Below are 72,089 nucleotides of genomic sequence, written 5' to 3'. Positions count from 1 at the left end.
TTATTATTTTTTATCTAGCCCTGTATCAGTACCTTTTTTCCAGGTATATATTTTCACTGACTTAAGCATGTGATAAAGGAGGGCCAAATATGTTGGTCTCCATGTATATAGATCAAAATGAGTATGATGTAGATATTTCTCCCTGTCTTATCTGTTTAGTTGTTGACTGTTTGTAGACCCCCTCAGTATAGATTTTTTTTGCTTTATAGATATATTTTTTATGCTGCCTAGTTCAGTAGGAGCATGCTATCACTTAGGACCTCTAGCAACTGCTGTAATATAAATATCAGTAAACAGAAATGTGGAAAAAGAAGAAAACTGACTTACAAAGGGGCCCAGGCTTGTGTGGTTTGCTGTCATCTAGGGAAGTGACTATGATGTTCTGTTGCCCCAGCTCCTGAGTCAGATCTGCTTTAGACTTTTGCATGTGATGGATATGATGTTTTCTTTTTTAAAAATACTTTTCTAGTGCTCTAGGAAGAATTTGCACAGTGACACCAACTAAAGCACTCTCACTAGCAGAGTTATTTTGCAGGGGGAACTGCTATGTTATTTTACTGGTTAAACTTGTTCCTTCTCTGGGAGGATTTACTTCTGTTGTGTTCTTAGCACAGCTTTTGATTACTGACTTCTTGTAGATGTAGATAGTGTTGCCTAACTTCATGTTAAAGAAAACAGACCCCGGCTGATTCCAGGTAGCAGACAGTCAACAGATTATGTTTGTAATTAATGAACATATCAGTTCACACTAACTGATGGTCTGGTCTCAGCCAGGTTTAAATACTTTGTTCTAAATGGCTTATCAAAGATTAAATAACTAGGTAGTAACAGGCTAAGAAGTGAAGTCTGTGTATCCCTGATCTTTAGTCCTCTGTTTTTGTCACTCAGCAAGATAGTTTGTCTTAAAAGGAGGATAGCATTCCTATGTCTACAGAGCAAACTGCTGGAGGTGGGTTTTCAGACAATGTTTTCGAATGTATCTGTGTATGGAAAAGTGTCAGGAGAAACTCTGTCCGCATTTACACATATGCAACCCAAGTTTGCAGTTAACATTTTGCGCAAAATGCTGTCCTGCATACACAAATATATTAGAAAACATGTGTGTTTTATAAGGATCGTACTACTGGTTTTCAGCATGGTTTTATTTAATGAAAGTTAACATGAAATATGGTAATTGTTTGTGCAGTTATGAGTCTTTGTTGACGAAAGCATGCAGTCATGAACCCACTTCTAGCACATGGTTCTAATTTTTTCTTTGTCACTTTCACAATTTGACACTCTTAGCCAAATAAAATATTTTTTGAGAATTGATAAATGAACATTCCCTGCGTTATAAAAAGACTGATTTATAGAGCATTAATAAAGAATAACAAAGTTTAAGATGACTTAGTCTTTCATTTCTGGTAGCTTACTAATGTGGCAGGTGGTAGAAGATAGCGAAAACTTTGTAATGAAAAAGGCATGGCAAAGTTGCAGATTTGTTCCACAGGAATCCAGGAATGGGAAAACTCTTACTATATATGCTAATATTTGTGCAGCCCTGACTCTCAGATGACTGCAGCAGGTCTGAGTAATCTGCTATGGAAATAGTAGTTCTCGTTCTTTTAATACTGTTTTTTAGTGGTGCCTAATAATGTAGGTGACTTGCATTTTGCTGGTGGTGGAAGTGAACTAAACTTGGTGATCTTATGAACTGAGACATTTGTAAACTGTCTGTATTGAAGTCTACTCGTGTGCCTTCACTGAGACGAGAAGAACTGGGCAAAATGAGACACCTCATGATCTTCAGAAAATCAGTGCATACTGCACCTGGCACCGCAGCAAGACAAGTACTAGTCTAATAGCTTTCTGGCATGCTCCCTCTGTAGACATGACGTTTGTGGAAAGGTAATTACATTTCATAAAAGAAAAAAGAATTACAACAGAATGGAAAAGAAATGCCAACCCAGCTGACACAAATAAAGAAAATGTCCCATAAGACTGAGTAGTAATAACCATGTTAGTATCAAATATATGATAATTCTTGCTGCGGTTCTGCTATTTGAGTGTCTCATCAATTTAAATATGTAAAAATCCATGATTTTGATCCTTTTCTTCCTGCAGTGATCAAAGTTTTTCTTAATTTTTGTATGTGGATCCACCACATGGAGCCTGTGCCAGATGAGCAGCTTCGTTTGTTTGTGTTGCAAGTTTAGCAGACTGTAATGGTGTAAGCTTCTTCCATGTGCCTCTTGCTCAGTGCACCTTCATCCTGACTTGGTAAAAGCATCCCAGTCTCAGTCCAGCACTATGCCCAGCAAAAATGAAATTACTGTAGGTGGCTGAGATTTTGGAAATGTTTCTACCTGTCTGCTATGCTCTGGGCTGTCAATGATAGCTGGAGTCACAGGAGCCACTCAACATGTGCCAGATGGCAATGGGTCTGTCCCTGCCACTTGGGTTGGGTTCAAGCCAGTGACCTACAGCTGAAAAGCAATGCAGGCTGCAGCTAGCTCCTTAGTTATGCCGACTGTCTGTACTGTGGGGAGTGAGTTTACAGACTCTTGTCTAAACTTTCTCACTTTTGCAGTCTCACTTTCCTTCTCTATGCTTTGGATCAAAATTCTCAAGCAGTTTGTGCTCTCATATCACCAGACTGAAAATATCATCAGAGATTTCTGCTAGGGTAGCAGTTCCCTATCTTGCTGTTTTGCTGCTTCTCCCATTTCAAACCATACAGAGGCAAGTCATGCTTTCATTTATTTGTTTATTGTAAAAAAATCAGGGTTTTGACCCTCAGCAAATGCTCTGGACAAGTTTAAGACCAACAGTTACTTTCAGCTGCAAATCAGTCCTGTATGTTGGCTCAGTTATGGACAGAGGGGAAGGTATTGGAGTGTAGTATATAAACATCATCTTACACTGGGGTGAGTTACAGAGCCATGCTACCAACTGGCTTCAGATATCTGCTGAGGTTGTGATGCCCAAGACAACCATTTCCCCCAGCTCAGGCTCTCCTCCAGTTTCCTCATAGCCACAGTGAAGATTTAGCTGTGAGCTGCCTCTTCAGGCCGCAGACCATTTCTCCAGGCAAATCTTGGACCTTGCACAGCCCATCTGTGTGATCAGGGATTCATTCTACTGCTCAGCACTCGGGTGCCAGCAGAGTATCCAGTCCCAGACTGAAGTGTATTCCTTGACGCTGGTTTCCAAGCTTCCCTCTATTCCTAAGGAAAGATTATTCTGCTAAGGCTGCTGGTGTGGTCTGGTCTCTCTGTAGGGCATAACTTTCAGGTGTTAGCCTGCTTCTGTGCCATTGGAAATAGGTTTTCATCTTGGGTTGCTGTAACTTCTAGCCTTTCAAGGCGAAAAATCAAGTGTCAGGGAGAAATGGAGAGGTAAAAGAGGATGCATGCTTGAGTCTTTGCTGGAGGGCTTATATCTTAATGCAGGTGCAAACCAAATCCACAAAGCCCCTATGTAGGTTCTGAATGCTGAACAGGGTTAATAATAATGTGTGGGAGGGCTGTCTTCAGGGCTTGGACCCTGAAATGCCTTTGTGTTAGTATTCATTAGAAAGCAGCTATGCCTTCCTAGAGCCCTGATACCTCAGGGAAGCAACTTAGGTCAGCTGTTGACAGAAGAGCCACAGTAGATTCAGCTGAGAGATGCAGCTCTGCCAAAGCATGTGCCCAAAACCAAAATTACCAAATGGAAAGATCAATGTTTCCTTACATAAGGCAGCCTAAGCAAAGCAGTAATGCTTTAAAAAAAGGTAATAAAAAGTATAGACCACTAAACTCATGTTGTACCACAGGCAGCGTGTATTTATTCACTCAAAAGTCCATGTATTTACTTACTGTGTGCCTCACTTTCTCATCTGTGAAGTTGTTAGAGTAAGACTTCTGTTTCCTTGTCTGTTTAGGCCTTCAGTGCTTCTGAGTGAGCTGTGCCTTGTATGAGACCATGCAGAAGCTGGAAGAGAAGGACAAGGCTCTTTTTCAGGTGCATGATGCTGCAGCTGGCTGTACTTTTAAAACAAATGAAGCTGAGGCCCAGGGTTGTGTCATCTAGCTTGCTGGCTATGGGCAAGCTGAACTCAGATGCTGAATCACGTAGCAGTGTATTTAGGCGTAGCTCTGGTGCTGGTGTTGAGAAGGGATTTGTAGCTCTGCTTGTTGTAGCAAGGATTACAATTGTCACCATAACAGAACACCTACTTTTCATCTTAAACTGCAAAACCTTGCTATAGGGGGCTATTGTCCCTTTACGCATGTTGCATTGCTGTCTCTGGCATTAAATTCTCTGAGCAACAGTGGAATAATAAACTTCTGTGTATGTATTCTGCATTAGTTAGTCCCTATTCAATGCATAAGACATAGCCTGGAAATAAGCCAAAAAGAAATGTGAATTCGTGGATCTGGGTGATGGTTTCTTGTTTTTTCTTTCTTTCTTTTTTTTAAATAACTTCCCCAGACAGCTACTTGCCCAAATTTGGGATTCGTCTCTCATATCTGAGTTGTTCTATTTGGCACAATTGGCATGTGAATGCATGCTCAGAGAGGCTGTAAACACTGCAGTGCTAAGAGAAGAACAGAGATACAAGGTGCTAACAGATTTCAAGAATAATGCTTGGGAAAACAGGGTTCAGCTTGACCTACTTTTCATTAGCTTTATTCTTTAAAAGCAAAGCAAAACAAAAGACTCAACTATTATTTAATTTTCTGGACCACTTAAAAAAAGCACCTGAAACATTGCATCTGAAGTGGAGACCAGGAGAAAATGCCTGGAAGCCTGACAGATTGATACAGAAAGCAAGCATAATCATTAGATGATCATTAGTCAGAACATGTGAAATAATTAAAGAAAACACCCAGAAAATAAAATTAGTAAAATTGGTGATACAGTATCTCTTAATAACAGTTGCAGTTCATGTTAAGGAGTAGCACACCAAAGTTACTTTCACTTGCTGTTTGATAGCAGTGTAGCAATAAATAATCATAGAATTACAGAATAGTAGGGGTTGGAAGGGACCTCCGTGGGCCATCTAATCCAACCCTCCTGCCAAAGCAGGGTCACCTACAGCAGGCTGCAGAGGACCTTGTCCAGGCGGGTCTTGAATATCTCCAGAGAAGGAGACTCCACAACCTCCCTGGGCAGCCTGTTCCAGTGCTCTGTCACCCTCAGAGTGAAGAAGTTCTTCCTCATGTTCAGCTAGAACTTCCTCTGCTTCAGTTTTTTCCCATTGCCCCTTCTCCTGTCGCTGGGCACCACTGAAGAGTCTGGCCCCATCCTCCTGACACCCACCCTTGAGATATTTATAAGCATTTATAAGGTCCCCTCTCAGCCTGCTCTTCTTCAGGCTGAACAAGCCCAGCTCCCTCAGCCTTTCCTCGTAGAAGAGATGCTCCAGTCCCCTCATCATCCTCCTAGCCCTCTGCTGGACTCTCCCCAGTAGCTCCTCATGTTTCTTGAACTGGGGAGCCCAGAACTGGACACAGTACTCCAGATGGGGCCTCACTAGGGCAGTGTAGAGAGGAAGGAGAACCTCGCTCGACCTGCTGGCCACACTCCTCCTAATGCATCCCAGGATCCCATTAGCTTTCTTGGCAGCCAGGGCGCACAGTTGGCTCATGGCCAACCTGTCGTCCACCAGGACACCCAGGTCCCTCTCCGCAGAGCTGCTCTCCAGCAGGTCCGTCCCAAGCCTGTACTGATGCATGAGGTTGTTCCTCCCCCGGTGCAGGACCCTGCACTTGCCCTTGTTGAACCTCATCAGGTTCCTCTCTGCCCAGCTTTCCAGCCTATCCAGGTCACGCTGAATGGTAGCACAGCCTTCCGGTGTGTCTACCACACCTCCCAGTTTGGTGTCATCAGCAAACTTGCTGAGGGTACATTCTAACTCTTCATCCAGGTCGTTGATGAAGAAGTTAAACAAGACTGGGCCCAGTACTGACCCTTGGGGGACACCACTAGTTACCGGCCTCCAACTAGACTCAGCGCCGCTGATGACAACCCTCTGAGTTCTGCCATTCAGCCAGTTCTCAATCCACCTCACTGACCACTCATCCAGCCCACACTTTCTGAGCTTCCCTAGGAGGATGTTATGGGAGACTGTGTCGAAAGCCTTGCTGAAGTCTAGCTAGACAACATCCACGGCTCTCCCTTTGTCTACCCAGCCAGTCATGCCATCGTAGAAAGCTATCAGATATTAAATAATAAGATTTTGTACTTAACAAATATGATTACAGACTTGAAATACAATGTGGCTGGCTTCTCAAGTGATTACCACAGGGCAGTCACTGGAAATACCAGACTTTTCTTACATTTTGGATGAGAAAGTTTTTCAGGGTGCTTAGTGTTCCTGCCAGAAGACATTGCCCCAAGCACTGTGTCTGCTTCCTCCAGGACCTCAGCTACTTTAGAAATGAAAATAGTGCATCTGGTAGCCAGTGACAGGCTTACCACCGCACTAAAAGTGCAAAAACTTATTAGACGTCTCGCTGTAGAAAAGTGTCAAAGTTACTCAACTAATTTGTTGCACCAAGAAAGCAATCCTGGAAACTTACATACAATGGTGTGGGAAAGATTAGAAATATAATGGGGACTTTGCTGTTGTTATCATTTCTGAGTGAATGGAATTGAGATACCAAGGGAGTCAATAACAGCAGAAGACCTCAAGTAGGTTGTTTTTAATGCAGTAGGAGTTTACATCTCCCCCAAAGGCAGACATGATCCAAGGGATAGTGGAATTGACAAGAAAGTTCTGAGTCAGGAGGGCTTTGGATGGCTGCTATATCAGACATAGACCCAACCATGTGAAAGCACTTAAACAAGTATGCAGTTGTTAGCATGTAAATAGTTTTGATAAGAAAGATAAATTTCTTTATAATGCTATGCTAAGGCCTCGTAAGACATCACAAATAGTTTTACTGAAATTGTGTGTTACTTTAGTTTTAGTATTTTGGCTACATGTCTTGAGCCTTTCCTACCTGAGCATGTCCCTAGCGAACCTGACTAGTACAGGACTGAAAAGGGCATTTGCAGGTCTCTCTCAGCCAAGTGCTGGCAGCATGTGTCCTGGGAATGAAGAAGGGAGCAGCATCTCCAGCCCAGCCCTGGTAATAATGACTGGAATTGTAAGCTGTCATGGAGGTGGGCATTGATAAGAATGAGCAGCCTGCTGAGAGAAAATTTCCTGTTTCACATAGAGGTCTGGATGCATGGCAGAATTTTTAGGGGCTCTGTGCCCAGCACTACGCCTGGGAAACAGTGACAATATGAGGAGTGTGATCTGGAATTACAAACACTAGTAAAAAAGAGGAGGAGCCAGAAAGAGGATTGACAAGCAAAAACATGAAATCAGGGATTACTAGGAGAGAGGAAAAAAAAAAAAGAATGTTGGGGTCGATGTAGCTTGAGAGTTAGCATGACTAGGCCGCTTAAGCAAAACAGTTAGCATAACTGAACAGGCCGCTGGAAAGGACAGCTAAGAATAACAATTGAGAAAGTTCTGATAGTGCACATGATGTGGGTTAGCAAAAACAAGATGTGTTCAAGGACGTGCAGGCAGTCTGTTGCTATTGGCATTAGTGCATAGTTACCAATCATAAGGGAATGTGGGGTGCGTGAACAGCACGTGATTTATGTCTGTAGCCTATCCGAATAAGCGTGATCGCGTGTGCAGATATGAAAAATGTATATAACCACGCAAGCAGAGCAATAAAGTGAACCGACTGTGCGTTGTATCAATGTGTGAGAGTCGTTCCTGTCCCTGCATGGATGCTGAAACTCGGCAGAAGAAGAAATCAAAATAAACTGATCAACTGACAATCACACTTCAGGGGCCTGAAGGCAGTAGGTGCTGTCTTTCTGCTCTGCATGTTCACAGTGCTGCTGCCCAGCTCAGTGCTGGCCTCTGCCTACCACCATCTTACAAATATTTCTTATAGCGGCTGTCTCTCTTTATGTATATGTGTATATAAGTGAAATTGACTTCACTTTGCTTCCTTTTCTTTTTTCTTCTGAAGTTGGATGTAATGTGCAGAGCTGGGTGAGAACCAGCTCTCAAGGGTGGGCAGTGCTGTTCCTTGATGGTGGATGTGGTGCTGCGTACTCAACTAACATGAGGTGGGGAGGCACGGACAAGGCAAGTGCTTGATAGTGGTTACTGTAGTTACAGAGTAAGGACCTCACCATTACAAAATGCTCTCTGGACATTGTGTCGTTCTCTTGACACTTGCATGAGTGGGGGATACCCAATGTTCCAGTTTGCTGATGGAGAAATTCAGACAACCTGTCTCATAAGTGAAGGTGCCAGGGACAGTCAGCGCCGTGTTGAACAAAAAGCTGTTCCTCAAGCTAATGTCCTAACCACTGTGCATTGCTTCCCATTAAAGCACAGCTGTGATGCTCGAGTGAGCTGAGCTGTTATCTTTTAGGTGTCATTTTGTGCGTTGTCACCCTTAAGAGACGTAGTTTTCTACTCATGGGGAAATGCTTTTCCATGGGTATCGGCATGGAGTAATGAAGACATCCGGTGGCTGGTTGTGTTAATGGCAGGTGAGTGCGTGTTCCTTGCAGAGGTTTTATATAGCCAAAGGTGCTGCATCAGCTCTAGTTAAAGTTTTGTGTTTCAGCCACCCACCAAGGCTGGAAGCACACACCTCCCACGTACAATGTGGCATCCTACACCATGAGGACTGACTTACCAAGCTGCCTCTCTCTCCCTCATTCCTGTATTCCTGAATCTACTCATATACAAAGGGGGCTGGGGAAAAAGTTTCAAGGTTGTTATATTTTTAATCCCCACCCCACTTACCCCCATGGCTCTTAGCAACAGCTTGTGAGGATTTCTTCTTGAAAGCTGGTAACCAGTAGACCAGATGCTCTGGTCTTTTCCTCTGGGACGCGCAGCTACAAGTGCTACCAGTGACCTTTGAGGACTCCAGAAAAAAACCCAAGCAGTATACTGTTTTCCCATAGACTGTCACTGTGGAAACTACAGTCTTTCTTTGTGCTTCATTCATTTTCAATTTGGCCAGCCCTGCCACTGATACATGGACAAATGAGGAAGCGGCAGTAGAGAAAAGAATACTTGACAGAGGAGACCGGCAAATAAAAACTGCTATGTTATGCTGTCAAGCTCAAGTGTGAATAGTGCTGCACCTGGAGAGCCCTGACAAAAAGGCTGCATTCATGCCCAGTCCCTCGTGTGTGGGAAGCCAGCAGACGTAAAGGAGCTGCCGTGTCAAGACCATAATTCAGGAGACCTTCCTTGTTTGGGATTAATCATATAAAAGGGAGGCGTGAGTAAAAATATCCTGCTCACATGAATATCCTGTCGGCTGGATGTACGTATTGATATTAGCTGCAGAGAGGTCCGAGACATCTGGGAGATGAATCATCCCCATGCAGAACTCGAGCAATTAGCTACATTTAGACCAGCAAAAGGCCTTGAAAGGTGTCTAATTGAGTGGCTTGCAACTGCGCCAGGAAACAATGTGGATTTGACAAGAATCCCACAATTAATTTCTGTATTGACCTAGTGCGACACCATTTGCTGATGTGAACAGATTATCCTAGATAACTAATTCAATTTTTACAGCATCCACTGAAGACCTAAGTGTTTTGTTAACCAGGAGGAAAGTAAAGGAGGTAGTCAATGGCAAGTCTTTCTTGCAGCCCATTATTAAATCTGTGACCATTTTTTTTGGCAAGGTCAAGGCCACACATTTCTTGGGAGCATAAGGTTCAAAATTCTGGCAGCCCAAATAGTTTTGGACCACTGTGTTAAACTATTTTAAACAAGCACACATTTACTTGAGGAAAAATTTAGAAGCTTAATAAAGGAAGACATGTCAAATATAATTTCCTTCTATTTTTTTAATTGTGTTCTAGGTAGGTATGCAAACTTAATTTCCCAAGAAAAACAGCAATCATTTCCTTTATAAATACTAAAAGTAAAAGCTTTTGTGCTTACTTTAAATATTTTTTTAACAATGACAGTATTTTTTAAACATCAGTCTTTATTATATGGAATTGCAATATAAGTATTAAAATTCCTGCTTTTAGCTGGACCAAAAATGTGATGGCTAGACCTGAGAACTTATTGGCAGATTATAATTGGCAAGATTAAGCCAGAATTAATTTGTGAAATCCAGAGCTTCGCAATTTATTAGTAATTATCTCTGTGTGTGTATGTATGGTGCTCCCCAAGAGGAAACGTTTTTATATAACTAGTTAAGAAGATAAATAATAGTGTTCTATGGAGAAAGCCTTAACTCAATAAGCAGGGAGGCAGAAATAGGTTCCTTTTAATGATGGTGACTTTTGCTTTTTTCGTGGTGGTCCTGTTAGAGGAGCTCTGTAGCTTAACTAATCACGTTGGACCTGTGCTTTCTTATCAAAACCCTTTCCTGAACAGAAGTGGTTTGTATAAAATTGGCCATTATGAAGCAAAGAGGCTTATAGCTGCTCCTTCATAGTGGACAGATGCAGAGCTGGGCTGCAAAGCAGTGCCTTTGGGTAAGTAGATGCAGACAGGCCAAAACTCATTGTCTGAGCCAAGTTGTGAGTAGATAAGCTGGAGAGGACTACCCTTATGATAACTTCCAAGGGAGGTGCCTGTTAATACAAGAGATGGCTTGTTTTATTATTTTAGTAAATGCCAAGAAGCCCTAAGGGATATCTTCCCTCCCACCCCCCTCAGCATGAATTATAAACTCTCCGGAACCCCATCAGACTCAGCCCTTGGTCTGGCTGCACTTCTGCCAGCTCAGTAAACTCTGTCTCTTGCTCAAGTTCGGTGGCAGTAGTAATGATTCAAAATAACTCCATGTTTTACTTCGCAGAGTAGGATTAGGGAGGAAGGTTAGCCTGATGACAGAAGAAGGATTAACAGAATTATTAATCTATGGATTATTCCTGAAGCAATTGTAGATGAATATGTGGCAGATGCTTCAAGATTTGAAATCAAGCCTGCTTCACACCTTGCAAACAGTTCAGAGTCGGTCTCGCCGAGTGCCCGAGCAGCCTTTTGCACTGCAGTGCTTGGAGGGTGATGAGGGCCACTGCACCCTTTGGTGCAGCCACGTACAAATGCAGCTGCTGCGGGGCAGTTTCAGCCCTGAAGAACTTGAAAGTTCGGTATACAGCACAGAGAACTGAGAGGGAGGAAAAGGGACAAGGAGGAAATCAGACCCCTGCTCGGGGCACAGCTCATCCCTGCTCACCCCTGGGTCTGTTCGCTGAATGGTTTTTCAGTTAGGTCTGAATCTTCATCTGCTTGGCTGCAGGAGGTAATAAGGAAGGAAACATGAACTCCAGAAACAATTACTTTTTTTTTAAAGAGAAAGAAAACCCATATTTGATCTAGACAGAAGTCAAAATCTTCAAGGAAGAAATCAAATTTTGGAGCAGCTTGTATGCAGTAGGTCACTAAGAACAGCAATTTGGTGTGTTTTGAAGAAATTTCAGTATGAAGTGGCAAGGCTAATAGAGACAGCAAGAACAGCCGGAACACTGCTGCACTAGATCGCAATTGCCAAGGACTCCTGACTCTAGATAAAATGTATTCTGTGCTGAACAAATGCTGAATTTTGGTGACAAGAGCTGCATAAATGGATAGTCTATAATTTTTTCCTCAAGAAGTTCTTCTAAGGTGATACAAGTTGCTGACAAATGAGATGTTTCCGTAGATGTTCAAACCCCCTTTTCCTTCCCCCACCCACCCAAAAATGAAAGCCTTCAACACTTGAGAACAATCAAACAGGAGCACGTTCTTGGGTCTTACATTGCCTTTCATTTATTTGTTTAGTTTTAATTTCAAAATAAATGATTTTATCTACTAAGATCAAAACAATAGAGCTGCACTAGAGGGGAATAATCCCTTTTCCTGACCTAAGTGACTCCATTATAAGGTTATGCAGTGGACCAGAACGCAACTCATTTAAGTGACCAAATTGCTTATATGATATCCCTAATACATAAGCTTAGAAAAAGAAATCAGGCTGATTCCTGTGACTATTGGTTGAGCCCTAGAGAAGGGGGACAGCAGCTCATTCCTGCTGCGGAGAGACTGACAGCAAGAGTGTTTGGGGGCCAGCAGCAGTGGTGGTATTTAGATATAATTGATGTGTTGGAGGATTATGTATACAACACAATGGTGAAGTTGCTGTTGACTCTTAAGTAGTTTCTGTTAGCAGCAACAAGAGAAGAAATTAAGAATGAAGTAGCCTTGACTGGTTTGAGTCCACTGAGGAGCTGAGACATTTGGCCCCAAAGCCAAGTTTCAACCTTAGCGTAAGTGCCCTCCTGTAATGAACAACACTAATGTGATGTCAGAAAAGTGTTTACAATTTACTTCCAGTTATTTATTTTAATTATTAAAGTGGGAGTTTGGAGGTTTCGCTTGCCTGTTTTCTAAGCAGGCAGTTGTAAGCTAAAGGTTAGTGGAGCTAAGTGAGGGCAGCCAGTAGAGCAGATGTTATTGCCATACACAGCAGGAAAGTTTCATTTTGTCAGGCTCTGTTAATGAAGTAGAAGAGTGTCAGCAGAAATAGGCAGGATTGCTCTTGCACCCAAGCAGGTTCTGAATTTTGTGGACACTTTGAGGGGAAAAAAAAAGATCTAGGATCTCATGCATACAGTTGGTGAGTTTCTACTTAATACAGTGACAGATATAAACGGTCTGGCAGGTTTTACTCTATTAGATTTGAGAAGGATCTTCCCCATGACTGCTGTGGTATCTGGCTGTGATCCCCTGCTCTGTGGTTAGCTGTGCTGAGGACACAAAATGAGTAAGAGGAAGGGATTGTGCAGGATCTTCATGCTTCTCCCCATGAGGAGAGAAGGGATGTGAGCTTGTTTGACTTGGGTAAATGAGCAACCCACTTATTTTGCCATGAGGACAAAGGCTAAACTTCTGTTGGGCCCAGAAATGACACAACAGTTCTCCTGGAAATCCTGATGAAAGAATTAATTCACAGGCTCCCAGTTCTTAAAGACAGCTATGCTGGGCTGAGCTGGGCTGCTCTACAAGCTGTATTTTAATGGATCCAGGAAAACTTTGTTGTCCTTCCAGCTTCCCAGCAGGAGTTATGGGAAAACACTGGAGAATTAGCGGTACTCATCTAGTCACTACTCAAATGTCTTGTCTGTGGGCCAGGCAAGGCAAGCTAACAAGCCCACCCATTTAAGTTAAGAATTCCTCTTCTGTGTGAGGTGGTAACTCAAGTTACAGTATGAGCTAAATTTGCAGTGAAAAAGTCTTTAGAAGGAATTTTCCTAAGGCCTTTCAAATTTTGGAGGAAACAGTAGAAATAAGTCACTTCTTCCTTTCACGATGAGATGATGTCTTTCAATAACATTACTAACCGAGCTTGTTTAGATGAAATAGGAAATACAAAATAGAACAATCACATTTTGACCATTCATACTAACAGCTGTGGAAATTATTATAAAGCTGTGTGCTTGGTCCATTGTTGTGTGAATAGACTTTGTGATGATTGCTGTTCATCCTTCATGTACAGGAAGAAATGTCCAGGAGGGTGTCTGGTAATATTCCTGAACTCTTGGTAATGTGAGACCTCCTTAAAGCAGTCTATTAAATCTTAGCAGAGAAGGGGGAAGAGACCACTGCTTTCTGTGTGTGAATTACGAGGTGTGCGGATTAGCAGTGGGAATATTAACGAGGCTTTACTGTACTACACACAGTGTATTAGTTACTCTGTCAATCTTCTTGCTGTGGGAGGTCACCAAGTCAAATGTGCAAACAGACTGGGAAATGGGATGGGTGACTCTTCTGCTGCAAGAGTTGAAATTCCCTTAAATTTTGCTTCTGAATTGCTTAATCCAGGGCTTCAATTAATAGCTTTGATTTAAAAAAAAAACCAAAAAAAAACCCAAACAACTTTTACTCACCCACTTTCCCCCTCCGTCAAGCAACTGAGTCAAGGTGCTTCAGCGGAACTGTCACTTTGTCTGACAGTTATTGCAAACTTGACAAACAGCTAAAAAAAAAATAGCAGTTTTGGTTTGCAGGTCCTGTGTGATGCTCTTTACTATCTTCCTAAGGGCAGAGCTCCTGAAATTTCTGACTGAGTTTAGAAGAGGTAGAGCTTAAGGCTGTAACTTTGTGGATTTAGGAGACCATTTCAAGCTGCCTGTCTCTGAAATGTCTTCCTGGATGTCATTTGGTCTGAATGTCGGAGAATACTCCCATAGCCTGAGGCAAGCTGGTGAATCCAGTGGTATCAGTGTCCTGGATCATCAGCAGATATTCCAGAGCTGTGCTCCAGAGGCTGAGCTGTTCTTTGTAAGAGCTCACATGTTATCTCTAGCAACGCAGATCTTGCTCAAGCCATAGGTACTCTTCTCTGACCTATTTTGAGCCAGCATAATGGGAATCTGTATCAAATAACTAGAAATGATGGCTGTGGGGGGAACAAAATTAGTTGCTTGACAATTGATTCATCTTTGTTCCATCTTCCCACAGCTATTAATTTGCTTAAATTCTCTGCATCCTTTGTATGACAGTTGTCCTCCCACCTCTGCTATTGATTCCCATGTGTCTTACCTCTGGACTGGAAGTCCGCTTGTATACAGTTGAATTGTTTTTCTTTTTTTCCTTGCTGCCAGGAAAATGATGTTGTTCTTGTAGTTTATTTATTATTAGTTTTCACCACATGATATCATCTACTTCTAGATGTCTTTCTGAGTAGATGTCAGTGATTCGGTCCTATCTGAAACTGGCATCTGAGTCTTCTACACATGCAAAGGAGCATGCATTGGAAGGTATTGTAATCTGTTCATAAGACTCAAGTAATCTTTCATGTGCTTGGCATTTGTCGTCCTACAATTAGACTCCTTTCTTAAAGATAATGACATAATTATAGGCTTTGGTTCAGCAGTTCAGTGGAATATGTTGGTGAATCATGGGTGAAAGGGGCAGAGGAAAATTCTGCAGCTATACTGGCAAAAGGTTGAGATGTGACAATCAAATACTGCTTTTGCCTTTTCTCCTCGGTTGTAGTGCTGTCCCTGCTCGTTGTGTCCCCGGGAAGACATTGGTGTGATCTTCCTCAAACATTAAAAATGTGATTAATGCATCATTTCCCTTCACTGTTTATATGAATTGCAGTGTCTAATCACAGAAACATCTATAACATGCATCTTATAAAAAATTATTGTGGATCTTCTGTCTCTGTGGAGAACTTTTTAACTTAAAAAGCATACACCAGTTACCAATGATTTATTTTGTGTTTGCTTTGGGGTTTTATTGCTAAATAGCTATTGTGATTTGTCACGGAGAATGCTTTAAGTTATTTCTCTAGCCTTAGTCAAAGAACAGCTGTCATAGTGGTCCTGATAGCATGCTAGATCCTATAGGCAGTTGTATTTAATGCACAACACTACAATCTTCTTGAAAAAGTGGCTCTGCTACTTCTCGTATACTTCCAGTTAGCATCAACCATCTGCATTTGGACAGATCTGTCTCACCCTAAAGACAGACAAGCATGAGAAAAGAAAGGGAGGAAAAGAAAGAAGAGGAATTTTGTCAGGGTCACCCAGCTGGGCCAGGAAGAGAACTAACCTGTCCTCTTTGCAGGGATATATTTCTCCTGGAGTTACAGTTATAAATCCTGACCTGTGGGAGGAGGAAGAATGTGGTTGTACATGTTCATCTGGCAGGCTTTAGAGCTCATAAGTGAAATACTGATGGAAAGCACCCTGTAATGACTGCAAAGTGAGATGTAGGTGGGGATGGTAGGTGTGACTTCAGTTGCTAAACTGATTCATAAAACAGACAACTCTAGGGCTGCATACCTACTGGGCACTTCAGTTCCTTTTGCGCCTGTATTTTGGATCTTACGCTTCCCTGGGTATGTAATATTGGCTTTCCTAAACAGTCACAGGAATGCTGCTTTCTGGCTTTTATACCCAGGTCTGTCTTTAGCCAGCACTAGCTTATCTTTGCTCTGGATTGCCCTGAGGTGCCCAGCTTTCACCTGTGTATGTCTTCTTTCAGGGTCTTCCTCCCCTGGCTGCAAAAGTGAGCCAGAGAGCTGGTTTTTGTCTCCTTTAATTGTCCTGATGCATCTGTGCGCTTGATACTTGGGCAATAACAAATTGCCTAAATTCACACCTCAAGAGACAGCTTTTGGCAAACTCTAACCACTCCTGCTTCAAAACATCCAAACTTCTCAAGCTGTTGTGCCCACTACATGTTACAGCCAAGATCATATTTCTGAGAGGGTATATCCTACGTGCATTGTGTAATGCAATGTTTTTCGCTGGGCTTTGTCTTCTGTTAACACTCTCAAGCAGGCTAGATCCTCCCCAGATATAAAGTAGCTCAGTGCAAATCAATAGAGAAATGCCAGTTTATACTGGTTAGGTAATATCTGTGCATTATTTATCAGGGCTTAGATAATGTTTGTAGAAACTTCGTTCCTCAGCCAGAAGACAAATAGCTAAATAAGATATAAGCCAGTAATGAGTGCAGTAGGCCAGAAATACATACTGATGTGGAAATGTCTGAGATGTAATTGTTGGCTGTGGTAGTTTCCTTTCCTGAAGGCCAGGTGGTACCTCCAGGCACAGGAGGTTAGCGCTGGGATTTGGGGTCAGCAACCCGTTGCAGGCAGCATTGGGAGGTTAAATCTTAAATCTTAAGGTTTGTCTGTCCCTGGAAATTAACCAAAACAGCTATTCTAGACTATCTGGAATAGCTATTTTGGTGTGTTTCCAAGTGCAGGCTACTTTTTGAAATGCTAATGCTTGAAGCTGTTTAGCTTTTATTTACAGTAAGAAAAAAAGATAACAGCCCACTAGAAACTTGAAGGAATAGGGTGATGTTTGGAATTAAAAAAAGATGGGGTGGCTTTTATTTTGTTACAAACAGACTGAGCATTGCTGGTTCACACAAAGTGATAAGATGAAACTGTACAGATGAGTTTTCTGGTTGTGCTCTGGAAGTTAATGACATTGTGTTATGAGGATCTTCTACCAATATATAGGCTTCTGCAGAATAAGGGGGGAAAACGCTGTTCTCATAGCAGGTAGAACAACTAGTCATGAGGTTAAATTGCATCCAAAAAGAGTCAGGCTAAGCAGCAGGACAAACTTTCTGTTGTTAAGAACATTACACTGCCGAGTTGTCTGCCAGGGAGGCTCTGTATTTAAGAACCGCACATATTTAAGAGCAAGTTGGAAAATAACTTTTTAGAACAACACAGGGAGCAATGGTTCTGCTATGGGATAGAGGATGGGTGAGGAGATGTGCTAGCGCTACTTTCTGGGATCTGTCAGGAGCATCTAGGCTATGAATTGCCCTGCAAACACAACATAGGATGTCTTGCAGTATCCTCACTATCTGATTATCTGATTACATCTGTCCTGGTCCACCTGTGCACTTACAGTAGAAGCCTGCAGAACAGGCTACACGCACCCCTGGGGGCTGTGGGGATGGGGAGAGGACTCTGCCAGCAGAAGATGCACTTTTGAGTGCAAGACAAGATGACCTGCAGAGAATTTGTGTGGTCATTTCCATGTCCCAGGAAACTGCTGTAATAAAGGCTCTAAGAATAAATGAAATATTCTGCAAAAGCCCCATGGGAAGGCAGCAGAGTCCTGAGTGTTTGTGTGCTTCTGACAAGGGGCCACAGTTGATCTGTCATCCAGCTCTGCATTAGCAACAGTCTGCACATGGGATGACCATCTGGAGCATTGTGCAGGGCAGTCCGCAGGGACTAAGGGCTGTTTGTCTTTTGGAGAACTGGAATGAACCGTTTCAAACAGGTGGATCTATTTTCTGGAGGTATTTCCTGACGCTTTCTTTGAAACTTGAATTTCCAGCAAAATCCTCACTTCAGCCTGAAGGAAGGCTCTTAAATGCTCTGGCTATGTCTTTCACTTGGCATGGGGGCTTTTGTGGTTGACAAACTGTATGTATTTACAGCTCTTTGAGTGGAACGCACATGGTAAAATGGGTACTGCCGCTCCTGCAGCTTGACTGGGGGGTGGCCTGGGCCTGAAATACCAGCTTCCCCCGGGAAACCTGTTGCAAAGTGCCTGGGGTCACGGTCGGGCTGGCCAGGGGTCGTTTCATAATGTCGGTCTGTGCAGGGTGCCCTGTGGCTCTGTCACGGCCCGCAAAGGCTTTTTCAGCACCCTGAGCAGGGCAGAAGGAGAGCTGGCAGGCGCGAACCCCCACGGCATCCTCCCACCCTCTCTGGAAACGCACACTGCGGCTTGGTCCTGCCTCGGCTGCAGATATCCAGCCTTTGGGGAGAAGGGGAGCAAGTTGTTACAAGGACTAATGGCCGAGGTAAGTGTTGACTGTAACAGGTACCCTAATGATGAATGGCATGAACGGACAATCACTCCTGCCACAGCAAATAAACCCTGTCACACGGAATCCGGCGTTTTCCAGGGAAATCCGCTTTCACTGCGGGCTGCCAGCGCCAAATGAGCTTCATAAAGCACCTGCAGATCTGAGCGTTGAGCAATTACTCCACTATCTTGCCTAAAAACAAAAAGGGCCCTGCCCTTCCGTCACCTCCGACCTTTTCCAGCTAACATAAACTAATTATATTTGCGGCAGGAGAAGGAAGGGGGGCAAAACCCACCACCCCAAACCTCTCTGCGGGCCTTGCGGGGAGCTGTCCGCGGCGCTGTCGGGTTTGCGGGGTGTCTTGCGGCTCCCGCATCAGCTCCAAGCGCCGGGGAGCTCCTGCGTCCGAGCGCTTAAAGATGTGCGGGGGGGGGGGGGCTGAACCCCGTCCGGGGAGAAGCGGGGCTGAGCCCCGGCCGCCCTGGGACAAGAGCGCCTTTGTTCGGCATCACTTAGCAGCAATTACAGCCCGTCAAAACAGTTTTTGTTTTACGACAACGTGTTAATGGGCCCACGGTTGGGTGTGAGAAGTAACCCAAGCCGCATGCACTGAAGCGAGGTTAGAGGTTAATTGAGACTTTCTAACACAGCGCATGAGATTTTTGCAACCTTTTGCAGCGAGGGAAGTGGGGAACAAAAAGGAGATAATGTGATACAATTAGTTGGAAAGCAGGAGGGTCAAAATTCCCAGATGGAGAGGAAAACTGGCCAAGTGAATCAGGCCAGATGGGCCACCTGGACCATAACGAATGCCAAAAATAGCTTCAGTCCTTCGTCTGGTGGATGAGGCAGTAGGTGGTACGTCTGTCCTTCACAGTGGATTTGAAGGAAAAAAAAAAAAAAGGAAGGTCAACATTATAAACAGCATCATTATAAACAGCAGTGGCCTGTTGCAATTTGTATTCCAGATCTATGTTCATTAGTGCAGCTCATATTTTTGTATTTATTTTTTTTATTTCAAAGTCATCTGATTTTAACTCGGCAGCCCCCTTCAAACATGCTCGTGGTGCTGGTCTGCTGATAAACTGAGCTTTCAGCCATTTGTGTTGCTTTCGCCTGTGCAAAACTCCGGAGCATTATTAAGTAAAGTGTTAGCACTTGAAGACAGGTTTGGTGGCCGGGGTTCCTCACAGTCAGCCTGAGGGTGTTTTGGTGCACCCAAGGTAAACCACACCTGCTCCTTGCTCACTGCCCTCTGCAGCCAGGGACTGCGTGGATGTTGCACCTGGAGCTGGGGATGACACTGGTTATGGTGCCCAGAGATGTGGCTTTGGGTCTGTCTTCCTTGGCAGATCGCTAGGGCTAATGCACTCGTCCCCTTACTTGGTGCTGCTTCGACTACTTCCTTCCTTCTCCGTACTTCATCATTTTCCAAGACCTGTGCAGGGTGACACATGTAAAACAGGAAAAAAATTATTGATTTTGCCTCCAGCTTGCACTGGAAATTAACTACAAGGTGACTGGAAGTGCCAAGTCATTTTTGCACCTGTTCAGCACTTATTTGTTTTCCTAGAGCCGGTGTGATTAGTTTCCTTCACTACCTTGAGACCATATACGCTTCCTCTATTGAAGCTGAATCATCTGCTGCAGGTGCCTGTAGCTCCTTTTCTGTGTCACATCCTAATGTTTGGGGAAATCATCTATAACAAGTGTGACGTGCAGGAAACGGTGCCACCCGCCTCCGTTGCATATCATAGAATCATACAGCTGCCTTTTTCTTGCTGCCTCAGCAGCTTGTACGTGCTGGACTTGACAGCCCTTGGTTGCTGCCTTCACCCTCCAGTGGGCTGAATGAGGCTGATGGCTAACGAGGAGCCACTGCCAGCCCTGGGGTACCTGGTACAAGGTCAGTGAAGCCCATCTGGGCTTCATTAATGAGGACTAGTGTGGAGGAGAAAGAGCATTGGCAGGGCGACAATGGCATTGTGAACCTTCAGAGCCCGAACCACCAGCTCGGCAGCAAGGGAGAAGCAACAAGTTAGTAGTGCAGTGGATTGGCAAGGCTAAGCCCAGCTTTACTGACCCTGTCCCTCTCTTTTTCCATCTGTCCTTCCTGCTTCATCCGCCTAAAAACAAGAGTGGGGAGGAGGAAGGGGTAGGAGGAGAAACGGGGATGTAGAAAAACTCAGGCAAAAGTAAAAGGGGGTAACAGAAGTGGGAGAAAATGGATTGCACTTCGTGTCTGTGAATTACCTAATGTGTGCTCAGTCTAATTCCCAAGGTCAAAGTGGTCTGGCAACTGCAGAGAGAGAAAGAGGAAAAATAGAGGAGGCTTAAAATAAAAGCAGAGCCTAGCCATTTGGAAGGTGTAAATGAGAGAAGTGACTGTCACTCAGACAAGCCTGGCTGTCCTCTAACAGGATCTCACTGTGTAACCAGAACATTACTAGATGTTAGATGTTATATGCAACAACCAGACAGTTCTAGGAATGGAAATCATCAACAGGAAATGCAATAAATCCCTGAGCTTTCATGCAGGACCACAAGCAGGCAAATCTTGTATCTCTGTGCTCATCCAGGATCCTTTCCTGTGCTGTAAATATGCCCAAAGTGAGTGTTCTTCAGAAGATGCTGCAATGAACACGTTGCAAGGGTATTTATGGTACATAATGTGTTAGAGGCTGTGCTCACCATAATTACTTTTCTAGCCAGGTATGTATCTCAGATGAACACTATCCTTCACTTTCCCTGGCTCTTCTGCTCCAGCCTGCTCTAGTAGCTGTTTGTGGAGCTCTACCTACCTGGTGGCTGGGGAAGCCGGAAAAGAATAGAGAGAGTGAAAAAGGACAGGTTTGAATATGATACAAGGCAAACTTGACTGCTGCTTCAGTATGGGCCTGCTTGTTATTGAGTATTTCTAAAGAGGGAGTGGGAAAAATTGGGAGACGGATGCACAAGTGAAAGAGCCAGCTGCAGCTCCTTGCACACTGCATGTGCTAAATACCATGTGCTTAGGAGCACCATATGGGGTAGTCTGCCTTCACCTGGATCACAACACAGGGCAGTGGAGGTGTACGTTTCCTCTTCAGCTCTGCTCTGCTACTAACAGGCAAGACTTTTATCCCAGGCACTGCATGAGATCTCATGACACTGCTTCAAAAGATACTCAGAGAGTGGAATTCACCTACATTATTTTTAATTCTGTTAATCTAGTCCTAAGATTTCCAATGTAGTTCACAGGAGCCAGGGAGATGTTCTTTTCCTTTCATTTGCACAACATGGCTTCTATTTGTCGTTCTTGCTATTGATGAGGATTCGTTTGTTGGTTTATTGGTGCATGCTTTTTTTTTATTTCCTTCTCCTTGAAGTGTCAGAGATTGGGTCCAGCTGAAGGTAGGATGTTGGGTGACTGACGTGATGGTGTTCTGGCTGCTCCTAAGCAAGCTTCCCAGTATCTCTCTGACATTTCTTACTCTCATTTGGCAGTACTTGGTGCTACTGTTGGTTTTGTGGTAGTTTGTACTGAAAACCTTAGATTTTTCTCCATGATTCTGGGGGGATTCTATGTCTTCTGGCATGTGGGACAAACCTTTTGGGGATTCCTCTCGACTTCAGTCCACACTCGACTGCAGTGTTGGAAATCTGTAGGAGATTGTCCTCTTTTACAAAAAAAGTCCAACCCAGAACAATTTTGAGCAGGTATTTTCTGAACTTAAATTCTTAATGATTCTGGCTATTATCACAGATCACGTCAACATTCTTTTCTCTAAATCTCTCTTTTCTAAGGTCAATTGCTTTTCCTTTGTGATTTGTCGTTCTTTAATGCATTGAAGATCTCTTCAGCGTTTCAGCTACAAGTGTAATAAAGAACCAATGCCTCATGCTCTGCCAACCTATCCAAGCAGATAAGGTCGTGTCTGTATTGAACATCAGATTGTGTCAACTTAACATTGTGAAACACAGCGGCTGTCTCTTCACCTTGTGTAACAGCTGAAAGTCTGGCTCCTAGTAAAAACATTGCTTGGTTTAAGGCGGTTCTTCCCACGATTTCTAGATGGTACAAATTGGCTAAAATATTACAATATAGAAAAAAAAGATCTATGAGACTCTTGTATTTCAAGCATAGTTTGGCACTATAAATGGCATTAGTTTAAGGTACAGCTGCTGCAAGATGTGGTATAGCTTTGACTTTGTTGGCTGGCGGTTGTAGTTGGAAGAAATTGTATTTAAACATGCTGGTGTGAATAGTTTTCAAGTGCTTTAAAAACAAGCTTGCAACAGCTTTGATGTGGACTTCTTGAGGGTCCCACCAGAAAGTATATCCATTCATCACTAAGGTGATGCCCATTCATTGCAATGGACGTGCCGCAGGAGAGGACTGTAAATGGCTGGTCTCCGTATGTGTGTGTACTCCTACTACTGATCCTCTTGGTTTTGCACCCAGGGAGGGAGCAGTCGTAACCTGGTACTGCAAACTGGTAACTCAGCTGCAGTTCCTCATCTTTTGGATACAATAATATGTATGTTGTTTTCCTTTTGAATAGCTATTTATTACAGCCATATGATTTAGTTCATTTGTTATAAGGAAAGGTTAAGGACATTGCTTGAGTGATAAATCAGCTAAGATAATTTTTGAATTTGGAACAGAGCAATGAAGTAGGATTAATGCTGAGCTTTTTTCTTTGCTGTGGGTGTTCAATAGTAGCTGAAGATTTCCAACAATAAGAATCTGGTTTTTAAAGTTTCGAAAAACACAACAGGGAATAAAAATAAGGTTACTTATCCAATGAAACACAGATTAGTCAGAATAAAATACCGCTTTTAAGTACAGGAACTACAGGAGTACTTCTGTTGTCCTTGAGTTGTCTGCTTCTGGAATGAAGGGTCAACTCAGTTTGGTAAGAATTATTGCTACCCAGTCTTTATCTGAACATCTTTTTGAACCATTACTTGATTGCTGGCATCAAAAATAAGGTGAAATTTCAAAATTTAGAAAAGTTTTAATCAGCTCTGACAGGATAAATAAAGAGAAGTAAATCTACAAACAAAAGAAGAATGCCATGGACTTTTTTTGTTAGGTGGTTGTTTGTTGGTTTTTTTTAAATAACTTTTGATGTTGTTGTTAATTGGGGAGTTTGGTGGCCTTTTTTTCCCCACAAGATGACGATCTGGCTGATTTTAACAGAGTTATTTCATGTTGATGATTGTATAAATGAGGGGAGAGGCAGGCATATTGCTGTAAACCATACACCCCACCCCCCCCGAAAACCCGCAAAGCAGTTCTGCTATCCATCACTGTAGAGTGATGCTCCTCCAAGCAGTGGGTGAGGGTGTTGCACCTACAGTGTTGCTCATGCATTCAGCATAGCATTCTGTGGAAATTCTTGCTTGAACCCCTAAAAGCTCGGTGTAGGATAAAGAGAAAAAAAAAGAACATTTTCTGAGAGGTAGAGGGTTTTAAGTTTATCATCTCAGTGAAGTCACTGACAGCTGCACTGTTAAAAAAGCAGGCAGATCTGACAGCCCCAATGTTTTAGTTTGAGGTGTTTCCAAACGCACCATTTGCTGCCTGTTGCCTCAGAGGGAACAGATGGAAAGTGTTACCAGTAAAGCGCATTTTCATAGGCTTTCTGGTTCTCTTTAGCAAAAGCCTTACAAAAGTCTTCAGACAAATTAGTGCCTGAAGGTAGAGGAAGTCTTTAGTAGCGCTGGAGAACTGCTGACTCAGCCTGTTCTCAGAGCTGTGTCCAAGGGGACCTGCTATCTGCCTTCAGCATTTCCACTGTGGATGGTGATTCCTTCAGAATCAATTACATTACTCTCAAATGTCTTCTTAAGTTTAATGAGTGCAGTTAAATCCGAAGAGTTACTCATGTGCCATGGTTCAACGAATGGCAGGCGCAGCCAATGAAAGTCAATATACGACCTGAGGAAAGATCGTGTCAGATAAGCCTGATCTCAGCTGGGATGTGCACTCTGGCATTTTTTTCCTTTTAATCTCACACCTTCCTGCCCCTCACACTGCTGAGCCAGGCCAGATGTGTGCCTATGTGGGGCACGTGGGTGTAGGGCGGGGACAGGTTTTAGCTTGTCTGTGTGTTGACCTGTTCCTGGTTCACCAGCATATGTTCCCCTGGCCACAGCTCTGCGCAGGGAACAGGAGTCCGACTGCACTGCCACAGCAGAGCAGTGGAGGGCTTAATGGGTGATTAAATGCATACACGTGTCTATATGTGTGACCATATGAACAACTGTTAGCTGTAAAAGTTCAACAAAGTAATGTACATACTTATAAAATACACAGTCATTTAAAATACAATAATTTAGCCTACTTTGTGTTGTTTGGGCTAGATACTTAATGTCCAGAGTTAGCATCAGTGTAGCTAGTCTGATGGATTTGTTCTTAGATGGTTTATTTTCACCTGTGCTATGCTGAGTATCATCTTCCCTGTCCCCTGGGAGAGCAGGCCTTCTCCTCTTAGGTTTGGTGATCCCTGTTTGGGATCACTCCACTGGTGTTCTGAGCTGTGTGTTTGTCGTAGCAAACACGAGTATGTGGATATCTAATGAGGCAGGGCTGACATCATCTCTGTCACAATCTGCTCCTTGCTTTAATTTAATCAGTAGCCCAGAGGTGCCATAAGGATGATCTCTGTGGGTTTGTTTGGGCTTTGGAACAAAACAAAGTGAAAAATTCCTGAGTCCCATGGGGCATTACTGTAACACTGATATTACTGTAACACTGATATTACTGTAAAATGAACATTGCAATGCCATACATAATATGCTGTGAAAGAAGGTGTGGTAGAGGACATGGACACCCAGAATCACGACTGTCTTGGAGAGGCTACAGAGGGACTGATTTTTCACCGTCTCAACCAGCATGATACTGCAGTGATACGGCATCTGTGGTTAGTTCGTGGAGTCCTTGCCTGGGCCATCTGGGACAGAAATATTTCACGTCGAGGCTAAAAGGATTTCATATCTCCTATTTGATTCTGCATGTAAAATCCAGCTTGCAGCTGCAATATGTGGCATCCAGAAGATTCAAACCCATGTTTTTTGTGCCCAGAACACAATTTTTAAAACCACAATAATTGTTATTTTAAAAAGGGCTCTTTTTTTTTTTTTTTTTTTTTTTAGGGCTGTATTTCTAACTGGGAGAATACTTAGTCTTCTATTAATCACTTGGCAAGTTCAGGTTTGAAGAAACAAAGCTGGTTTTAAATCACATGAGAACAAAAAGAAGAAAACGTCTGGAAACTCTTAATTGATTCTTTGTATGTTCTATAAAAGTCAAATATAGCTGAACTAAATTTTTCAAAATATGTTAAAAAATTAGTTTCCAGACTTGAATTGTGTCTGCCACATTTCATCTCAGAATGAAGTTTTATGCTGATGTTGATTTAGAAAAACATTTAAGCAGATGTACTAATTTAAGCATTTATGTCATGGGGACTATGCATATGTGAAAATCAGGCACATTTTAAAGCCTTCTGCTGTGATAAGGAAAGAAATATTTCATGCTGAAAGATGAATTTTTTTTTTATAACTAAATATCCTGAATTTCCATACTTTTATGTTGGAGGAGTCTGTTTCTGCAAGAAAACAAAATATGATGGAATTAAAGCTCTCTGCACAATGCAATACTACTAATAACAATTAGAGAAATACTGGTCAGGATCTTGCATGCTCTACTTTATAGCCAAAGGAGTACAGCTAAAGGGAACTGTGCATGGAGGTATATCTCTCAGGCTATGATTTCATGTGGTACTTAGAATGTGCTTAAATTTCTTTGGGTAAATAAGTTGATTGAATGGATGACTTCAGAAAGATTATCCTTGCCTTGAAAGTTTAGCACCTATTTGAGTACCAGACTGATTTGAAGCTATAGTCTCCGGAGACAGGAGAGAGCCCAACTTTTCACATGAACTCACTAGAGCCAAATCAGATCTGCAAAAAGGTTAGAGGTGGCCACTTTATGGACAATACAGGCACAGTGGGAACAATGAAGTCTTGGAAGAGTGTTTTCTCGGTAGTTGAGTAATCAGGGCAGATTTTAACGGTAGACATTTGAAATCAGTCTAATTCAAAGCCCACTGAAGTCTCTTCGACTTTAAAAGGCCTTTGATGGAGCCCGTAGTGAGTACACATCTGAGCTATGGAGCTTGGGTGCTCATACTGCAGAATCCTGTAGCTTCTCATCTCTCATAAAGTGGTCCCACGCTCCAGGCAAAGAGCCAGTGCTTCTGGGAATGCCTTGGGTCAACCACTGGGGTACCAGAGTTTTTTGGTATCTTGCCTAGAGCCATCACTGTAATAACTGGACCAGACTTGGTTTATTTATCCAGGTTGTTGAAATGCAGCATCTGGTAAGCAGTCTCTCTGGTTTTCTTCGTCTTCTCTGTGACTTCTGTTGAATTTTCTGAAACCATTCACAAATAAAGCATTACAATATTCTGTGGTTTGCAGTAGCTTAAGCTAAGTAGAGTGCTTACTGAAAGAAAAGGAAAGAACACATGTTTCTCCCTTGCTAATGAATTTTGCTTATGTTGAGGGAAAGAGATCTTGGTGTTGCAAATGCACTGTATCTGCTTAGGTGATTTCTGATTTTCCCATTTCCATACCATAGAATCATAGAAAGGTTTGGACTGGAAGCGACCTTAAAGATCATCTGGTTCCAACCCCCCTGCCATGGACAGGGACACCTTCCACCAGACCAGGTTGCTCAAAGCCCAATCCCACATGGCCTTGAACACTGCCAGGGAGGGGGCAGCCACAACTTCTCTGGGCAACCTGTTCCAGTGCCTCACCACCCTCATAGTAAAGAATTTGTTCCTAATATCTAATCTAAACCTACCCTCTTTCAGCTTGAAGCCATTACCCCTCGTCCTATCACTAAATGCCCTTGTCAAAAGTCCCTCCCCAGCTTTCTTGTAGGTCCCCTTCGGGTACTGGAAGGCTGCTATAAGGTCTCCCTGCAGCCTTCTCTTCTCCAGACTGAGCAGCCCCAACTCCCTCAGCCTGTCGTCATAGGAGAGGTGTTCCATCCCTGGGATCATTTTTGTGGCCCTCCTCTGGACCCTCTCCAGCATGTCCATCTCTTTCCTATGCTGAGGGCTTCAGAGCTGGATGCAGGACTCCAGCTGAGGTCTCACCAGAGCGGAGTAGAGGGGCAGAGTTACCTCTCTCAACCTGGTGGCCATGCTTCTCTTGATGCAGCCCAGGATACAGTTGGCCTTCTGGGCTACAAGTGCACATTGCTGGGTCATGTTAAGCTTCTCCTCAACCAGCACCCCCAAGTCCTTCTCCTCAGGGCTGCTCTCAATCCATTCTCCACCCAGCCTGTATTTGTGCTTGGAGGATGGTATCCCCTGACATTTTTTCTTTTTGTCATTTTGTAACTTTTGAAAATATACCAAGATTTGCAAAAGTGAAACAGGCAAGATCAAAACACCAAAGAAATTCTGTAGTTTTAAGCACTGTCAGACTTTCAAAAAACTTAGAGCTGTTTGAAATAGTTAAAGTAAAATCCCTCAAGAAGAGAAGGTGAAAAAGTGGGGAAGGACAAAACCAGTATTTGCTTTAGCTGAGAAAAGGAAAAAAAGGTATGGAAAATCAAAATGAAGCATACATAGTTTGAGAAACTGTGATTTATTTCTGGTTTCAACCTTTAAGGAATGAAAACAACTTCAAAATTTCTTCTCCCATTATTTTTTTTTTGGCCCTCTCTCATGTGCACTTGAATCTTAGGGAGGCAAGAAGACAGGGACCAACCCTGACTGGCACAACAGGGCTGGATAGGAGAGTCACTCTTGTAATATTGATACCAGACAACGCAAACTTACTTTACTGAATCTTTTACTCTGTGTCTATTCATTTCAGCTACACTGAAGGTCTTTAAAACGAGACAGGATGTGTTTTTAAAGGTCTTCTGTGGCTCAGCTATCTGGCATGGTTTTGATGCAGGAGTGGTGGGGTGAGCTGCTCTGTTTTGCAGGATATCAGATTGGGATTGACCCCTCCTAACCTCAAAACCTTTTTAGCTCTACCAGCCACTGAAAAGTCTCCAGATAATGCTAACTCCAGGTGGTACCATATGGGCTTCATCTGAGTCAAAAGTCAGGATGGAAAATCCTTGGTAACTCTCGGACACAAAGGCCGAGGCTGGAAAATCAGAACCTACCATGCTTGCAAGAGAGCAACTATTCCCTTGCCTGTGAACACCGTGATGTCTCTCCCTCGCTGGTGAGAAACCACCCACAGATTCTGAAGTGTTTTGTGTTTTTTTTTTTCCAGGGTAACCAGAAAGGCATGTGTGGATTTTCCTTATAATAGACCAGTTGGCAGAAACAGAATTGTACGTGTTTAGCAAACAATGTTTTTTGAAATTAAACATAACATATTTTGAAAACTCCCACTTGGATTTTTTGCTAAAATCAGCAGTAAGAGCACATGCTAATTTTCCTGGTCAGCAAAGAAGTTTAAACTATTAACTTTCTGTACTGCTCTATTTGCAGGTACAGGTAGCTAGTGTTTATATTTTAGCTCTGTTAGTTAAGATAAAATAAAAAGGTGTGATTGGAACCTGAGCAAAATATTGTGGAACTGCATGAATTAATTATTCCAGAGAGGAGACCTTTTCTGAATACCAGTCACTGTGGGTTTCCTCAGTGGCTAAGAAAGGAAGTGTTAACCAATATTAGCAGCAAGTTAAGTACTCTATGCTCACTGCTAATATTGGCAGGTTTCTACACACTGCTTATATATGGATATGTGTAGAGATGGGTGAACCTCAAAGGGTTTTGGAGGTTCAATACTAATTATTATAAGTACCTGAAAGGCTGAATGATTATCTGAAGCACAGCTCGTACCGATCCGCAGTGCTCTCCAGACCTCCCGGGAGCGGCAGGATGTCTTTCGGGAAGGCTCTGTGGAGCATGGCAGGAGCAGGATGTCTTTGATGTGGGTCTTCGTGGCGTGGTTTGTTGACAGAGACTGCTAAATGAGGTCTCACAGCTGTGTTGCTGAGCTAGAGCAGGTGACAGGTCCTAAGGGACAGAAATGGATCTCCTTAACTATTTGTTATAGGAAGTGTTGCAGCTAAGGGTAGTTATTAGGGAAAGGAATGGGTTTCCTGGCCCTCCCCCTTCAGCCCTAGCAACAGCCTGAATTTGGATTATACTGGGCTATGGTACCATGTTGTTATGCTGCCGTAACACCGATGGCTCATTTCAGTCTGCCTGTACCTCCAGCTTCAGCCAGGCTGAGAAACAGCACATAATGAGTTTGTAGTCAGTGTATGAAATGAAGGTGTCGAGTAAGCAAGCATGGCTGATCTTTACAAGGGTGTCTTTGCTGAATAATTGGTTATGTTTCTCTTCCTTAACATTAGCAGATAATTTTGGAAAGATACTTAATTCTCTGAGCTCTTTTTGTGATACAAACTTGACTACACCACCCTTGTTGCTGCTGTCAAAAAAAGAACACATACTGCTGTCCTGGTTTTTAGAAATGGAGCTGGACTTGTGTTGCTAAATGCTTGGGAATTTGGGATATCTCTAATGTTTTACTTTGCTTGCTGTTTCTGATCATTATGACTCATTTTCCAGCAGGAGTCAGAGGTTTTGTCTGAAAATGAGGATCCCATAGTGTAGTCTCAGTGACACTCAGACCCGCTTCACAAACATGCAGTCAAAATAGATCATATAGCAAGAACAGGGGCTTTAGTCAGAGCCTTGGGATGGGAACGGAGCTGGGAATATGGTCAATGTCTGGCACAGGGATGCTGCTGCCGAGCTGGGAAATAATGTCACATTGCACAAGATTGTCCTGCTTGTTGACATTCCAGGTATTGTAGAAAAATGTCAACCCAGTAAGTGTCAGTGCTGGCATCCATTTGTCCAGCACACAAATAATCTTGGCTAATCCCTAAAGAAAAGGCAGAAAAAGCCAGTCAAATATTTTTATCTTTGTTGCTTTTGTCTCGTAGTAGAAAAAAAATCTTCAGCATCTTTTGCCTGCATGATGTGGGTTAAAATAACACCACTATAGTCAGGAAATTTTCTGTTAATGTGTGAGAGTTATTTCAGGAGTATTATGTTATTTAAACATAACCAAAATGTGCCTGCTTATTTTTATCTGAGCTCATAGTTTCTATGCACTGCTCTGCAGAGTAAATACTGTCCAAGAATTTAAATATTAGTTCTTTTCCAAGAGAAAGAATTTAGAAAACTCTCCTGGTCATTTCATTCACTTTTTCATCTAACACTTTTCCCAACAGCCTGTTCTTAATCTGCAGTAATTTTAGCTGTATCTAACATTCTGATGTAGTTTTGTGGCCTCCAGTTAACATTTGATCTCTGGTATGGCCAAGACCATTTCTGCTTCACTTGTAGTTGAGTTAGGGAGGTCAAGTCAGAGTCTAATCCCAACCATAGCCACAAAATCTGAAGTAACCCCATAGACTCAGTGGTATTAAGACAGCTGCACATTGTTCTGAGCACAGTCTGACTGGAAGTCTCTGACTGCAGATGAATTTTGGTTGTGGAGTTCCTGGAGAGTCCTCTGTAATGTCTGTGTGTCCGTTGGAAGAATTGCATGAAATCTATCTCAAGTGATTCCCCACCCCCAACAGATGTTTGTTTCTTGCAGCAGAGTTTGTGTGCAGCATGTTTAGTACGCTGGGAAGATAAAACAACCGGGGAGTATGTTGCATGTTCTTGGTTGCTTGGTGTGTTGAGTGACATTGGTCACGCACCAGTGGAGGCTGCTCTTAAAGCAAGATGCTCTGGCATTTGCATGACCCAGTGCGATAGCATGCAGGATGACAGTGGCAGAGGAAGTGAGTCAGCATCCTGTGGAACGATGACCCAGACGGTGGTTCGGCACCATGGGAACAGTGCACTTTAGGATGTCATCTGCAAAAGCACCTCATTAAATAGACCACTAGAGAACAATGACAGGAGAGGCAATTTTCAATTCCCTAGAGGGAACACAGCTCCCACAGAAAACCTCCTAGCACTCGTTTATGGAAAAATAATATTTTGATCAAGATTTTTGTTTAGTGCAGGATTTTTGATCAGTCCTTTTGTCTTCCAAGCCCAAAATGCTCCCTTGAACTGGCATCCCAGTGGCTCTGTGCCCCTGGAAGAAGTGCCATTGAGGAAGATTCTGCTTCCTGCTCTGGATTTGCGGCAGCACCACTGTGAAAGAGGATTCCAAGTCCAAGAGCAGCTGTTGCTGAACACTGCAGAACAAGACAAGACATTGGGTTAGGTTCAGGCCTGATGTAAGCAACTCTTGCAGGGCTTGCAGTATTGTTGAATTTGGCCTATTCTTCTTATTCCGGAACGGATTGTGCTGCCTACTTGGCTATCCCAGTCCTTCATCCTGAGCCAAAGGAGGCTAAGACTATTTGTGGAATTTGAAAGTGAAATCCTGGCTCTTTTTGACTCAATGGGCATTTTGGTGTTGACTTCAACAGAGCGGGAATCTCACCCTGAGTATCCCAGATGTCAGGAATATTTCCTGGTTTTGTGATTCTTTGTGGAAGATGTTAGACGCTGTTTTCCTTAGCTCTGCTTCTGTGCTTGGGCATAAGGGACCTGCCTGGATTATTTTAATTGGCAAATACATTTTTCCAGCATCTGTGGCAGAAATAGCTCCGTGCATGAGGTGCCAGGCTAAGTAGCTCCTGTTAAGTAGCCCCTTTGCAATCCTGCAGTTAACACCAGTTGTAACTGCCAGACCCCTTTCTGTGGGTTGTGTAATGTCCAAGTTTTTGGTGGCTGCTGCTGTTCTACTGTGTTTGGGTTTGTTTTTTGTGTTTTTTTTTAAAATAATAATTCCTGGAGGTATAGCCTTGTTCTGGGGGTAAAATAGGAACAGTGAAATGCTGGCACCAGCACAGGCGAAGGCAAAACTGCCGTAGGTTGTGGCAGGAGAATAAGTACTTTATCAGAGAAGTCTGAAGGAAGCAAACAGACTGTATTACAGTCCAGATGTCTGCTAACATTTGACGTTGCCTCTGCTGGTGTTGAACCAGGAAGCACCAAGAGTGGTGATGGGGATTGGGGGGTTCCAGCAGCGAGCTGCAAAGAGCTCCAGAGCTTTGAAGTGTTTCCACGCTGAAGTTGGGATAGGAAGGAGGACATAGTCTTAGGACCAGGTAAACTGGTTTTAAGTATTATACTGGGCTTTGGGAGAGCTGCATTCATTCTTGTTCTCACCTGGACTTCTGGTATGACTTAGGGCAATCACTCCAGAGTTTTTGTAAAGCAAATGTGACTCTGTCATCAGAGATTATTTAGAGTCCCAGCTCCTATACGAATCTGAAGGATATAGAAACCTAAACACTCCTGAAAACCCTTGAAGAATTCTTCTCTCCTTCTTACAGCATTAAAATATGTTTACATGATCAATGTATCCACAGACCTGCCTTCTTATCCCTTCATTCCACACCTCTGAGTGGGAGATAATCTTTTACTTCTCTCATCCCATGCTTGCCAGGTCCATGCTAGAAAAAAATATGGACCAAGGACTCTCATCTGGCTCTGAAGGCAGGTGGTCCATCAACAGCTTGTGTCTATGTAACTAACGCTCTTCCTTCTCAAAAAACCCAAACCGGCTCTGGTGCATAATGCTTTTTGAAAGTGGTCAGTGGCCCATGCTGTTGGTTACCCAAAAGACTGCAAAGTGCCATGAGCTAGGACCTGCCCCCAAGGAGACTAGCTGTCGGTGTGCAGGCAGCCACCTGTGGTACCAGGACTTTTGGCCCTCTTGGCTTCCTAGCAGTGGTGTAGTCTTTGTAAACCCTCTGGGGAAGGGCTGTGCGTGTGTGCAGAGGGGTACGGAGAGCCACTGTCTCAGCAGGAAAAGGGCCATCAACTTCCATGGCAGAGTTTTCTTCATATTCTTAGCGTAAGAGAATGTGGGTGCAATATGGAAATATATGGAAGTGCGAGTTTGCCAGAATACTTCTGGGTTTTCTGGAGCACAAGTCTTACTGTTCCTAAAATTTCCCAGAATATACATACTATAGGAAAAGTGATGGTAGAAATACTGATTTTTTGATGGGTTTAATTGCAAAGTACTTTTCCTGACCCAAATATGCAATCCATTTATCAGCCTTTTGGTACTTCTGGCTGGGCATCAGGGTGGTCTTTTAAAGAGTTTTAAGAGTCCCTGTGCTGCAGTTGCTGCGTGCCATTCTATAAATGTTCACCTGGAATCATAGAATTATTATTATTTTAATTGTTAGGTCGCAGTGCTCATTCCACAAGGTTTTGTGTGCCCAGTTTCCAGATGAATTAAAGGTTCCTTTTCTATTTGGTAATGTTTTGTAGCAATTAATCTTATTTTTTTAAACATCAGCACCTGTTCCATGACAGCTTCCTTGTTCCCTCCCCCATTTCTGACACAAGTAATTTATTTATTGAGGTTTTATTGTATTTCATAGCTGAACTTACCTTTGAAAATTTGTTGGAGAGGACCTAAATAAATCAATAGTTCACTCAGCAGCACTATTAATGTAGTTAATAAAACAAATTTTATAAATTTGTCACAGACCTTGAAAGTGGTGCCAAAATCTTTTAAATCCAAAGCACTACTTTTCTTCCACACACCCCTTCTGCCATGCTGTTCACATTTTCTGTTTCTGCAGCATGGTGGCTACAACGCTGAGGCAGATTCTAATTCTTCATAGTATGGTAAACATACAAAGCCCTAGGTCTGTTGCCCAGATGGTAACATCTTGTAAAACCTGCCAAGTTCACTTCTTTAAAACAATTTATAGCCTTTAATTGAAGGACTGAAATTAACTAAGTAATTTTTTTTTTTTTTAAAAGACCTATTGTTGGGGTTGATGTAGCTTGAGAGTTAGCATGACTAGGCTGCTTAAGCAAAACAGTTAGCATAACTGAACAGGCCGCTGGAAAGGACAGCTAAGAATAACAATTGAGAAAGTTCTGATAGTGCACATGGTGTGGGTTAGCAAAAACAAGATGTGTTCAAGCACGTGGAGGCGGTCTGTTGCTATTAGCATTAGTGCATAGTTACCAATCATAAGGGAATATGGGGTGCATGAACAGCGCGTGATTTATGTCTGTAGCCTATCCGAATAAGCGTGATTGCGTGTGCAGATATGAAAAATGTATATAACCACGCAAGCACAGCAATAAATCGAATCGCCTGTGCATTGTATCAATGTGTGAGAGTCATTCCTGTCCCTGCATGGATGCTGAAACTCGGCAACCTATTTTCTTGTTTTTAACAAAAAAGAAAGTAAAATTCTGGGTCTTCTTCATACACAGATATTGTACTCTTTTTATGCTACAGATAACAACAGATACCCCCAGACATCAGTCCAGGCTCAGTTGTTCCACCTGAGACTGTTTTTGCAGTAGTTGTTTCCTGTGAGGGAGAGTTACATCCATGCTGCAGACTATACTAGGATAGTGATGCTAATTAAAGAAAAAAAAAAATCAGAGGCCACAACCCTAAATACACTAGTTGTAGCATTATGGAAAATGTGTGTGCTGTGGAGGGCCCTTCTAGAAAAGAATTGATCAGAAAATACCTTTGCAATGAAAATTAACACTGAAAATCAGGGATTGAGCTTGGGCACGTTGACTTTTTTTTCACCTTACTTGCAAGATGTGCTATTTGTGCTAAAGTTGTCTTAGCACAGGAATACTCTCTGTGGGATTGACACCAGTCTGTAGAAAGACATGTAAAGGCTGCCAGGGACTCCAGCTTGAATAGGGAGAGCAGTTCATATATTCTGTACCCAACCCCTGCAACGTAGTTTAGAGCAGAGCCCTAACTGGCAATTGAAGATCATAAAGATGAAATTGTGTGTTTCAGGGCAATAATACAACCTCTGTGCGGCTGCTTTTCCTTGCTATGCTGAAGTGTTGTCCTTCACCAGTCCAAACTCTCCCTATGGTTTATTTTCAGCTTCTCCTCCAGTCAGTGATCAAGGCTGTTCTGTAGTTGGCAGGTCCCTTTTTAAAGCCCCATGTTCAGTGAGGAGGCTGAAGCTGTACCTTGCTCCTCCAGTCTTGGCACCCATTTTGGAAGTGCATATCCATGCATATCTTTGCAGAGCTTTGTGTGCTGTTGCAGAGCACTTACAAAGCAGTCTTTCCACCAGTTTTGATGGAAACCATACTGTGATCACAGATGGCAGAAGCAGGTGAATAAAGTCTATTGCAAAATCTCAGGTGCAGGCAGTCAAAGCCGTTAATAAGAGGCAACTTGAACTGTAGCTACAGAAGGGACTGGGGCAGTCTGCGGAGTATCTGAATGGCTCTAGTGTTATCTCCTTCCAGTGCTCCATGCCTGCGCTGTTAAGACTTTTATGTCTGTCCGCTGAACAGCCAGCTGATCATAACCAACAGAGTTTTATTTTAATTTCCCTACAGGGTTTTTGTTTTTCTTGAAAAAAATGACTGAGGACTGAAGGATTTTCCAGCTGGAAAATAAGACCTGTCAGTTGGAAATTCTGACTAGATCTAAGTAGACACCTGTATAATAATTTGGATGTATTAGGTGGCTGGAAAGGAATGTGAGGGTGTAAGGAAAATGGAGGGGGCAGGAGAAGAACTTAAGGAGCCTAATATGTTGATAGCTGTTCTGTGTTTTCCCCTTTTCTCCCTAAAGGTAAGTTTTATTTAGGAAAAAAAAAAGTTAAAGGTAGGTAATATTGACCACCATAAATTGCAATGTTGAGTGTCAATAGAATTTATCCTGGACAGTGATATATGCTGATGCTTTGCCAAAACCAGTGGCATCCGTGTGGTACTGTCCCTATGGCAGAGGGAGATTTTGGGAAAAGCCTCTGGGACTCAGTTATTCCTTCAAGTTTCTAGACTTTCGTGTCATAGGGCATTGCCTTTAACTGACAGCCTGCATTAGCTCAGGTATTTTCATAGAATAATAGAATGGTTTGGGTTGGAAGGGACCTTAAAGATTATCTCATTCCAATCCCCCTGCCATGGGCAAGGATACTTTCCTCTAGTCCAGGTTGTTCAAAGTCCCATCCCACCTGGCCTTGAGCACTGCCAGGGAGGGGGCAGCAACAACTTCTCTGAGCATCCTGTTCCAGTTACTCACCACCCTCATAGTAAAGAATTTGTTCCTAATATCTAATCTAAACCTACCCTCTTTCAGCTTGAAGCCATTACCCCTCGTCCTATCACTAAATGCCCTTGTCAAAAGTCCCTCTCCAGCTTTCTTGCAGGCCCCTTCGGGTACTGGAAGGCTGCAATAAGGTCTCCCTGCAGCCTTCTTTTCTCCAGGCTGAACAGCCCCAACTCTCTCAGCTTTTCCTCATAGGAGAGGTGTTCCATCCCTGGGATCATTTTTGTGGCCCTCCTCTGGACCCTCTCCAGCATGTCCATCTCTTTCCTATGCTGAGGGCTCAGAGCTGGACGCAGGACTCCAGGTGGGGTCTCTATTTAATTCTGTATGACTGAGGGCTTGTTATTAGTTTTGGTATTTGTTTGAATTTGAAATGTGAATGTAATTGGGGGATTCAAAAGCACTGTGGAATGAAGCTGAAGGAAATATTTGTACAGCCTGCTGCGACCTGAAAGCACTAAGCTTTGCACAGACGTAGAACGAAATCCATTTTGAGTCTGTTATGTTCGGACGTGAATATAAAACACAGCCTCTCAAGTGCATGTCCCAGGAATAAAGAATTAGACATTGAGGGAATGTGTTCCCAGCAAATATTATTTATGCCTTATTTCATCAAGCAAGAGAAACTAAATTAAAAGGCCGGGCTGAGATTTTTTTTTTTCATTTTGTACTCAGGTAAAAAGTCTATGACATTTTAGAAACGCAGCATGGAGGGCAGAGAGACAATTTCCCCAAGTCCCTGCATTGGTGCCAGACGAAGGGCTGCATCTTATCCTGTGCTTGGTACCCTGAGTCTCTGGTTGCAGCTGGGTACTCACACTGGAAGTTGTCCTCATCCACACCCAGGACAAAGCTAAAAATAATTGTACCTGGATAATGGGTTATGAAATAATTATAAAACATTTTGAATTATAGCAAAATCAGCAAGGGTCTAGAGATTAACTGTGATGCCAAGACCCAAAACAACTGGAATAATCTAGAATGAAAACTCTACTTTAACTTGTTATTTCCATGGTCTGAAAACACACCTTTTTGCTGTTGAGTCTTTGGTGTTGGTGGTTGCATTGCATCCTGTTTTTAGCACCTGAAGCCAAGCTGAGAAAATCCAGTTCTTGGCATGTAGAAGCTAATGCTTCGCATCAACATGTCGTTGCCAAATTACATGGAAAGCGTTCTCTTGCCAGGTCACTAGAAATTAGATTAATTGTAACACAGAAACCACAGGGAGGGAGAAGAAAGCAGTATTATGCCTCTGAATATCACTGTACCCCTGATTGTACAACAGGAAAGTCAGCCTGAAAGAGAAACACCAGACAGCATGCTCCAAAGTATTTCCACCATGTTCATGGCTTCTTGGTGGTGAGATCCAGTGTGGAACTGATGAATGTACTGGTACCAGTAACCACAAGGGCCATTGACCAGAATGGTGAAAAGGGGTATGATTGGCACAAGTAGGTACTAATCAAGTTTCCCACTATTAGTTTACTCACAATGCAGATTGCATCTGAGTTTTACTCACTGGGACAAAACAAGCAAAAATAAACATTGCTGTGTCTGACAGCACCACTTTGAATTATGTTTCCTTTTTCTGAAACAATTTTTGCTTACCAAGCACAGGCCAAGAGGTCTCCAGCTATGGCCTCGTAGAGGAGGTCAAAGACATAGCCAGGCCAAGATCTTTGTGAAATTACAGAGCTGTATTATGTCTGTCCCTTGTGGGGGGCCATAACTATGGAAATGTCCTAGCACTTTGTGTTGTCCATGGTGCTCTCTTGCGCAGCTCTGCTGAAGACCAACATCATTTCCCAGCAATCTAATGTTCTCTGTGTGGCCTGTCCAGACACTCTGAGTCTCATCTGCCTTACGCAGGGTTGAGTGCAAGGATGTTCAGCTTGGCTGCCTAAGCAAACCTTCACCACTGAGGTACAGAAACCAAGGTGTAGAATAGTTGTCTTTTTTCCCTCACTTCTTGCATATGTGGAAATGTAAAATTTCTTTTTGGGCTATAGGTGTTAGGCAGTTCTTACCAGAGGTAGTTAATGCAGTTGAACAGACAAACTTCTCCGTTGCAGAATATTTTCTCAAGTTGGGGGAGAAGCCACATGTGGATTTTTCACCAACATTGACCATTTCATGTGTGCTAAGAGTGAGGATTTTCAGGTGCGTTCAACTTCACTGCCCTGAGCTTCCCTATTGATTTTACCAGGAGTAAGGTTAAATCCAAGTGCTGCCGTGTGGGCTCTTCACTGAGATAGGCTGGAGAGGTGGCAGGCAGGTACCTTAGCGAGCATGCTGAGCTGGAAGGTAGGAGGCTGTTTTCCACCCTGTCATTCACCTGCTTGAATACACAGGCAAGTCTGGAAGACACAGGGCAGCTCCTGTGACTTGGTTTGCTGACTCTGAAGTGTTGCAAAGACTTACTTTATTGTTGGATAGTGCTTTGAGATAGAAAGTGCAATATATAGCATGTGGCATGTGTTCCTATTTTATAGTTTGGTGGTATTTCCACCCATGAAACACCAAATTTAAGCACGGAAAGAGCAGTGAACAATAAATGACAAATAACTGGTAATTGTTTTATGTACACATACCTTAGCTGTAGTCACATATGGCATAGAAACAGGTGTTTCGCTTGTATTCCCACAAATAAAACTTCCTAAGGAGTAATGCCAGGTCACAGCAAACAAAAAAAGAGTATTAAGACTATTGAGGGAGAGAAGTGTTTGGAACACAAATAAGTATTCATAAATATTTTCATCCCTTCTGTGTGATGTCTGGCCATACGCTTCTAGGTTGTCCTTCCCCCACATTGGGAAGTTAGTTTGAGTAAGAACTTGAACATTTAGCTTACACAAGTCTTACCTTAAATAGTGAAATAAAAACTGTCTTTAGTAAAATTTAACAAAGAACAATTTTGGAGAAGTCTTCATCCATTATGACAGACTAGTGTAATTGGTTTGAGGGCACAAAGGAGCAAAGCTTTGCATGAAAGCTCTGGTCCCAAGCCCACAAGAGCAAGCCAGTCGCTGCCTGTGTGTTGTATGAGGAAGCAAATCGAACTAAGTAGTTCAAATAGGATTTGTTTATTTATTAGATGTACTTACAGTGTGGACTTCTTGAGAACACAGGTTTCATTTTACCTATGTGTATCTTGAAAGAAATCAAACTGATTTCTGTTGACTTTGGCCACAAGCAGTATCTGTGGAGCAATCTCTCTAAGTCATTCCTCGTGCAGCTGTGGAAAATCCCTCAAGGTTAGCAGCCTTTAGATGCAGAGTTACTTAGATGCTGTAGGATTTTGAAAAAACAAACGGTTGTCCAAAGGCAGCCAGCATATGGGTACATTATTAGAGCTGAAATGGGAGGAGAGGAGGAGGATCCTTGAAAGAGGACCATTATATTATTCCCTATTTTCTGCAGAAAGTATTTCCTGTTATATTAAAAAGACAGAATGACTAGTGTATAACATAAACCTATAATAGAACAAATACTTCAAAGACACCTTGGGCCTGCTAGTAAATTCATGCTACACCCTGTCCACGACAGTAGTTGAGAACTTTGTTCAGCAGTTTGCATCAGCACATGCTTATCCTTTTTTGACCTCAGTCTTCGGTTCAGGAAGCTATTGAAGCACATGCCTGATTTCCAGTGCATGAAAAGTCCCATTGATTTCAGCCTGCAATATAAAACTAGTAACTATCATAATTATGATGCATTCCTGATTCCTAGACGTTCAGTGATTGATCATCTAATGTGCCCAACTATTTTGTCATGTAAGCAGCTTCCTTCTTGCAAAGAAAGCACAATAGCTGTTTTGTTGTCTATAATTGTAACTCTAGTTTGTTACTCAAAACTTTTCTTATGTCTGGTTATTTAAAGGTCTAGCTGATCACATCTTGCATCTTATTAAAGCAGTCTACAAAATGCCAGCTGTGGGGATAAAATCGCATGCCTTTTCCACATCCCGTAGGTCTCCTCTCAGTCTTCAGTGTGAGTGAAGTACTAACACGGGCTTAAATTTGGTGCTTGTTTTTTCATGAGGATAGGAGCACTCTGATGCCTCCTGCATAACAGATGATGTTTCTGTATTGTTGGAGGATGTGAATAATTAAAGCATGCATCATATCTTAACTGTTGCAGTTTTAGAAAAGGGGTGTGTTTGTGGCTGAATACTTTTCTTAGCTGCAACACAGAGAATGCACATGCAGTACACTTCGGCAAATGAGTTCAAAACTTCATAATTAACTGGCTGTCAAAGATTTGGAAGCAAAACACAGGAGGTGGTTAGGAAATCAAAGTATGATGTGTTTTTAATCACAAAACACAAGGAAATTTAAAAAATTTATGAGTAATAAATCTATATTGTTGGTACCAAATGGCTGGCTTTGCAGTCCTTTAATGTAACACCTGCGCTTCCTCTCTGTGAGTAACAACCCTTTTTTTGACTGCCTGAGGAGCAGTGCAAGAGTAGGTTTGCAGGCTCAGGAGAACAAAGCCAGGTTCCCAGACTGAGCTCTGACTGCACTTTAGGATTCCATTTGCAGTCTGTTTGGTTTGTAATTCAAATCGCTCCAGACCAGAGTTAATGTTTAGACCACAGCCACCTGAAATTTGCTTCAGGGCTGAAGCCCAGCCAGATTGCAAATGGAGGAAACACTTGAGGTTTGCTAAATACAGTTAATAGGGGATTAGAGGCTGAGTTTTTTATGGTAGCACAGGGAGGTCTGTAATAGAAAAAATATTAAAATGCAAATATACAACTTCAACTGTGCTGAGCAGGATGAAATTGATTGCACTCTAGCCATCAAGCAGCTATTCTTCCTTTCATTAAGCAATGGGAAAATGAGAGGAAGAATATAACAGGGCTCTGATACAGTTTTTGATGAGGGATGACGTTCTGTTACAGCCAGCTGATGGGAGATGACACAATGGCTGGGTGACTGGACTGTAAGTTATAGGGTTCCGGAGATGATACCTGTCTTTCTGCTGCTAATTTGTAATATGCACAAAGACTTGAGCGAGTCTTCATTTTTTTTTTCCATTTGTTTTTTTAATGGCCACATCCATTTAGCTTCTTGGGGCTCCTTCCCTGTCTGTGTGTGTGCAATGCCTCACGCAATGAGGTGTGGGTGTACCCATCGTACAAATATTTACCACTGCCCTATAAATCACAAAGTCATAGAAACAGAGAGCTGGAAGGAACCTTGGAGGTTGTTGAGCTGGATGAAACAGGATCAAGTGTAGTTAAGCCATGCCTACCAGACACTTTTCTTAACATTTTCTTTAAAACTCCGGTAAAGGAAATGCCACATTTCTAGGTCGCCTGTTCAAGTGGTATTTATCTGAACTTTGTCTGCATAATTTCAGAGAAGGAGATTCCACTCTCCTAGGTTGCCTGTTCCAGTATTTCACCACTGTAGATGATATATTTTTCTAATATCTGACCTAAGTTGTCTTTGCTAGAGCTTTTGCTGATTCCTCCTCTTTCCTCTCCCACTGACTATGAAGAACAATCAATCATTCCTCTCTTCTTAAAAGTCCCTACGCATTGGAAGGCTTTTTGTCACATTCATTCCTCAGTTTCCTCTCCTCCAGACTAAACAACACCCAAGTCTTTATCCTCCTCTCAAATGGCAGATTCAGAACTGCAGCTGGCTGTTAGAGTGATTTCTGTGTTGCCAAAATGTTGTGTAGCCCCTGGCTGTTTCTCCAGACCCAAGAGGATTTACCCTTGTGGAACTCTTTGCAAATTTAGTCCTGAGATTAGGGGTTTCAAAAGCTGTTGTGAAAGTAGGAGAGACCTCACAGTTGATATGGTTAGAAAAGGAACATCAGAGGACTCTGGACAATTCCGCTGGTTTTAGGGCTTGTATGTGAGTGAGAAAGCATGTGTGTGTGTTTATGCAAGCAGTTTTTAATGTGAAAAAACTAGATTTTAAAGGATGAGTTCACTTAAAAAAAAAAAAAAAAAAGGTGCTTTCCTGAAAGGAGGAACATGGACAAGGTAGAGCTGGCCACTTGGGTTGGGGAGGGAAGCCAAGGGCTGGCAGGTATCAGAGGGGACACATGTGACGTGGAGCTATGCGGACCACCTTGGAGATGCGCACTTGCTCTGAAAAGCCTTTGCCACAATTCCCAGCAACCAGAACTGGAGGAGTTTGACAGACTTTATTGGCTTTTTTGCTCCCTTCTTGTCTCCTCCTTACCTTGCCACTCAATTTGTTATTTTCTGGTTCTGTATGCAACTTCAGAAAAATGGAAACTCCACAAAGAACCAAAACTTCCGAAATTCTAAACTCCAAGGACATCTCTTTCCACATTTTTGCTCTTAGAGAAAATAAGGACTGTAAATCTCAGCTATGATTCTCATAACCCCAGCCTGACTTTTTTTGTCCTTACTAGAAGAAGAAAGACTTTTAATTGAAAAAAAAGCCAAACAAAAACCCTTCAAAATTTAAAGGACTCTTCCAAAATGTAGATCAGACTATCAAAGATGAAGTGCTGTGGTTTTTTCGCTGATGAAAGTCATGTTGTAACAAAAGAGTTTTAATTTAGGCTTTAATTTAGATGAGAGATTTGGTCAGAAAATTTTTAGTCAGAAGAGACCACAGAGAGTTTCTGAGCCACTTTTTTTTTCAGAGATCACAGGCAGGTAGCACATAGTATTAGAGGAGACGTGGGGCAGGAGCTTGGCTCAGCAAGCCTGTCCTGCAGGGCCAGACTGTCATCATGATGTATCCCTGTTTCTGCCAGAAACAGAAAGCAGGGGAGGCTTTTCTGCACCTGCAGCTGACTTGGTGTATCTCCTGCTAAGTACAACAGCTCTTGGGGCCAACAAATTTTATGGGGCAATGGCTTGGCTAGGTTTTTATTCTTTCTTTAAATCCAAGGCAGGAAATTTGCAAAGCAAGATGCATATAAGCATCTTCTTTGCTATCCACAGGGAATGCTCTTGCCTTCTGCCCTGTGCTAGGGATGTTGGCATGAGAGAGAAGGTGATATTGCAAAGCCCTCATCTGTCTCCTCAGTCAGCTTTTGAAGAAATCTGGATGATAGGCATGATTTTGTATGCAATTTTAGCATGATCCCTGTTACTCATATTGACTGCTGCAGCGGAGGTGGGCAGTGTACTAACTTGCATGTTGCTGGACTAAAACACTGACTCTGTAGGATCTTGTGGCTGACCCACCTTCTCCAAGAAACTGTCGTAAAACCATAATCAACATAAGGAAAAAGACAAGATTCAGCACCTATCATCCCACTACTCTACCCACTATTTTAAAATCTTCATTCTGACTAGACGATGATAGCAATAAATCATAGCCAACATCTTACTCACCCTAGTACTAAACAACAAGCTCCTTTAGTGGTTAAAACAAGCCTGTAAGTGTAGTTATTCCCAAGCTAATGTCAGTTGAGGTGATTCATCCACCTGGAACAGTGTTGTGAGCTGATTTTATGCAGCAGAAGTTTATAGCCCAGTCTTTCAGCAGCGTTAACAAGCCAACTTCCCGGACTGCCCTGATACACTTGTATTATTTAAATATCAGAACTGATTAGTTCACAGTGGAGAACTCACTAGAATTGTGTGTTCTTAGAAACATGCACCTACAGAAGCTTCATCTTTGTGCTTATCTCTGATATCCCTACCCTTTTGACCTGTTAGGTGGATGATCTTCATTATTCCGAAGACTTCTGAATATCTGAACCTAACCAGGCAGATGTAGCTGAAAAAAAGATGTCTTCCCTGCTATGTATAAAATGTATGGTAGATCATTGACATCTATTTAAAGAGAAACTCTTATCTGTGGCACTGACGTGGAAGTTGATTGCTTTGCAACATGGTAAAGGATCAGGCCCAGGAGAATTCCTAAAATCTTGTTTGTGAAGTGACTTAAGATTCCAATAGTTCATAGCTCTGATGATATCCACGCCTTCCTTCACTGCTTGCAAACAGGATTGAAATTAAAGAATAGAGGCATGCATTAATTCTTACTGTTGTTGATGATGACAGTGAATTCAAAATTCCTCAGGGACCAATACAATTGTCCACTTTGACCTGTGGTGTAAAACAAGCCAAAGAATTTGACCTTGCTATTTTTATATTTTTCCCTCCCAAGGACATGAACTATCGATGACATTAATCTGTGTCTGAGCCATGAGCACATCTTTTAGAAAGGCATCCAATCTTGATTTCAGATTTCAGCTGATGATAGAATTACAACACCCAGGAGAAGTTACTCTCATTTGTTTAAAAAAAAAAAAAAAGTATTTCCTACTTGAGCAAGATGAGATTCAGCTTCTAGTCAGAAGCTCTGCACATCCTGTCTGCTAGATTACACATCCCACGAACAGCACTTCTTTTCTCTGATCTAGATTGTATAGAATGTGAAAGAAAATGATTGGCATTTTTTTAGGAAAAAATTCTTAATGAACTCCAGATGTTTCAGAAAAAAACAGTGTTGATATTGGATTTTTTTAAAAAATTGTCTTTAAAAAACTTTTTTCTTAACTAAGCATGATAAAAAATGTGTGACATTTTGAAGAAAAGGTAAATACTCTCAAATGTTTTCATTTGTGAAAGCTGTATTGAGAAATTACAGAAGGGAGATTGTGTCCATTTTCAACGTTCTGAAACAAAAAATATCTCAGATATCTTTTTGCTGTGACAAAATCCTTCCAGTTTTATGCACATTCAAACTGCCTCTTTATCTGTTACAACTTTAGATTCTAAAGTCCTTATAAAAAAGGATTACCTTCTTAAGCCAATGCTTATATGCGTACTTTCCTCTTTATGAAAAAGATAGGAGATAATTTCTTTGTGCAATACAATCACTGGTGATTCGCACAGGCTTAAATGATGTAGAAAAGCCTCAAAACATTCAGAAGTGCTAGAACTAATGAACAAGTTGCCATTTCCCTCAATAGTGACTTTGTTTGGAGCTTCTGTACTAACTTTGAGCATCCTTGTCATACTTCTCTATCTGTAAAAAAACTCCGGATTTTTTTTCCTGAAAGCAGCTACTGAAACCCAAAAGGTTTAATCAGTGTGATGAAGTAAAGCCCAAAATTCATATGGTGAGAAAGCAGACAGTTGACTAGAAAGTGGGTGTTTGTAAAATACAGATGCAAAACCCAGACATTTTCCTGTTTTGTTCTCCTGTTGGATTTTCAGAAACTACTTTTCTAGCCATTTCCTTGCCCATTATTCTTAATAAAGATTTTACTGGGTTATGGACTATTTTCTTTGGGCCAGGCAAAAGGTGCTAAGATGTTTCCTCTGGAATTTAAAGATTCTTATTTTCATGAGGGTAGGTATGTTATCCTGCACCGAGTGGGAAGTCTGATGGGGAAAAGCTTACAAATAATTAATTTAAGGAAAGGTAAAATCTTGTTTACACTTTGATTGAGTCCTGGGAGAGGGGAGGCAAAAATAAATCAAAACATTCCACTCCGTGAGTTTCAACTTTTATGGATTTCCCATTGGTAATGTTTCACTTACTATGATTCAGAACTTTGTGTAATGAAGTAGGTCAATACATATAGGAAAGCATTTATGCCAACAAGGTTTGCTTGATCGTGGACCAGTAAACACAAGGTTTTCTGTTTAAGTCATTTGTGCCAGCCGCCCTTTTTAGACTGTCTGTTTCACTTCCACTGCAACAGCCTCATCTAAGCTGTACCTGCCAACCTGCAACTAAAAAAAAAAAAAAAGTATATTTTTAATTTGCCTGAGATCACACACTTTAGCATTAAACCACAAACAGACAAAAAGGATCAACTTATGGCTGCTGCTGCTCTTTACTTTTCCCATGTTACTGAAAAGGAGAAAGTGGATGAGGGCACAGGAAAGAAGCCATGCGGGGTGTGCAGATGTGCATGAGAAGGATGGCAGCATGGAGCGGAGCCAGGTCACTTGCTAGATGTTTCTCTGCTACCATCCACTACACTGTTGATGCACAGTGCCTCTTACCCGAGCTAAATATTCCTCTTCTCTGACCACTTTGATGGACTGCTTTTCTTTTACAAGTGGGGGAAAGAATTAAAAAAAAGTAAAAAGGCAGAGATAGCCTTCTAAACTGCTGCTTCTTCCTAGCAGGTGTATAATCCACTGTGCAGAATCCCTCTATCATTGGTGTCTGCTGAATTCCTCATGTTCATATTCCAAAGAAAACCAATGCGGTTGTCTTCAGCTGTTGCCTCTGTTGGAGGTTCTCTTAGAGAAGCCAAGGGCTGGGGTGGATAAAGTCTTGATGAGAAATAGATGGGGATTTTTAGCCTCTTCTCCTCTCTGTGCTATTAAACCCTACGTGCATTATATTCATCAAATATAAGTCAATAGAAATGTAAATACATCTGTGTAAATTAAAGTACATGTAAATAATATAGGTGTATTGCAAAAAAAATAGAGTGGAAAGAGCTCAGGGACTCTTCCTCCTGAGCTAATGCTGAGGCATACACATTTCATTTGAGGTTCATCAGGGAAAACTGGAGGAAGTGTCCATGTTATGAAATCTCGAGGATGCCATGGCCACCTTTTCTGACGGGGGAAGGTGACTAATAATGCTGAGGATCCAAATCTAAACTGTCTTTGTTGTTGAAGCTGCTAATGTCTTAGCCAGTTGCTAATGCTGTTGTTGCCAGCATCTTAAGTCAGCACAATTGGAAATTCTGGGGGTAGAGTGATGTCTTTCCCTGTCAAGTCAGGATTCCTTTGAGTCTTTCCTTTTCCTTTTATCTGTCCCTCAACTATATTTGTGTAATGAAAGCATTTTTCTGGGAATCACTAGCAGGCACACCATTTAATCTTCCAAGGCTTGCTCATCAGTATTATTTTGTAAGCATTAAGCAAAGTTTCAGATATGTTGGGTTGTCCCTAGGTTGTAAATCCTTTCGGAGGAACTGTCACAATCAACAGGGAAGTGTTTTCCTTTCATCTCTCTCTGCTGAGTCCCGTAATGCAAAATTGCTTGTGGGGTAATAGGCCTCAGTGTTTCCTTTGAATTTAGTTAGCTTTGCTAATATGCTTTTCCAGATTACTGATATTTGAGGACTGATGTACACAGTGTAGGTCCCTGACATCTGTTCTAGCATGATGAAATGCAGTGCATGTCAGCAGCAGACAACAAAACTCTAAGACCCCTGAGGCAGGCCCTGCAATTTTATATTGTATTTATTCGGTGGCTAACACGATGAGTATCTGGTCTGTGAAAAGGGGTCGAAGACGTCACTTTGATATATATCGTGCTTAAAATACAAGAACCTTTATTTAACCTGAAGCTTTTCAGAGGCAACTCTTTCTTCAAAAACAAAAATACAAGTTTTCCCAGAAACAGTTTACAGAATTTTTTTCTTAAACAGCACATGGTCCAGTGTCAATTCTACACTGGGGTGCTGTCAGACCACTTTGTATTTTTTCTAGGCGACTTTCACTCTTTTCCCAGTACCAACAGCCATATAATATTATTTTCCATGCTCTTCTTTGAACCTACAGCAGAGAAAATTGAAGTGTAGATATGCATGTGAACCACCCAAAAGTCATAATAAGATTTATATGAATGCCTGCAACCACACAGCAGAAACAATAGAGTTGCACAATTCTTCTGCTCAGACACTGCAGAATTTTAACGAGGGATAGTCGGTACATGCTGATACTCCTATAGCTACCCTGGAGCCAGAACAGTGATTTAAATGCCAGCAACACAGTGTGTAGGTGAATCTTAGCTGTAGCGTGCCTTGGAGAGTACAGCATGATATAGCAGGCTGAAAAAATGGCAGGGAAATAAGCCGATTAAATTAGAGTGAGAAATGGGACTTGTAGGAGGAAGGATTGCTTAAGATTGCTGATCACCTATGCAGCTTTCATCAGCCGCTGAGCTCCTGTTGGAGAGGATATGACACCGTACACTGATAGGAATAACCCAGATAAAGAACATATGCTGTCATGGATTGAAAATCTCATGCTGCAGGGTTTAAAGCAATCTCTTACATATCAAGGATTAAGAGGGGTATTTAGCGAAGTGGTGTTACCTCTCTCCCATGCCAAAGTTTGTTTTCACCTTCTCTCTAATACTACTGCTAACCTAGGTACACCTGGGAGCCACTTGGAAAAGCATTCACAGTAGGTGTACCTCTCAAAATATGTACTTTTCAGATATGAAGATATCCTTCTTGTTTGCAGCTAATCTAAGAATAAGCATTGCTTGGGGCGATTTTCTTTTCAAGCAGGCTGGCTGTGTTCCTGTTGCATGCCATGGGGTCTGCATCTCCTCTGGGCCCCTGTAGGCTCTTACAAATATTTGTAAGCATGCACATGTGTTCCTCAAAGCAAACTATTTAAAATAATGTGAAAGGTGTGTTGGGGCCTGTGAGGGTGTGTTTTTGTAGCATGATGCCAAGGAGAAGTACAACACAGCCTGGGATGTGGGAGGATGGTGTCCTTGGACGTGGACAGAGAGTCATTTTCTGGAGAACCTGTTGTTTCGTTACAAATGAGGGTTTCAGCCACTGAGTAATATACGTAATGATGTGTTGTAATTTTGCTTATTATTGGAAACTGTCTTACTGTGACTTTGTGTTTGGGCTTACAGTCTGTTTTGTAGTACAGAGGAAGGAAATCTTTTCACCAGTAGCCAAATATTTTCTTCTTCCATCTCGCCAAGCTCCTTGTGAGCAGATTCTAGACAGAGAAGTGGCCATACTACATGCTCCTATAATTCGCTCAATTACAGGAAAGTTTCTCACAGAATTATCATTCCTATACAATATTTTCATTGGAATAACAGCTCACTTTTGCTGATACGAGGTTATGACATCTCACTGAAGCTGCATGCTCTTCCTTGATTGCATTCTTTCAAGAAAACAAAAGCTTTAACTTTTTGAGGCAAGGTGGTTGGTGTTTTTTTAATATCAGGTCCTGTGTACTACAGCTCATCAGTTCTCGTCACATTGTTCTCATAGTATCATGCCAGAATGTGTTTTTATACCCCAGGACATGTAAGGCCGTACTCATCTGTCCTTTTCCAATTGTTTTAACTGAAACAACAAAAGCATGTAGGAATCACCCTTGTCAGTTTTCCAAAGTCAAGTGAAGCACAGATAATTGGAGTAAACCCTAAACCTCTACCCAGGAGTTAAAGAAGATCATATATCCACAACTAGGTCTGCCTTTTACTGCAGTGTTTAGGAGTCTTGACCAGGGATACCTGTGCTCGCTTAACCAAAAACTGAGAAAAAGATATTTCTCATCCCAAAGGTGCTGCTTACTTTGTGATTTATAGAGCGTATTATATTTTGAAGAGATGTCCTCCGTTGATACTGATACCAGCCAAGTCTGTACACTGTGTGAACATTTTTCAAAGAGGAAGCAATTGAGTAAACGTCTCTTGGGTTTCTCATGAATTAGATGAGACAAACAGTTCCTTAATTCGTCTAGCCCAAGTTTGCCATTCATTTTTTTTCGCCACTAACAAAGAAAATGTCAGCCCTTTTCTCGATACCAAACACAGATTTACATCTATAGCATAGCTGACTTAAAGTTTTAAAACTTCGCGATGCTTTCTTAAAGGCTACTGGGTTATTTTATGAGGTCTTGTGAATTCTTTTAATTGATCTTGAAAGGGAAAATGTTTTTTGGACTTGTTATTCTGTGCACAGGAACAACAAAACTAAAGCTCTGCTAATCACAGTCAATATGTGCATCTGGCTTTTCTCGGGGTTAGAAGCTGCCTTTCTGAAACACATCTTACTATTGAGAAAGGAAGGAAAAATTCTGGTAAAAGTACAGCCACACCTCTAAACTGAGTATTCTTGTAGGATTTTCTCATCCTGTTTCTGCTCTGTTATAAAATGCAGTGGGAGCAATTCCAGCTTGAGCACATCACTCCAGCGTCAAGCAGCCCATGATGTCACGAGGAATTCCTTGTCGTAAGGGAAGTCCCCGAAGGAGAGTGTTTGCTCTACTGGAAAGCAGCCATCCACCCACACACTCTGTCTCCACCCAGCTACTTCATCCAAATAACCAAACCAAAGGGAGTGCATTGACTAATCGGAGTGAGTAGGAGTGATGCCATGACAATACAATACAGCATCTGCTGTAGACTGTTCTTGATTTGCATTTGATTGTTTGCAGTCCTACCCATCTGTAGCCAAAGGCAAGAAGTGATAACCTGTCACATTATATAAAAACACATTTGGAAAAAAGTGGAGCAATACAAGATAAATAATGTATGCTTTGTGGGTCTATTCTTCCCAAGCAGTCCTGAACTCATTCCACGAGTTGCTGTTTTCTCATGTTACTGGAGGGTTTACTGGAGGGTTTCTTTCCGGATAGTTTCCATGTGAAAAAAAAAAAAAATAAAAACAACAAAAATGGCAATTTGGGTGAATAAAAGCACAGCCTATTGCAATTTGAAAAGAATTACTAAATAAGTGGAGCATTAATACAGTGTCAGGCCCTTAGCAAATGGACAGGAAAGCAGAAAGGTAAGTGGTATCAGTCACTCAGCAGTTGAACATAAAGACTCAGTTGTGTCAGTAATGCTACCTTAGCTCATGTCACATGGGCTGTCTCTGTCTTCTGTGTTTCTGTGGTGGTATGGCACTGAAAGTTTGAGCTGGAAACAGAAGAGCATCATGTCATATGACTTGAAATGTTTCCCTCTTTTGTTTAACACATCCTTTGTTCTTCTATAGCTGATTGTCAGTCATTTAAATTATGCAATTTAATTAACCAACAGATAAAGCTTATAGTGAAATCTCTGTTTAAGCTTGTTTTGTTAGAATGTTTTAGGAGGTTTTCCCATCATGTGTACAACTTAGCCTCAGCGGGAAAGGGCTTTCTGTCCTATAAATGCGGAGATGCAAAAATACAAACCGGAGAAGCCCTTGACAAATGGGTGATGAAATACTCCCACACCTTAAAATTACCTCTAAGAGTCACGCTCTTTTAGGTGAGGTAAATAGTAAGAGGGTCAGTCAAAGTGGAAAGCATAAAAATCTTGACTTCAATCAGGAAGTGGGAGCCAAGCCTCGCTTGAAGGTAAGTATTTGTAGATCCAACTTATTACTGAGCTGTCCTTTTGTTTTGCCTTGAATCCACTTTACCAACAAGCCTAAAAATGTGAATTCTCCTTCTCTCTAAATAGAGAGCACAAAGTAGTGTGACTGACAGCCTGAGGACCTCATTCTGCATGAGGATACCCTGTGTGGGCCTTTTCACATTTGGTCCCACTGCGTTGAGTGATTTTCTCTGGTGAAGATCTTGTAGTGTGGTTTCCTTTACTCGTCCTTCCCACAGTCCTCGAGTTGCCTCATCACCACTGTCCCAGCAGAGCTGTGATGAAAGTAGAGACACACAAACTTGCACTGCTGATGATCCTATTTCTTCATACGCAGTTGTACCCTTCCCAGGTTATTCCGTGGTGGCTGGCTGTAATGTAAAGCTCCCTGGTAAGCCTTCATCTCTTTGGTGTCAGACCTGTAAAATACTAATTAATTCTGATAGGAAGGCATGGCTGCATAAATTGATGCTGGCAGATGCAAATGAGCTCAACCCATCATCTGAACTTATTCCAGTCTTATTTGTACATGGTATCACCAAGTTAATGCTGCCTGCAATCCAGGCAAATCCCTGCTGAGAGACAAGATATTTTACTTTAAGCACAGCACTGCATGGACATGACTTGCTGGCTCCCAGATTAGACCTAGCTTGCATCTAGTCAATGTGGAGTCCAAAGCTGAAGAGCTGAAATTGTAGACAAAAGGGGGGTCTGTGCGCTCATATGCACATGTGACATGTTAAGGTTTAGGATCCCCCAAACCACGGTTTTGGTGCTAGCTCATGGAAGTCTGCGAGACATCAGCTCATTCTGCTTTGTTTGGAAGTACCAGGTTTCTAATCCTTAGGTCTGAGAAGAGGAGCATGAAAATGCAAGTTACTTTTAACTGCTACAGAGATACACGGGCAATTCTCACCTGACTTGGTGAACTGTACAGTCACAATGGCATAACTCCCCATGTGGCCATTCTGGCTCTAAAATTCACATAGGGACTTTTGCTTTAGCTTGATCTTCTCCAGTAGGGCTGAACTAAACCAAAACCTAACCCTTCTGATGCAGTAAGAATTTCATTAGATCTCTATCAAGACAGTTGTAACAGTCTAAATTTATACCTCAAGTGATTCTGATACAACTGAGTTCTGCAGATGCCTTGTGTGTATTTAGATAGTTTGAAAGCATAGCCATAGGTGTGGGATTGTCCTCTGCATGAGAAATGGGTGTTAGCTTCAAAATCCACTGTTCTTGGGGTCATGCCAAGTCAATCCTAATGGAGTACAAGGTGTATGGGTGTGTGTATGAGCAAATTTATGTGCGTGCATGTGTAGAGGCTTAAAGCTGGAAATAGGGCTGGGCAAGGAAAGGAAATAACCATTGAAAAATAATTCTGCTTTTACTTTGTTCAAAGTGAAACCTCACAAATTGGTTGATTTTCACTAAATAGTTATCTGAGAATAAAAATTTGGCCGGTCAGGAGATATTTTGATTTTTCCTTTTTAAAACTGTGACAGTCTATACTATAACACGTAGTGCAAAGTTATTTTCAGAATTGTAGGTGTCCCCACCGTCCTTTCTCATACACCTCAATGAAATGTACGTGACATCAAAACAGTATTTTCTGGTGGACCTCTTCCTCTTTGATTGCAACTGCTTTCTAGAGGGAGAAAAGGGTTCCCTGACGCTTCTTCCCATGAGGGGAAAAGGAGAACAAGAGGCCAGCTTCGTCCCCAGGGAGGAAAAGGGTGCTGCATGTGTCCTGTCTGCGCCAGCTAAGACAGAGCAGTGAATAACCCACCAGAGCTGCCTGTGCGGGGGCACTGGTTGGCACTTTGCTGCTACTACATGCGGAGGAGGCTGCTTCTCAATAGAGGGAGGCTAAAGATTGACAGCAGAGAGTTATTGCTTCAGTGGGAAAGAAGATGTGTGTGGGTGTATAATGAGGGGACTTCACAAATAATTCCTTCGTGATTATTCATTTTAAATGGATGTTCAGTTGCCCTAGAGATATCCCATGGATTACCTGATTTCGAGAGAAGTTTGGAGAATACAGGATTTTGATTCCAGTGCTTTTTTGCTTCCTGCCCAATGGCAAAAATCATTTTCATAATCTGCCCAGGGGATTGCACTGTGTCTAATACAGCAGCAAAAGGAAGGCTAGGGACAATGTGGGGACGCTGCTGAATGAGGCGGGTGTCCTGGTGACGGAGGATGCAGAGAAGGCAGAGCTACTGAATGCCTTCTTTGCTTCAGTCTTCAGTGCCAAGGCAGGCCCTCAGGAATCCCAGGCCCCGGAGGTAAGAGAAGAAGCCCACAGAGAGGATGACTTTCCCTTGGTCGAGGAGGACCACATGAGGGATCGCTTAAGCGATCTGGACGTCCACAAATCCATGGGCCCCGATGGAATGCACCCACGAGTGCTGAGAGAGCTGGCGGATGTCATTGCTGAGCCACTCTCCATCATCTCTGAGAGGTCCTGGAGGACAGGAGAGGTGCCCGAGGACTGGAGAAAGGCCAATGTCACTCCAATCTTCAAAAAGGGCAAGAAGGAGGACCCAGGGAACTACAGGCCGGTCAGCCTCACCTCCATCCCGGGAAAGGTGATGGAGCAGCTTATCCTGGAGGCCATCATGAAGCAAGTGGAAGAAAAGAAGGTTATCAGGAGTAGTCAGCATGGATTCACCAAGGGGAAATCATGCCTGACCAATCTAATAGCTTTCTACGATGACATGACTGGCTGGGTAGACGAAGGGAGAGCCGTGGATGTTGTCTAGCTAGACTTCAGCAAGGCTTTCGACACAGTCTCCCATGACATCCTCCTAGGGAAGCTGAGGAAGTGTGGGCTGGATGAGTGGTCGGTGAAGTGGATTGAGAACTGGCTGAATGGCAGAACTCAGAGGGTTGTCATCAGCGGCGCTGAGTCTAGTTGGAGGCTGGTAACTAGTGGTGTCCCTCAGGGGCCAGTACTGGGCCCAGTCTTGTTTAACTTCTTCATCAACGACCTGGATGAAGTGTTAGAATGTACCCTCAGCAAGTTTGCTGATGACACCAAACTGGGAGGTGTGGTAGACACACCGGAAGGCTGTGCTGCCATTCAGCGTGAGCTGGATAGGCTGGAAAGTTGGGCAGAGAGGAACCTGATGAGGTTCAACAAAGGCAAATGCAGGGTCCTGCACTGGGGGAGGAACAACCCCATGCATCAGTACAGGCTTGGGGCGGACCTGCTGGAGAGCAGCTCTGCGGAGAGGGACCTGGGTGTCCTGGTGGACGACAGGTTAACCATGAGCCAGCAGTGTGCCCTGGCTGCCAAGAAAGCCAATGGGATCCTGGGGTGCATCAAGAAGAGTGTGGCCAGCAGGACAAGGGAGGTTCTCCTTCCCCTCTACACTGCCCTGGTGAAGCCTCATCTGGAGTACTGTGTCCAGTTCTGGGCTCCCCAGTTCAAGAAATTGAAGAGCTACTGGAGAGAGTCCAGCGGAGGGCTACAAGGATGGTGAGGGGACTGGAACATCTCTCCTACGAGGAAAGGCTGAGGGAGCTGGGCTTGTTCAGCCTGGAGAAGAGAAGGCTGCGAGGGGACCTAATAAATGCTTATAAATATCTGAAGGGTGGGTGTCAGGAGGATGGGGCCAAGCTCTTTTCAGTGGTGCCCAGTGACAGGACAAGGGGCAATGGGCACAAACTGAGGCACAGGAAGTTCCATCTGAACATGAGGAAGAACTTCTTCCCTCTGAGGGTGACGGAGCACTGGAACAGGCTGCCCAGGGAGGTTGTGGAGTCTCCTTCTCTGGAGATATTCAAGACCCGCCTGGACAAGGTCCTGTGCAGCCTGCTGTAGGTGACCCTGCTTCGGCAGGAGGGTTGGACTAGATGACCCACAGAGGTCCCTTCCAACCCCTACCATTCTGTGATTCTGTGATTCTGTGATTCTGTAATACACTGGTTGTGTGCACAGCCCATTTTGAAATACAACTTTTTTTTTTGAAACTGAAATTTTTCTTAGTAATAATACCTTCCCTTCAGATTCTCATTTTTCAGAAGTGACCCACCTGCTATTGAAAAATAAGACTTGATAACCATACTTTCTCAGATAACATGCAATGAGCTGCAAATATTGCTTTGGGACTCAATCTGGAAACCACTGGCTGGTGTTATGAAGGAGTCAGTTGTCCAAATGGTATCATGTACCCTTAAAATCTTTTAAATGAGAATGTGGATTAGAGATCACCTTTTTTGAAGATGTCCTGGGTTAACAACAAAATGAGCATACAGATTTAAAGAACAGAACTGAACACATCCATTTCCAGGTCAGGAAAAACTGTTTCAGTCCAGAGTGAATTAAAATTTCACTTACGTGAAATCCACAATAAAGAAGGGTTATAGTGGAAACATTGACTGACCTCTAACAATAGCAGTGAGGCCAGCTCTGCTGTAACAATGGTTGGAAATTACAGGCAGTAGTGTTACAAAGCTATATAGGCTAAGGCAAGGTCTTTTCCTTGATCTAGCTTGAACATGCAAAGAGAAAATCCTAGAGCGGTTGACTGAATCTCATCTTTTTTTCCATTAACTGGCCACAGCATAGTAATTTGAAGCTGACAGAAATGAGTACTGTGATATTAGCCCAAGTCTAAGCATTGCCAAAAGACATTTTATTTCAAACCTCTCTGAATTACAGTATAATTTCCTGTATTGCTTACCTAAAAACCAGGAAGCTGGCAGTCTGTCTGCTTAGCAAAAGGCTGCTGGCTCTATATGAAATAAAACTTTATTTCTGCTATCTGTGGGAAGATGAAGTCAGGGCACTTCCAACTAGGATGAGGATATGGGTTGGTAGATTGAGTTTAGTAAGATTACAGTGATCCCGTTTTCAGATTCAGAGCCCTGGCTGCCACTGTGATCATCTCCTGGAGGCTGCACAGCTGGAAACAAAAAGATCCATCTCCTGGGTTTTCTTGGTGTACACCACCTCTCCCCTTGCAGGTAGGCTCTTCCTTTCCTTTCTCACCAATGTGTGGATGGTGTGAGGAGACAGACACAAGCTATGGGAAAACAATGTGGTGACATGTAGCTCTCACATGGTAGGATAATTTGAACCTTGTACGGTGGCTGAAGTTCAGATCTTTATTGTGTTCCTGGCTCTGGAGTGTGTGATGCTGCATGAAATGCATCAACAGTCCAGCTCCTGTACAAGCCCCAAGCTCTTGAAGACGTTGTTTCCTGTTCAGTGGCTGCGGCTCCCTAGCAAAATGTATCACAGAGCTGCAGCTGACAGGCAATTAGTAATAACACTGATGTTTCCTGATTATAATGGAACTTCAGCTTTTTAGGATGATCTAGTAGATTAGTATTCCTTGCGATAATTTAAAGGTTATACGTATGTTTCCATAGCAGAGCTTCCTCATTTTCTGAGAATCTGTTAGGTTGTTCCACTCAGGTGTTTAACATTGTTTGTGACCTGCAACTAAGCCTCTCAGACAATTCTAGCAGGACTCATTCAGCTTTATTCCCCAAGAATATAAAATGCTATGTAGCAGGTACCATTCCAGGGGCCAAACTCAAAGGTGAGTGTAAGTGAGTTTAAGCAAGTGGAAATGGGATCCAGTGTTCACCCTTAAAAGGTGCAAAGTAACAATCTTGTCCAAGAAAACATATACAAAGGTGATATAGTATTTCTGTGCTTTCCTACACTTCTAATCCCAGATTTTCCATGAAGGTCATATAGTGGCCCAGATCTCTGTGTCTACCTATGCAGCTGGAAAAGTAGATGAATTAGCTTGAGTAAAATCAGGAATAATCCAAACCAAAATCAAAACTGATCTGAGATAATAAGAGAGTGGGCAATTCATTGTTAGTGTTTTTGAGCACCTCTTAACTTTTTGACCTGGACATGGTTGCGCTATTTCTTCAAAATCAGGAAGTACAAGATAAACCTCACATGAAAACCTCTTCCTCTACAATTTCTAACCTAATTTTGTTAACAAACCGTATGTATACATTCCAACTTGGAAATGTCAAAATGTTTATTTTACAGTCAAAATGTTTCAACATTTCTGACAAAAAAAAAATGTTCTGAACTTTTGATTCTGTGGGGAAAAATCTCTGGACATTTAATCTCGATTTGAGATGAGAATTGTAATTTCCTGAGGTGGACATCTGATTTTTTTTTTTTCCATCAGCTCTATTTGATGCCTTATTGCACTACTGTCTTTCAGATGTGTGCTCTCAAATTTCTGCCAGCCTTTCAGCTTATGCATCTACTTAACGTTGTGGAGATGCAGGTTAGACATGTCCTGTTGGGTGACTACTCAGTTTTGTGCATAGTTGCATAAATAACAGGTAGCTGAAAGGCTGGATTCAGACTGATTGAGCATCTAACCAGTAACTGAGGGTTAAAAGATGACAGTCTTAAAAACTTGCATGTGTTTAAGCTGATTCTGGTCTAATTTATACCTGTTTATAAAAGCTTTAACTTCAGTTACGTTTATTCAGTTATTTGAGACTTACATTACCATAAATGAGACAAGGATTTGGCCTATTTTTTTTTTCCCCTTGTTTAAACAGAGATTACTGTCTCTCCCTTCTGGATGGGACAGGTCACATTCTGACTTGATTAAACTGGTTGTGTTTGGATTTAGGGGAAGTCTACATTTCCATGACTGGGTACGTGGGGTATTTTTAGCAGTCTACTGACAGAAGCAACCCTCTTGAGCAATAGGCTGAAGTCTGGGATAATTAGACAGTGCTGAGGATCCTTTCTTCGGGATCACTCTGGCTAGCTGAACACCAGAGTTGGGCTATCAGTGCTATGGTCTCATGACAGCAGCGGAGACGTGTTAATTATGGCCTTCAGATCTAATCTTTCTGGAAGGACATCCTTTGTAAAAACCCTTTCTGTAAATGACCTGTGGTTTGCATCTTGAATTCATCATTTGTGGCCGACTTCAAAGCGGAGGACACGGCACTGCGCATTTCGTAATATGATCTGCAGGGCACGGGCTGGATGGGCAATACTGAGATGGCAGGAGAGGAGAAGCCTTTGCTATGATGCGCTTGCAACAGGGACGATCTTCAGCAAGCAAACGCTGCTGTAAACATTTAGGAATGAATGGGCAGCATGCCAGCAGGGTTCTTGAGTGATAGACAAGGTGTGCACTAGACTTTCAGCTTTGATTAATGTGTGCAAGAGATATAGGCAATCGATTGCTGTCATGTTAATATTAATTAATGAACAGGAATACCTAGCTCACAGTGTCTGAGACCTGTTAATTCACTTACTCCCAAGGTTTCCTTTCGCAGATGGAAAAGGATTATTTTACCATGTTTTCAAAGGCAATTCAAGTCTATTTTTATCTCTCTTTTGGCTTGCATGAAAGGAGACTGCCACCTGTTTTTTGCAGGTTGTTTTCAGCACTGCAAGCCAGATGAAAAATTGGCCTAGTTCATGCTTTATGGAAAACTAATTTATTGCTCTAGCACAGAATAATGAAAGTATCCAGGGCCAGTGCTGGCATCCAGCCCTCTGTAGTTGTGTGAACTCTTGTTCCAGTGAGCTCTTCTGGGTCATCAGGATCCCCACTGCTGGTAGTGCCGTCTGCTCTATAGGCTTCTCCTGCATCCTGGTTTTCACATAAAGTGCAAGAGAATGGGGGGCTGGGTTACTGTTTGCATGGCTCCATTCAGTACTGACTTGAATGTCTGGGAGAGTAAGGATGATTTAGCAGAAGATCTAGAGAGTTGTAATGACTTTTGGGACTTTTTAGGCTGACAGCCTTTAGCAGGGAGCTACTTTCAATCTCACTGGGGTTTAGCAGTGTCTGGTTTTAGAGTTTACCGTTCTCCACTCTGTATGTTAGCATGGACCGCATCCCTCTGATATAAATAGCCCTTAGTTTTCCTTGCCTACTGTGGCCCTGACCTGGGCACCTCTGAAAAATTGTCACCAAGGCAGCCCAGTAGAAGTCTGTGTTTTGTCTCAGTTTGGGTAAGTCAGAGAGGCCCAGGTTCATATCCCCTCCCACAGTCTTAGGTAGGTGGCCACCTTCTCCAGCTGCGTATAGAGCTCCTCAAAATGCCACCTGAGAAATTCAAGAGCAAATAACCTTCTGAGGCTTGTGATCTGCTTGCCTGAGTCAGGAGCTTTTATAGTTAGTTGAGATGTTCACGGACGCTCTAAGATGTATTTAGATCCTTTTCCTTCTCTCAACTTTCTTCCTCATTGAATCCCAGTCTTGTTCAACTTCTTCATCAATGACCTAGATGAAGAGTTAGAATGTACCCTCAGCAGTGACAACCTTTGTTGATGACACAAAACTGGGAGGAGTAGCGGATACACCAGAAGGCTGTGCTGCAATTCAGTGAGACCTGGACAGGCTGGAGAGCTGGGCACAGAGGAACCTGATAAAGTTGAACAAGGGCAAGTGCAGGGTCCTGCACCTGGGAAGGAACAACCAAGTACAGGCTCGGGGCGGACCTGCTGGAGAGCAGCTCTGCGGAGAGGGACCTAGGTGTGCTGGTGGATGGCAAGTTAACCATGAGCCAGCAGTGTGCCCTGGTTGCCAAGAAGGTCAATGGTATTCTGGGGTGCATCAGGAAGAGTGTGGCCAGCAGGTCGAGGGAGGTTCTCCTTCCCCTAGTGAGGCCCCATCTGGAGTACTGTGTCCAGTTCTGGGCTCCCCAGTTCAAGAAACATGAGGAGCTACTGGAGGGGGTCCAGAGGAGGGCTATGAGGATGATGAGGGGACTGGAGCATGTCTCCTACGAGGAAAGGCTGAGGGAGCTGGGCTTGTTTAGCCTGAAGCAAACCTTTCAGTACTTAAAGGGAGCCTATAGGAAAGATGGGGACAATCTTTTTAGTAGAGACAACAGTGACAGGACGAGGCGCAATGGTTTTAAACTAAAGCAGGGTAGATTTAGGCTGGATATAAGGAAGAAATTCTTTACAATGAGGGTTGTGAAACACTGGAACGGGTTGCCCAGAGAGGTGGTGGAGGCCCCATCCCTGGAAACATTCAAGACCAGGTTGGACAGGGCTCTGAGCAACCTGATCTAGTTAGCGGTGTCCCTGCTCGCTGCGGGGGGGTTGGACTAGATGACCTCTAGGGGTCCCTTCCAACCCAAAACTTTCTATGATTCTATGATTCTATAAGAGGAGAAGGCTGAGAGGGGACCTTCTAAATGCTTATAAATATCTTAAGGGAGGGTGTCAGGAGGATGGGGCCAGGCTCTTCTCAGTGGTGCCCAGCGACCGGACACGGGGCAATGGGCACAAACCGAAGCAGAGGAAGTTTCACCTGAACATGAGGAAGAACTTCTTCACTTTGAGGGTAACAGAGCACTGGAACAGATTGCACAGAGAGGTTGTGGAGTCTCTTTCTCTGGAGATATTCAAGACCCACCTGGACAAGGTCCTGTGCAGCCTGCTGTAGGTGACCCTGCTTCGGCAGGAGGGTTGGACTAGATGACCCACAGAGGTCCCTTCCAACCCCTACCATTCTGTGATTCTGTGATTCTGTGATTTGGTAGGTATTACATATGACTGTAATTACAAGCACCTGACTCAGAGCTCCTTTTATTCATCACCAGGAACTCCACCAGAACAGCTACATCAGAGCTCAGCTGTGGCATTATTTATTCTGGCTTCTCTCAGGGTGGCTTGTTGGGTGGGTTTTTTGTTTGTTTTTGATTTTTTACTATTAGTTGTTAGGTTCTTTTCTCAATTTGTACTTCTGGATCTACTGAAGAAGTATGAGCTCCCTTATATCATGGTTTTTAGACCCCCCTGCACTAATTAACTTGTAACTTCATCTTCAATTTTGCTGAATTTGGTACTTATTTTACTGTAAACACCCATTTGTTCCACTGAGTAGCTCAGCTCTCTGAACATCTGGGAATCATCATGTGTCATGAATGACATGATGTATCCTCACTGTTAGACCAGCACAATGCTAAATCTGATGGATGGAAGAAATGTGTCAGGGTGAAGATTAATATGCTCTTTGGTTTGTGACTTGTGACTCACAGGGTAAACTTCATTCTCTATTTGGTGGTACGAATCCAAGATAAGTTTTTTTCGTCTCCAATTTTGGTTCTGGTTTATAATACAGAAGCTTGCACTAGCGAGACTAGAGCTTTTGCTAGCTGGATCAGCATCCTTCACTTCTGTCTGGACTAACACGTCTAAATAAATGCTCTCTTTGTGTGCTACAGCTGTACACAAGGCTCTCTTCTGGAGATGGTTGGCTACCTTTAGGCTAGGTAGCCGATAAGAATTTGGTATACTTTCTCCTTGTTGTGCCTTTGAAAGTGCACATAGTACAATATCCTCTTTGAGTGCCCTCTGGCTGGAGGATAAAAGAATAACCTCTGCTAACAAAACAGGACAAAACAAAGGCACTGATATCTGATTTCCCCATTGAAGTTTGATGATAAAACAAAGTCTGATATCTCTTTGTTCACTGTCCCTGCACACCTGCGCTTCAGCAACATCTTGAAAAGGCTCCTTGGGAAGCAGCAGGATGGTATCTTAAAGGGAGGGTGGTAACTTAACTTCCTAACATATGTATAGATACAGGTGATGTTGTGAGAAGTGTAGCTTTACAAGCATAACTGATACCACAGGAAAGAAAATATACAATTTCTGGGTGCAGAAGCACTTCTTCAGGCACAGGAGGTCTACGCAGGGTTTCTTACTGCAGTCACTGGTAGCCGGTCGGTTGTACCAAGAAGCAGATTCATAGCACCTCCTTCAAGAGCTGTGCACATCTATTAACTTGGGAGAAGAACAACCTGGAATATGAATCAAAGCCACTCACGAGAGCAGTGGCCACTCATGCATGCACACATGGGCTGTGCTCTGCCCAGGACACCACAGGTTGAAGCAGAGAAAGGATTTTTTTTTTTTTTTTTTTTTTCTGGTTAAAGAAAAGACATTAAGCTCCAAATACATCTCCTGGGGCAATAGAGAAGGGAGTCAGAGAGAGCCCACAGGCAGGGCTAGAGCTCAAAGAAACCCTGGAGTTTCAGCAGTTTTTCACCAGACTGGCTTGAGCAAGGGCTGTGGTCTGGCCAGTGGCAGCACCAGTAGCAATGAGGAAAGTCAGTGGTGAGTCCCCTTTACATTTCATGCAGAACTGAAATTAGGAACTGAGACACAATATAAGGGCTGTGCAAAGCTGAAAGCTGCGAAGTGCAGAAGCAGGTGCAGGAACATTCATAAATTTCTAGATAGAAGCTCTGATAATGTGAAAAGGTCACTGTCCTCAGTTATACTCTTGGATTTTTTTTTCCCTTTTACTTTTTTTTTCTCCCTTCTTTTGTATCTTTTACCTGGAGTCCTGGGTTTTTCTGGTTTGATTTAACCATTTAAAGCAGATTTCCCTGTCTGGGAACCGTGTTGACTCTACTTTCAGCCTGCAGTATCACTATTCATTATTACATATTTGGTGAGCAGTGAGCAGGAAAAAAAAATTGAGAAATTATTAGAGGCCGTTCAGAGTTGGAACTGTTGTGATGGTCATTAGAAGGGAAACGTGGCATTTTGTCTGTGAAGTTTGTCAGAATGAGGCCAGAGACAAGTGAGCAATAACGAGACTCTTGAAACTAGTCTGCAGGTGTGTAGTGGTAAAATAATAGGCAGGTGTAGAGAGTCTTTAATCAGAGTCTTGGCAGGGATCTTGTTCAGGGTCTGCCCTGTTTGGCTTCTGTGCAAAGGAGAAAATTCAGTGGCAAAGGACTCAAATGCAAACTGCAACTTATGCTTGTGCACCACAGAAGATTCAGGGTTTTTTCTGTTTTCTTTGCAATGCATTACTGTTTTAGAAAGCTGAAGTCTTGTTCATTGTAGCAGAAATAAATGAGTATGACTTCTTGTCCTTCTGAGGATAGCTGTCTCTAATCTAGAGATGAACGCATGTGTCAAAGTTTCCATAAATACTGCAACTTAAAAATAAGTGTTTTCAAAGAAATTTGCTTTAGCAACATTTGTGATTTATTTTGGGTTCCTTACCAGTAAGTTTTTGAGCAGGTGAAGTAACCTCTGCGTCTCATTCAAAGACTATGCAACGTTCTAGAAAGCCTTGGAAATGATTGGAAAAAAGTTAATTTTAAAATCACAAAATTGCAGTGTTTTATTTAACAAGTGTATACCAAATTAGGACAAATAGTAAAAGTATTTGTATCTTCTGTGCTCTGGGAAAATTTAAGGGGGAATAAGTATGTGGCAAGTAGAGATTGTGTCATATCGTGGGAGATACAGGGGAACAAAGCACACCACTGATCCAGAACTGCATTTACTCCATAGCATCTTTGTGTTTGAGGATACACCTCTGATTCCTGAGCCAAAGCAAACAGCACTTCTTCCTGACCTCCCTAGCAGAGCTGTCCCACCACTTCCAATCTTTCCTCTGAAAAATGTTGACCCTCTCTCTTTCCCCTCTCAACTGCCCCTTCTCACCCTGGATAAAATTCCAGTTTCAAACAAGGAAAAGTTTTGTTTGAAACCAGGGCAATGAGGAAATGAAGACTAGCTCAAACCATAAGCTCCTCTGCCAAAAATTCAGAACGTACTGAAAAAAACTATATCTGTAGCTTGTGTATCCAGCCAAAACTAACCATCCCATCTCTGTGACTAAATTTCAGCAGCCATAGTCCAGATATACTGGCTGTGGTGAACTTTCAGACAACTACTTTTAGCTATTACTAATCACAAAAATTTAATTAGTCACTACTCAAATTAAGACAACTGCAAGTCATTTGTTGACAATTTGTAAAGAGAAGAATGATGAATTGCCCTATTCATTTATTCAGCCCAGTCTCCATACCATGTTACAGTCTGCTGCCTTCAAACACCAAACCTGGAGACTCTGCTGCAGCAGCAACGTGTCTTTGTTGACCCGAAGGTTCAGAGGCCAGACCTACTAAGGACATATATATGTACTACTGTCACAAAGCCCCTCTTTGAATGCTTTCCATTTTCATCATTTTTTCCCACTAGTCCACAAGTTTTTGTTAGTGAAGATCTGTAATTCAGCTGTTCACAACTCCCTGAATCTTAACTCCACTACACTACTTGGTGACCTAACAGCACTAGGGCTTTTAAACTGGACATTTTCCCTTACTTGTTCTCTTGTCGGTATCTTTAGAGTCTTCGAAAGATGGGTGTCATGATGGTTTGTGTGTCCTATTATATTCAGTCACCCAAAGGGTGATGCAGTTTCTTGCCATGGGCAATGACTAGGGTTGAACCCCCCAACTTGCTGTGAAGCAGCACCCTGGACCCAAGACTTTCACAGTGGCTATGAGACTCCCTTAACTGGCAGCCAGTCAGGTACTTGGGTGTGAACTTTCTCTCTGCTACGTTTAGCTTTGAGGAGGGCATGCTGCAAGCTGGGGCAAAACTAATGTGGCTATCTGATCGACAGCTAAGATCTACAGCTCTACACCCATCCATACAGGCACAGAACTCACCACATGCCTTGCGCAGAGGATTCTTGGAACTGTTGTGAATGGGTCTAAGCGGCAGGTAGTTCAGACCCCCTACATCTTTAATCCCAAAGGGCATTGCAGGAATCTTCTGTGTGGTCTAGCCTCTATGACAGTATTAGTAGGGGTTATACTTGTCCTGCTGGCTTGTTTGCAGCAAGAGCTGTGTGGTCTTCAAAGTGCTGTTTGAAGTTAATGCAGAGTCACGAGGACACAATTAAGATGAGCTCAGAAAGTCTGATTTCAGGTGAAGCTAGAACATTTGCGAGTATAACCGGTCTTAGTGCTTGCCACACATATCATGGACAAAAAACAGAAGACATGCTAAATTGTAGCCATGCCTGTAAAGTAGTGTATAAAAATATTTCAGCTGAGATTTAATTTCTATTTGCAAACACTTCCAGAGGCAGAGAAATCAAAGCTTAGAGTACCTACACCTGAACTATACCAGGCTACTGTGTGCTTGCTGTGCTTTTGGGGCAAACAAAGGAGTGTGAATATCCAGCAAGGCTGGAATCCAAAACCTTTCACTAGTTTTGATTTCTTCATGTTCAGCTAGTTAGCGTGTAACACACATTTTCAGATCCCTGCTCTGCTCTGGGATTTCTGGCATCTCCTCTGAAAGTCATTCATCTTCTCCACATCTCAGGATTTCATACTAGATGAGGACATCGGCAACACAGTGGGCCAAAAACGCTGAGATACTCACAATAGGGTTATGGGAGTACACAAATGTTAAATACTTAGGTTTGTATTATTTTTCTGTTGCTAAGGTGAATGTAATCATCAGTCATATCAGCACTCATTTTAAGTATATAGTAAATGATAAAGAACACTCCCAGTAGGGCCAGCTTGTGATGGGCTCTCAGTTATCTCTATTGCTCTATCCTGATGCTATATCATGGCTCATAGATCCCATTGGATCAAAGTAGTTTCTTAGCAAACTTAGGGGAAAGGAAACTGGCATGTCTGAAGGAAGGTAAAAGGTGTGTGCATGGCAGGGGGAGAAGCAGAAGCTATGTGCTAGCAGGGTTTGATTATAGCAGCAGAAAGGAAGCCATTTTATTTCAAGAATAGTGTTGTAAGGATGCTGATCCTGCAGTTTCAGGTAGAGAAACACTTGAAGGGATTAAGATAAAATGGGATTCTTTGGCACACTTTCTACAGACAAACAAAAATAAAGTGAAAAGCTAGTAGTGGCTCTTGAACTTTGCCAGTGTGCAACTTAGTTACAAACAAGGGGAAAAACACTGATATAGCTATCACATGCAGATTTAGGAGAGCTGGTTAAAAATGTACAACTTACACTCCATGAAGTTTCTGATCAGTGTTTATAAGGATAAGTTAAAGAGTCTGCAGAAAATGGCCTTTCCTGTGAAAGTGAACACGCATTTTCCTCCATTGCTACTCTTCTCTGATTTGTCTGAAAACCCTCTCTGTAAAGGCTGCCTCTCCTACCATGCTGTATGGAGCATACAAGTGCAGAAGGTCATATTTTGCTTCGTAAGTACAAAGTGAATGCTTATATTGTAGATTACTTTGTAAAGTAACTTCAAGAAATGACAGCAGTTATTAATAAAACTTACTTAATTGATATTAGCATAAGTGTAAAGCCAAGTAATATTATCAGTATCAATGCTGGAACAGTTCCATCACATGGTCTTCACATCTCTGTTTATCTCTTTCAGGTGATCTCAAAGGAGAATGCTCAGGGGGAATTCAGGGACCAGAGATTTAATGGTTGCTGTTTTATAGTCTTAATCAGACCATCAAGGCAGTAATTGAAAGATAGGAGTTATCACCTCCAAGAGTTCTGTCATCTCAATCAACCTTTAAGGCAAAATCGTCACAACAGAGCCTCTGGTAAGTCTATGAATTAATCCAGATTTAGAGAATGTTGTATAATTTGTGTTATGTTAACACCTGCAAGCTCTAGTCATGGACCCGAAATTTTCTGTGATAAATACTCTAAGGAAGCAAAATGAAAATAAGGTCCTTTTCCCCGAAACAAACAAACCATTCAACCCAAAACCGGTAGTGTATTACCTAGGCCATTGCTCATAGGTGTTTGTTGCATAGCATGATTACGGTAAGCTCGTATGATGCGTAGAGTCAGCCTCATCTTTGCAGGGAGCTAGAAACTATGGAAAATAGGATAATCCAAGGCTTTTCCTGCAGAACAGAGGACTCAGATAATGTACATGTCAGCGTGTATCTAGGTGGTTTAGTTAAGAGGGAAACAGTCATTCGGACTAGAGATGATTGGTCATCCTTTCCTGACAACATGTACCAAGCACTGTTACATGGTGAATACTCATTGTGGACGCTAGTACAATAACCATTAATCTGTAGATTTAATTCATTTCCATCTGTTTATCTAATACAGTGGGAAGAGGTTGGAAAACTATTAGAAATTGGAGCACTGCTGTGTGTCTGTGGACTTTGCAACCTTGGCCATTAATGTTGTACTGGAGAACTTTTGGAAATCCAGTCCTTCCTCAGCTGCAGGGTTCAGAGCTGAGTTGCTGCAACTGAATCCCTGATTGTCTGAAATAAAACAGGAGTGATTCAAGTTGTGGCCAGAGAGGGAAAAGGCAGTTCAAAGGATCAGTTCTGCTGGAGCGTTATCTGTGATTATGCATTATATCCCCTGTATTAGCCATCTGAAACAGATGTCTACTCCTATCGGAACTGTCCACGTTGGTAGCAGGGTTGCTGTGGAAGCATGCTTTCTGTGCGCTTGGCTGGGTATTGCACATCTGGCCCATGTTTGAGCTTTATTTCTCTTTTGCCTGATTTGGGACTTCAGAAGCGTTTAGTCAGTATCAAGCCAAAGGCTGTCTTTGTTCCATGAGGCTGCCGCAGCTGGAACCTGTTGCTGGTTGACACAGTCAGCTCTTATATTGGGACTATTATATTCTTTGGCATATTACACTGCATTTACATCTTTTAATTCACCCCAGTAAACAGATGGGTTGTTGTAAGAACCATGTGTAAGAGCTTTCATTAAAAACATTACAGGACACCAGATGGGGATGCAGAATAGACAGCAACAGAGCTGCTTGCTACCACGTTGGACTTGTTGTGACATGTTCAGAAGTGCACGGTTCCTCTTGCCACTCAGCTTATCTGCTTTCCTGCATCGTGGCGATCCAAACATTTCTGGGTTTGGGTTATATTTCTATGCACCACTTGCCAGTTTTTGCCAAGCAAGGTGAAATGCATCTGGATTTCTTCAGCTGAGTTTTCCAGATCACATAATTCATGAATTACAGTTGCTGTGGCAAATACGATTTTGGAAGAGGTGTTTTACGACAAAGAAATGTCAAATGAAATGAAAATGAAAGTTTTTCTAAAAGGTTTACTCTTAAGTTTTGCTTTTAAGTAAACAAACAAGAAAGGAATTGGCTGAGGATTTTCAATGCCAGCCTAACTTAGAAGACAAGACTCATCAAAGAAGCAGTATTACTGAGGTGTTGTCAAGTATACTAGCATGTTAAGTTCACTAGAGTCTAGACAGAGTGCCAATGGTCTTAAAAAAAGAGAGTGGTATGTTTCAAAAAAGAAGTATATTAGAGGATCTAGTAAATCTTGACCTATTTGGTTTAGAAGTTTAACTGAAACAGATTAAAAAATCTATGATCTGTAGGGTTTGGGCTGGAAGTCTTGTAAACTAGATTCTCCTGTTAGGTGTTCCTCCTGCCACAACAGTTCCTGAGAGAGTGCCAAAATCGTTGTGACAGTGTAACAGTAGTTGGACTTTTTTAAAATAATGGATCTGACGTCTGCCAGAGTGAATGCAATAATGAATTAATAGTATTTGTTATAATACTTGTGCTGAATAACAGAATTCTAAAAAAATTAGGTTCAGGGCCACAGGGTCTGCATCTCTGAATTCAGGTCACTTTTCACAAATAGATTTAGGGCACATTTAGAAATATCAGAACAGTTCATTTCTTCCAGATGTAAGTCTTTCCTGTAGGTAAAACCACAGGTTTTTTCTTCAATATTATCAAGAGATCATATGTAATCTTTTGTTTTGAAATTATTTTTACCTGAAAAATTATATGAACTCTAAGAGGTTTTCAGGAGGATTAAGTAACCTGAAAAGAAACTAGGTAAAACAATCAGGCCTTTGAACATGAATTTATTTTAACATTTTTTCTGAGTGGAAAAAATACTATGTTTTGGTTCAGCTACTGAGGCCCCAAAATCTGTTCTAGCCCAAGGACAGCATAGCTATAGTTTCTTATATCTACAAATATTCGCTTCAGAATTTTTTTATAACTTCATAATAAAATGCTTCATTGTTTCATATTTTAATTTATCCATCTAATTGATGGATAAGATAACCACTTGTTTAGGTTGAATTTTGCAGATTCTGTAAATTAAACCTCTTCTATCTGAGAGGAGAAAAATTAACAGAAATAAAATTTGAGTAGTTCAGCATTCAGTGGAACTGGAATTCTGAAATTTTTTTTAGCTGAAATTCTGTTCTTGGGATAGGGATGAAATACTGAGATTCTTAAAATCAAAATATCCTTGTTTGGTTTGTTGCTATGACTCAGAAGTGATGAATTCTCAGTCAGGTGAACACTGAACTGTATTTAGCCATACATATTTAGGGACATGCCATGTCTTAAGGCAGCATGAGTGTATGATCAACTTCTTTCCTGTAAGTGTGGTTCACTGGCTGGTCTTTCCCCTGTGCGCCTGCACCCAAAATATTCGTGTATTGTGCACCTGACATCAGAGTAACCATCCCTGTGCAGCCTCATGGGAACAAAGTGCTCTGTGGATGCCAGTCTGGTGGGCAGAGAAATATTTTACTACTTGTTCATTAAAGACCTGCAATTTAATAAATCAATGGACTTCCAGGTTTTAGCTGTAAATGAAAATCTGTAATGCATTTCAGAAGCTTACGATACTGAACTTTTTCTAAAGATAAAACTTCAGCTCTAGCAGTCACCTGTTTTGCCCATCGGGCTGTTTTAACTGTTTTTATAACTCTAGATGGTCTTTCCTTGCTACACTATCTGAAATTCTGGTCTTCAGACTAGCCCTGGCAGCGTGAACTGAGAGTCCCAGCTGCTCTCTCCCCGGGAGCACATCAGTGGAGATCTGCATCCACAGGAGCAAGCACATAAACACAAAGGCTAGCTCGCAAACCTTACCTCCCATTGAACTTCGCCATTTGCTAATTTATCCCTGTTCTAAGTTTTCTCTTGTATGTTTGCCTTTTTGATGATTTCTTCCTGTAAAGCCTGTGTGGGCTGGCTTCTTGTTTCCATTTAGTGCGATCTTCTAATACAGCAGTTTCACCTCCAGCTTTGAACATAAATCAACAGAAAAGTCCCACAGGTTCCTTGCATTCTATTAGGGGAAGTAAGTAGGAATAGTGCAGATACTGAACTAATGCTATCAAGCTGCCTAAAGTGAGAGAACAGATTGATAAGAGAAAGCATTGTATTTATGGGTTCTGGCATACAGCATAGCACAAGTCCTATCTGAATTCTTCAGAAATCAGTATCAGATGACTTAGGAACTTCTAGCATATTTGAATCTTAAGTGGTTACAGATAGCTTTGCTCAGATTTTCCTTCAGTTGTTATGTGTGCTGCTTCTTTCTACTTGTTTGAAGGCAGGTTGGGAGATTCTATGAAATCCTCAGAAGACTGAAAAAATTCCTGCTATTGCTGAGGCTGAATGGCAACAGGGAGGTAGATCTACCTGAGATCAGTGGCAGCCTCCCTTCTATACACGTGTATGCGTCTGTGTAAACTTGTGCAGAGAGATTTAAATTGACTGTGTGACTACTGAGTCTAAAGTTGCCTTTACTTTCCAAATATATGAGCCTGACCTTGCTTCCACAGTGATGTGTACATCGTACATCACACACATCTCATCATGTAAAGTCTCAACTTCAAATTAACATAGTTTTTGTCTTCAGAATTCGGTTACTGTATGAAGCACCAGACTGAATTCTTTAGGAAGAGTAGAGAAAATGAAAAACATAAAATAAAAATCACTTTTAGAAAACTTAAGGCATTGTCATCAGAGCACTGTGAAAAATGTGGTGCAAAGGGTGCCCCAAGGCAACTGTCAATGGGTGAATCAGTGCCTAGGCACAGAGTAGAGGGCAGTGGGTGCCAGTGCATTTCCCATGAGTATGGGAAAGGTATTTTTCCTCTTAGACCCAACTACACACTGCCATGAATGTGCCTCAGTGGTTGGGTACACTCACTCCACCACGAGAACAGCTTTGAATTGCCTGCAGCTAGGCTGGGAGCTAAGCCTGCACACCCCGACGGGCAGATCCCTGCTCAGCCGGGTGCTTTTGCATGAAACCTGTTCCCCTTCTGCTCTGCTCCCACCCAGCAACAGCTGAGGCCCACCGCAGCAGAGGTCTGCCCAGCTTGCCTTCCTGGGGGCTTGCAGAGCAGTTCAATGCACCCTGCCAGCCCCCTGCACTGCCAAAGCAGCTCTTGTGAAACATGAGGATGCATAGCAGCCCTGGTCAGCCAGACCTGCTGCAGGTCGCACGCTAGCCCAGCTGTTTGCTGGGAGTCGATCCCCAGCCACTGCCCTGCCTGTGCTACAGGACAGCCTGAGTTTTTCTTCTCCAAGAACCTACATGTGTGTGCAAGAGCAGCCTGGCTCAGACCAACGTTTCACCGGGCTTTCTGGCGAACCTCCACCGTGCTCCAGCTGCAGCTGGCACAGCAGCTCGTCCTAGAGCCTGCCAGCAAGCGGGCAGTCCAAATGGCCAGGAGCTCTCTGGGAGCCTTGGCAGCCGGGCAGAAAGCAGGCTGCGATCATGCATGGCTGTGCAAGTGCTGCAGCAGGGAACACCTGACTCCAGCCTTCCCAGCCACCTACTCTGTGGCCTCACTGAGGTCCCACGGTTTCCAACCCCAGCTTTGGCAAATGATGCTCCTCTGCCTGTTCATTGCGGTTATGGGTTGGGTCATCCGTAGAAGGAGCAGCACTTTTCAATCTCCCTGTGGCCTCTTGAGTCCTAAGGGAATAATAACTCATTAGGATTGATGGAGCTTGACAGGGACCTGGAGGTTTATTGCTGTAATTCCCTGGCAG

Source organism: Opisthocomus hoazin, chromosome 2, assembly GCF_030867145.1.
Source record: "Opisthocomus hoazin isolate bOpiHoa1 chromosome 2, bOpiHoa1.hap1, whole genome shotgun sequence".
Lineage (NCBI taxonomy): Eukaryota > Metazoa > Chordata > Aves > Opisthocomiformes > Opisthocomidae > Opisthocomus > Opisthocomus hoazin.
Note: the sequence above shows the minus strand (reverse complement) of the source record.